The 69,435-nt window shown below is 36.0% G+C and overlaps 4 protein-coding genes and 1 non-coding gene across 5 annotated transcripts in view; 2 read left to right on the top strand and 3 right to left on the bottom strand.

Annotated features, from left to right (window-relative positions):
• LOC104889019 (T-complex protein 1 subunit beta) overlaps positions 1-1,308 on the bottom strand; it is an 8,414-nt gene extending 7,106 nt beyond the window's left edge. Inside the window, exons 1-3 of the mRNA XM_010674149.4 lie at positions 1,126-1,308; positions 894-936; positions 725-781 (exon numbers count right to left, since the gene is read on the bottom strand). Of these exons, the coding sequence (XP_010672451.1) occupies positions 725-781; positions 894-899 (63 nt within the window). The 5' untranslated portion in view covers positions 900-936; positions 1,126-1,308. The remainder of the gene's footprint in view (positions 1-724; positions 782-893; positions 937-1,125) is intronic.
• A 12,368-nt stretch (positions 1,309-13,676) lies between these two features.
• On the top strand, positions 13,677-24,855 carry LOC104889018 (calcium sensing receptor, chloroplastic). The gene is made up of 13 exons (XM_048641204.2): positions 13,677-14,104; positions 14,528-15,421; positions 16,158-16,258; positions 16,353-16,467; positions 16,709-16,786; positions 16,936-17,028; positions 18,027-18,110; positions 19,032-19,130; positions 21,164-21,226; positions 21,377-21,407; positions 21,622-21,668; positions 22,698-22,756; positions 24,368-24,855. Exons 1-13 carry the CDS (start codon positions 14,060-14,062, stop codon positions 24,579-24,581), a joined length of 1,923 nt encoding a protein of 640 aa, XP_048497161.1. The 5' UTR covers positions 13,677-14,059; the 3' UTR covers positions 24,582-24,855.
• Positions 24,856-25,176: 321 nt separating this feature from the next.
• On the bottom strand, positions 25,177-25,248 carry TRNAQ-CUG (transfer RNA glutamine (anticodon CUG)). The gene has a single exon. It is a non-coding gene; the product is annotated as a tRNA-Gln (tRNA).
• A 5,720-nt stretch (positions 25,249-30,968) lies between these two features.
• LOC104889017 (hypothetical protein) lies at positions 30,969-31,793 on the bottom strand. The gene has a single exon (XM_010674147.3). The coding sequence runs from the start codon at positions 31,669-31,671 to the stop codon at positions 31,147-31,149; it is 525 nt and encodes a 174-aa protein (XP_010672449.1). The 5' UTR covers positions 31,672-31,793; the 3' UTR covers positions 30,969-31,146.
• Positions 31,794-65,174: 33,381 nt separating this feature from the next.
• Positions 65,175-69,435, top strand: part of LOC104889016 (cysteine synthase, chloroplastic/chromoplastic) — a 15,869-nt gene continuing 11,608 nt past the window's right edge. Inside the window, exons 1-3 of the mRNA XM_010674145.3 lie at positions 65,175-65,473; positions 68,159-68,268; positions 68,773-68,830. Coding sequence (XP_010672447.1) covers positions 65,249-65,473; positions 68,159-68,268; positions 68,773-68,830 — 393 coding nt within the window. The 5' untranslated portion in view covers positions 65,175-65,248. The remainder of the gene's footprint in view (positions 65,474-68,158; positions 68,269-68,772; positions 68,831-69,435) is intronic.

Genomic DNA, 69,435 nt, shown 5'->3' with positions numbered 1-69,435 from the left:
TTAGCTTATTGGCCGAGACAAGCGTACGATTCATGGGCTTCAAAACCAATGTTTATTGCCGCTTGGCATTTTGGCTACCAGAATGTGTCAACATGAGACACAGGCATAGACCAATCCCCAAAATGACCATGAAGAGGATGAAAGGATGTGAAGAAAAACTTACAAGAGTGTGATCTACTATTCTACTTGCATGAATCAAATCTACTAATCAGAAAACAATTGACGGAACCTCTCTCTCTCTCTCTTTGTAATTTCAGCAATTTAGATTGAAAGGACCAAAGACATGTTCAGAGTGATTCTTATAAGTTCAGATCTGAATAACAGCAAATTTTCATGATCGCTTCCAATATGTCCAAGTCTCAAATTTTAAGCCACAGTGCGTCATACATTTCGATTCCTTCCCCTACCGAATAACCATCCCAAGTCTAGGTAGCATAATTTAAAAGTTAAAACCTAGGATAAATTCAAAAATCCATCCAAGATTATGACCCTCCAACACAGATAATTACATAAAAATGCAAGCTCACCTCCGTTAGAAATGAACTACAGACAGCCAACAAGAAAGTAACACATTTAAATAGCAGGAAACCATTCATAAGTTACTCCATAAATCGATAATCAGCAAAAAAAAAATATGAAAAAAAACCCGATTTTCATGCACAATACAGAATCCACTTAACAAAAAATTCTCAATCTAGTGAGCAAAGGAAGAAAAAAAACTCACCATTCTGGCACGCTCTCCCTTCTCTTCAGAAGCTTCATCTTTCAGAATTCTATCAACCTATTAAAAAAACCTCAAATCAAACACAAACGAACCTAAACCTAAACCTAAAAGTAGCAACAAATAACACACAGTAGCAACATTTCAGCAAAGTGAAGAACACCAAACATACCGCCATTGAAGTTTAAATACAAGACCTCAAACGAAATAATCACCTACAAAGAAAACCCATAAAAATGCATCAAATCAAACGTTTCTAAGAAAAATTCAAATTTAATTCAAAAAATAAACAGAAAAACAGACAACGTGAGATATAAATCGACACCAAAAAAAATGTAGCCAAGTATGACATTAAAGCTAGATCGCAGGAGAAGAAGAGAGAGAGAGAAAGAGAAATCGCGCACCAGGAGAGAGAAAGAGGGACGGCGGAGGAGAGAGAGTGGAAGTTGGAAGTGAGAGAAAAGGGTGTTTTTCTCTGTTTCGAGTGAAATGAAGGAGGGTTTTGCAGTTTTGCTGCTTCAAAGATTGAGAGGTTGATTTTGTGTGTTAGGGTCTAGTTTTGTTATAGTGAACTTCAGGTAGGTGGGTCGTCAGATTACGATGTGTATGATTTTTGATGAAATGAACGACTAGGTTTGAGTTTGGTACAGGTTAATAGGTAGAGCACTAGAGCCTAGAGGTGGTACTGGTAGTATCAAGTATGTGATGTTTTTGAGTGCAAATCGGTGAAAGTTTGAAAATGTTTTAGGGCAGTGCTCGAGCAAAGTCCCGATGGTTCTTATACTTCACTACTCCAGTGGCAGCAAAATGCCAAAATCACAAAGTTTAGATCCAAATCACAAAGTTTAGGCTATATTCAGTTCACTTTATTTCTGTTTATTTCAGATCTAATCAGATCAGAAAAAATAAGTTCAGATCATATCATATTAGAAAAAATCAGTAAAACTAATATGAACCCGGTGCACATTAATTAGTGTGCACCCGATCCATATCAAGTGAGTTTATGATAGTGTATATTGATATGATATAGTGTATGTTAAAATGATATAGTGTATGTTAAAATGATATAGTGTATATTAAAATGATATAGTGTATGTTACAGTGATATAGTGTATGTTAAAGTGATATAGTGTATGTTATAATGATATAGTGTATGTTAAAATGATATAGTGTATGTTAAAGTGATATAGTGTGTGTTAAAATAATATAGTGTATGTTACAATGATATAGTGTATGTTAAAGTGATATAGTGTATGCTAAAGTGATATAATGTATGTTAAAGTGATTTAGTGTGTGTTAAAATGATATAGTGTATGTAACAGTGATATAGTGTATGTTAAAGTGATATAGTGTATGTTATAATGATATAGTGTATGTTAAAGTGATATAGTGTATGTTAAAGTGATATAGTGTATGTTAGTACTGTTTAACGGGTCACGTGCCTGGGCCTGGTCCACACTATTTTTAGTGTGAACCAGGCCCACGCAAGTCGGATTGTCAAATCCGATCATGCTTATATTTAAAACTCATTATTACTATTAATAGTATTATTTACTAGTACATTTGTTCAAAAAGATCATTATTGTTGATGTTGTTGTACTTATTAATTATTAATATTGATAATTATTATTAATCTCGTTATTATCATTATAAATATCATTGTTATCATTATTTTAAGTTATTTGTTGTTATTAAATAATAGAAAACTGAAAGCCACGTGTTAAGAACATAAAATTGGCGTAAAAATAAGATATATATATATATATAATATGATAGCTCAAATTCATGACAACGAAATTACTAAGTTCGGATTACATTTCAAAATAAGCTAAGTGCGAGATACAAATTATAAATTAGATCTAGTATACCTCTTCCTACTGAATCCCAAATCTCACTAACTATTTGAAGTTGCACGCTATCCTTTTCTTTCTTGCGCAAGTCATAGTTGTTTGTATATCTTATTTTATTTTATATAGAAAAAAAAGAGTTGAGTATGTCGACTTCTCAAGTGTAAAACATTTTTTTAAGAAAAAGTGTGAAACATTTTATAAGTGCTCTTATAAATTAATGACTTGGGTTATATAATTATTTTTAGTAATATTATTATTATGATTATAATTATTGTTGTTGTTATATATAATGATAATAATAATATTATTATTATTATTATTAATAAAAGTTGTGTAAAAGTTGTTATAGAAATAAAATGATAATAATAGTAATACTATAAATATTTTTTAAAGGGAAAGTGTGAAACATTTTATAAGTGCTCCTATAAATTAATGACTTAGGTTATATAATTATTTTTAGTAAAAATTATTATTATTATGATTATAATTATTGTTGTTATTATAATAATGATAATAATAATTATTATTATTATTGATAAAAGTTGTGTAAAAGTTGTTATAGAAATAAAATGATAATAATAGTAATATTATAAATAAGATCTTATAATGTAATGTATAATAATGAATTACAAAGTAATAATATAATAGTAATAATATATTTTATAAAAGATAAGATATTGTAAATCAGATCAGAAAAAATAAGTTCAGATCAGATAGTTTCAGATCAAAAAATTTCAGGTAAACTAAACATAGCCTTAGATCCAATTAGGGAATACTTGGTCATTTGGAATTACTTTTACGATAGATTTTTTAAGTCGTCGGTTCGAATTTTGTCAAGTATGGTATTTAGGAGGTTGGGTTCTTCTTTGCTGATGATTTTTTTATTGATAATAACAAAACTATAATTTGAAGTCGACCAAAGTCAAATATGCTAAGAACCACATCTTTTGCCAACTCACTCACCCCCTTTCTTTTCTTTTCTTTTCATTTCTTAAAAATAGATATTTCATATTTCTAAAATTAATTCTTTTCATTAAAAAAAAATACCCAACTTTTTTCTTTCTTCTCTATTTCAACCTGAACCCTAACTTCAACATTCTTCCTTCTCTTGCATTCTCTCTCTGACCATCTCATCTCCTTCCTCCATCGTTTTTATCAATCAATTGCTCTTTTGCTACTCTAATCTTCACACATAAGCAAAAGCTAATCTTCTTTACACAAGCAACAAGGGAAAAAATAGTGCTTTCGACATCAAAGAACAAAACTAAAAACAAGTGAACAATGGAAATAAATCTGAATTTTTCACCTCCCACAAAATTTGAATTATGTTTATAAAAGAATAATCAATTTGTTACTAACTTGTTCGCTACATTTAAAGATCTAGGGTTTTGGTTTTAGGGAAAGTTCAATTTCAATTCATTTGTTTGATTTAGGTCTTTAGAACAAATTACTTGATACAAATACAGTTTTGTTGTTCCTTTTTCCATTTCGCATGAACAAATTATTTGGTTCACTAATTTTGATGTTCTATGTTCTTCATCTCGAATTAAGGTTTATTGGATTTAGGGAGTTTTCTTATTTTACGGTTCATTAAATTGAACAGGAATATGGCTTGCGTTGTAGTTCTTTGTTTTCTATATATTTCGCATGAATTTTTACTGTTTGACTACATCTTCAACTTGAATTCGTTTTTTTTTTTTCAATTTTGGGTGTTTTGGTGTTTAATAATATAAATTAAACTAGAATATGGGACTTTGGGTAATGACCCTACTATTATATTTCAATAAGACATAAAACTTCACCAACAATTATATTTTATGGCTTGTTGTCCATAACAAATTGGGTACTACTAATAGATTAAGTTGTTCCAGACCTTCATCCTTTCCTAACACCTCATGTAAAGGATATGCTCAATCGTGGCCTTGCTACGAAATGAAAGTTAAACATGGATGATGATGATGATGATGATGATGATGATGGTCACTCTAAACCTGTAACACCCCGACAATTCTCTCTTTTATAAAATACCTTTTCACATGAAACTTAGCGAATTATCAAAGTATTATCGCCCGTGTGATAACACATCGGCTTATTCAGAATTTTGCAGCAGAAAATAATAATTAACTTTGAAAACATATACTTCCTCCGTTTCTAAATAAGTGCAACACTTCTTGTTTTCACGTTTGCCAATGCATTATTTTAACCATTAATATCTTCAATTATCAATAAATAAAAATTATAAAAAGTTGATATTAAAAAAATGCACATTCAGACGAATCTAACAAGATCCCACATGACTATGTTTTTCCTAAAATGTAAATCACCAAAGCTAATTAAAGTTTAAACTGTGAATAGTAAACACTATGCAAATGTTGCACTTATTTAGAAACGGAGGATGTATAACTTAGTCAACCATAAAGTCATCTAGAAAACCAAACCAAAAGTCAAACAAACTTAAAAGTCAACCACAACATATTAAACCAAAAAACTTAAAAGTATGAAAAGTTTAAGCACAAGCGCTCCTCTGTTCCCATACACCCAATGCATCATCTTCGAACCTGAATTAGTTGATGCTTTATTGATCCTATACGACTGCTCACCAAATGGGTCATTACATGATCAATACGGCCCAATCATGGCCGACACACAGGAAAGCACATAACCAGCAAAGCTGATTACTACATAATAATTAAAATATAAAACCAAACATGATACTAATCAACGTTAATTCAAAGATAAATAATAATCTAATAGAATAACAGATAGACTACACTAAACTAGACTCCACAACCAATAGGTTAATTATAAGTAAATTGAATAGGCAATGGATAGAGTTGTCCTAACAAACCATGTCTTCAATTTAGAAGACTAAGTACACGCGCGACTCTATAGTACTCCCGCGACCAACGATATCGATGTACTAATTAAATAACATAGGATACAATGATCAATTTGGTTCTAAAAGAAGCCATGGGCTACCATCACGTACTCTAACTCATACAAATCCAACATTTCAGACGTGCACAAGTCTAAAACTTATTGCTATTCACTTTCCACTTTAACTTATTAATAAATTATTTACTTGTTGTGACTCGCAAAATAAGACAATCATCATAAACATCATGGATACACCAAATTTTCATTTTTATCTTTGGATTAAATAAGGTGATCAATAACTCAAATAATCCAAGAATAAATCTCGTTAATTAGTTTGATAATCAAGCAATATTTATTTGTTGACTTAGATCAACAATCAACCAACCTGTCAATAGGTGAATATCCAACTTTACCAAATAAGGCCCACAATCCTTATAAAGTAAATATAATAATCCAATGGACAACATGATACAATTCATGATCCAATAAACAATATAATTATTAATCCCTTATGTGAATTAATAAAATAAAAAATTTTCAATCTCACATGCTTGCATCAATCATCCATACAATCATATAAAAATTGATCATAGGCAACATGTTTCACACAACGGCATACAACATGCAAATCCACTTGAATATAAGCCACATATGAATTATAAAAGGTTCCATATACATGATACTACATCAATCCTAATCTTAGGACATGTTACTAGTCTAATAACACATAGGTATTTATGTACCTTGTATAGACAAAACGAGTGTTAATTTCACAACCTTAGAAATCGCGCAAAGTATATATTCTCCGCCTATCAAATGTCAAAGCATCCAAATATTAGTACTCTAATAAAATTACAGCAACTTTAAAATATTTTAAACCATCTTAAAAAGTGTTTAAAAAACCCTCTTAAACATTTAATTTTCAATTTTTTTTGCCCCCTAATACAGAACTACCATACTAGTCATCAAAACCCTCAAAAATCCATACTTTGATATTTAAAAACCCAACATAAGTGTACTAATAAAAATTCCAATAACTTATGGTATTTTTTAAACCCTTTTAAAGTTACTCTAACATAGTTATAAATATTAAAAGTATTTAATTTTCATAAACTATAACGTAGTCCTACAAATTCCAACTTTTAAAACATTAAAAATTCATGCTTTCGTGCTTGAAACCCTAATTTAAAAATATATATTAAATCTGAAATTTAATTCCTTTACTAAGCTAATTATATAATCTGGAATTTATATTTGAATAATCAAAGATATAAATTTTTATTATTAAAACATTAAAACGTACAATACTTAAAACATAAAACTAATCCATAAAAAATATAGAGGAGGAAGAGGAAAACCAAGAGGAGAAAGGAGAAATCACGGCGCCAGCAGTGGTGGTGCTACGGCAGCCAAGGAGGACGAAGGAAGAGAGAAAGGAAGAAAATCGGGTGAAAAGGGGGAGAGGAGGGAGAACCGGGTGTGAGGCGAGAGAGAAGAAAATCTAGGGCTTTGTTTAATGAGACAGATTTATGAGATGGGGAAATATTTATAGGTTCTTATTAGGGTCCAAAAGAAAATTAAGTTTGATGGATTAGTTTAATGAAAGGTGCTCATATGAAAAACTATAAAATTTAGACTCCTCAAACCCTATATTAAAATTTTTTCAACTCAACTAATTAAATTACATAATATTTTTTAAAGTATAACTCAATAAAATATTTGGTTATTTAAAAACATTAAATTATCCTTCGACTTTAAAGATAGTCAACACTTTAAGAAATTAATTATTTAAATACTGAAATATATTTAAATATACTTTAAACTATATTTATAAAATTCATAAAATTGTGGAGATTACAAAACTTACTCCAAGTGAGCCAGGTACATCATCTTTTAGCATCAAATATCTTAGATTCATTTGTCCTCAACATCTTTCGGGATATGAAACCCTTGCCAAATTCCCTTTGAAGACTTTGGCCACAAAGAAGGGCATAATCAATTAAAGAAAAAGGTCATCATACAAGTGTGCAAGGGAAACCGGCCATACAGGATCCTAAACTCAAGATTGATCATGTTGTAAGCAACTTAAGTTTGACGCTTGATATTTGATAAATATTTTACTAAAGCTTGATCGAGGTTGTACCTAGGGGTGGGAATGAGCCGAGCCGAGCCGAGCCCAAATAGTGGTAGGCTCAACTCGAGCTCGAGTTTCGAAAACGAGGCTCCACTCGAGCCTCAAAAATGGAACTTGGCTCGAGCTCGTGTTTTGGAATGTTAGGCTCGGCTCGAGCCTAAAAATGGAGCTCGTCGGCCATGGCTATTCCAGACAGCTTTCAAGCAAGCCCAATCATCCAATTAATATTAGCCCAAGGGATGTTTGTCGTAATGCTTTAAACTAGAATAGTGTCCGCTAGTACAAATGCATATACCCGCTTCCAGTCTTTTGTATTTATATAGTGAGTTTCGTTTTATCAACCTTCTCCAATTCGATGTGAGATAGTGGGACTTCAGCAAGGCAGCAGGTGAAGAGCTTCATTTATTGAGTTCAAAAGTTGCATACATTCATTCAATGAGCATTTTAGGAAAAGGTGGACCAAGGCTTTTTTATTCTCACCCAAATTAATACTTCTTTATATTTTATTTTAAATGGCTTGTTTAATGTGGTAATTTGGTAAATATTGTATAATACCAATAAAATTACATATATAAAAATGAAAGCCATTGAAATTTGTAAATATATTTTTATATGTAAGATATAAGAATAATTCGAGCTACTCGCGAGCTTAGCCTGACTCATGTATCATCTCGCTAAAATGAGAACCGAAAGAGGCAAAGCATTTTTAGGTGATGACCTAAAGCATTTTGGACATTTCCTAAACGAGACAAGTACTTTAAAAATGTGTTATATGACATTTGCAAAACAAATTTAATTCATTTAGTTAGGAGAAAGGCTTGCAAAGAATGAAATAGATGTTTTTGAGCCTAATTAAAATGTGGTAAGTTATAAGAGGTGGAATTGTACGAAAAGTGGGGGCCAATTTTGGACGATAATATTCAATTGTGCCAATTTTTTATTTTAATATTTATGATGTCCTTGTTTATTCAATAGGCAATAAAGGGTCATAAGGCATCTAAAATATCAATAACTCACCGTGGAAAAAATGAGATGGATGTGTATACACATAATTGTATCCCCATATTTAAGGATCCAATTATAAATTATATTGCAATCTTAATTGGTCCGACCCAAGAGGAGTATTCCGAAAAGCCATCTTAAGCCTTTTTTAAAGTGTTAAAGTTTACTTAAATCCTATTTTAAAGCCCAATTAATTATTCATGATAATTAATTGCATTATGATCCCAATCCTTTCAAAAAAAACCAATAATTATTTGTTTTATTTTAATAAATAAATATTTTCAAAGATATTTTTATAATTAAAATCGAATTTTTGGAGTTAAAAGATAAATCGTTAAAACGTGTTATATGAAAAAAAAAACTGTCAAAACGTGGCAAAAGGAAGGCGGTGGCCTAAGTCCTAGCGCACCAATGCACACCAAGAGCACAGGTTAAGCTGTGTCAGGCACCAATATGTGTCTAACACATGGCCCACTATGTCACATAGAGCCATGCGTCTGGCGAACCCCTCTGTGCGACACGCACACTGTCACTTCTATCTTTTTAAAGTGTGTGCCACATGTGCGCAACTGATTAACATGTTACATCAGACACAACAATGTTCGCCTCACATGTGTAATTGTGCATCACACAGAGACGTGCGCCTGACACACTCTTTGCGTGACACACATATTTTGTTTCCCTATAAATAATCTTTGATTTCTCGAATCAAAGAGACTGTTTTCCCATACGTTTTTCCATACACTACGACTTTCACACTTTTCGAACTTTATGAATACACATACAAAACCTCTCTATAAAAATAAATGATTTATAACTTTTCAACACAAAAACACATACAATCACTTTTAGACACCATACATTCATATTAATCTTTAGGGTTCACAATTGCTCGTCTCGAAGGTTGTTATCTCACGATTGCGGGCGAGGGCAGGGGCTATGGGGAAGGGGAGGGAGAGGGGGTTGTGGTGGTTTGGTGGTTAGGGTTAGGGTTTAGGGTGGGGGTTAGGTGTTAGGGGGTTAAAGGCTGGGGTTAGAGTTTAGAGGTTAGGGTTAGAACGGTTAATTATGGTTAATAACTAACGAAAACTTGATGTCGTTAGTTATTAAGGAGATTTCATGCATTTTGTTGAAATAGTAAGGGTACCTGGTGCATTTTTCAAAGTATAAGGGTACCCTATGAATTTTAAAATTACACAGGGATACCTGGTGAAAAAACCATACATTTTACGTATATCTAGATGAATGGTTTATTGATCAAGCAAGGATTGGTTGAATACAATGCATACTTTTTTAACTCTTGCACACAGGTTTTTTTTACATAGAATAAGTACTTATATATAACTTCGCAATATATAGTTTGTTGATTTCTGCATGTACGATTTTGCTCAAAAAGCGATAGATGAAAATAATATGACCCTGATACTTTCCACTGCATTCTAATCACTTCACTATCACCAGTCCGCCATCTAAACCTACATAACACCACCCTTTTCACCCCCATGTACCATACCAAGTTCACACCGAGCTTCGAGCTTATGAACTCACTCACTCACTAAGATTTTACCATACCAGGGTACCCTCATCATTGATAAGCCTCTCATTGCTTTAGGACTACATAATCTCCTCGAAGCCACCAAAGGATTTTAGATTACCTTTTTTACCCGCTAAAATCGTAAAACAAGAGAATGCAATTATGGAAGGAGGAAGAAAATTTAAACATACTCATCGTGTAAGTTGGAATAGATTGGACCACCTTCATGTGTGAGCCTCTTCGCTTGGCATCTACTCCTTTTGTTAAAAGAGATCAGTGTTCTTCCCAAATTAACTAGTCGACTTGAAGCCCACTTATATACCTCCAAACTCCTTTAATGGTCGCCATATTATGTGAACTCACCCTCGGGATCAAATTATACTTCCATTAGCCAAAAAAAAAAGCCCCCTTGTTGGAGTCATCTAGCTAGAGTAAAATTCTGAAAAAGGCTGCACATTAATAAGCATAACAAAAGAATTTGAAGTCATGAAGTGCATAACTACCTAGCTCCATCCAATTTCAATCAAACTTCAATGTGAAAAACTTCCACAGTTCTTGGATTTTTCATAATATAAAACATCTTTAAAGCCACCACAATGTTATCAGAAACAAGTCCCCTTAGGATGAAAGCACTATCGTTAATTGATACAATACAATAACTATAAAACTGTTGAACCAATTCGCCAATAACTCATGTCCAATTTTATAAACAATATGGCAAAGAGTAATATATAGGCTGTATATTAGACATCTTGTCCGACTCTTTCTTCTTCACAATCTTGAAAATGTCTTATACACAATGAAGCACATCAAGAACCATATTTGTAATGGAAGCGAGTGTCAGGGCTAAAATTAAGTCACGACTATAGGACTCTGTGCAATTTCTCAAAATGGGACCCTCAAGGTAATACATTTTCACAATCAAAAAGTAATTTATTCGTTGATATCAAACGTAAGACCACTGATATATTACAACAACATCTTAACCACTATTGCGGGTTTGTTTTTGCGTACATTCCGGAGATTAATTACACTATGTCTGAATTTTTAATTTATGGGGCATTTCCATTGCTCAACCCGCACGCCCACAAAAGATCCCCTGATGGAAGCGGCTCTACATTGAAAGAATAAAACACACACATAATAAGACACCAAAACTTAAGACGGTGCATCTGACACAAAGCTGTATAAAGTTCCTTTAGGGCACCACCTTAAACAAAAACTTCCTTTTAGGTTGGAGGTGTCAATGGATCGGAGGTGGGTCGGGTGAGGTCCCATCCGCTTACATCTTCTAACCATCCATCCACTACCTAGACCATCCGTCACCTAATATACCCTTCATCCATATCAGATCTACCCATTGTCCATGGATGAATAAGGTGGTCGGGTGATGAATCGAGTGAAATAAAAGTATACAAAATGTATTGTCGCACTTTATAACTAAAATCAAGATTAGGATAGATTATATTAAAACTTTGTTACATCCTTCTAATACTCTCTAACAAAAATCACAATTTAACCCAAACTTTGCAAATAGACATCAAACTATTAATATTTTTAAATATACATATGTGTGTAAAATTTTAGTTTTTATATTTATTCAACGGGTGGATGGATGGGCCGAGTGATGGATTGGGTGATGGGCTGAATGGATCTCAACCCAAATCCGAATGACCGTTACACGACCCACCCATGACCCGTTTATCATCCGCTTAAATTCGGGGTTTTCTCCATATGTATGGATTGGATGGATGGTTATCCATTGCGTTTTGATGAAATTGCCAGCCCTACTTAAGGTACATCCTAGTTTATATATCAACTATTATGAAAAGGTCGCCGAAAGTTAAGATTATTCTTAAGTTAAATATATGAACGTAGCCAAAAGAAATGAAATAAGGGGAAACAGTTGGTCTATTAACAGACCGCCTATTTTCAATTTAAAATTAGGAAGCTTAATATTAAGAAAAAAAAGACCACATGTCTGGATTGGATGGATGGTTATCTATTGGGTTTTGATGAAATTGCCAGCCCTACTTAAGGTACATCCTAGTTTATATATCAACTATTATGAAAAGGTCCCCGAAAGTTGAGATTATTCTTAAGTTAAATATATGAACGTACCCAAAAGAAATGAAATAAGGGGAAACAATTGGTCGATTAACAGACCACCTATTTTCAATTTAAAATTAGGAAGCTTAATATTAAGAAAAAAAGACCACATTTCTCGATATAGTTACTAGTTTAATCTATTTGGTTGGCTAGTTTAATCTATTTAGTGACTAGTTTAATTCATTCAATTCTCACATCTATCTCTATTATATGAGGGAAGGGGAGAGTTATGGTGTCCTCAAATGAAGAGACTATTTCACCCTGCTTTTTAAAAATTACAAATTCAATTACAAATGAAAGGGGCTTCAAAAAAAAATACTGGAAATAAAACTATAACAATCACTCACAGGTCAACTAAAATCATAGAATTGCAATTTACATTATACAAATTACTCAAATGAGGAAACTTTACAAAACTAAATAATTCACTCAAAAACTACAACTAATACACTACAACGTCAATACATACTCACAAAAATATTCAAAAAAATTTGACTTGAAATCAAAGTGTTCACTTTCTTCACAATCTATGAAGTAGTGTACTTAATTCAAAAATCCACTTAAAAAATTATAATATTCAAAATAAAAAATGTATTCAATAAAATTTCTATTTTTTGATAGAATTTGACTTTGAAAAGTAAAAAAGAAAAAATTGGTGAGAGACTTAAGTGGTAAAGACTGAACCAATCAAATTTTACAACTAAAAACAATTATACTTTGTATGTCTAATGTTCAAATTTAAACTCTTACTTATATCGAAGAAAACTGAATTTCTGTCTCGAAAAAAATTGAAGCACGCATGGTGTGCAAAAAATGCCGCTAGTACAAATATATTAAAAGGCGTGCATGACAATGTATACACGCCACGTGACACCTCTGTTACTCCACTAGAATTGTCCAATGCATACATAAGTCATGTTAATTAACAAAAGTAAAATTAGTTTGCAACAACATTTGAACTTGTGACCTTTTACTATTATACATGACACACTTACCATCTCAACCAACTTTTACTCATGCTTTAAGTGTCCACATTATTATATTTCTACCTTTTAAATATTGAGTTTTTCTTAATATATTTCAATGGGAATAGAAAAAAATGCATATCAAGTTCGAGAACACAATACCAACCCGGGGCAGCGTCCGGGCCCAAATACTAGTTCTTTAATTTATTTAGTGAATACTTTAATCCAATTCGATAAGATTGTCGTACTCGTGTTATTGTAAATCGTCGGTAGGAAAACAAAGGAATGAGAAGAGAAGGAACCCCTAAATTGGTGCAAGATATCTCGAAATAGTGTTAGATTAGAGTGAGATAAAATAAGCTTATTAGAAGAATATAGACTTGAATATGTCTAATTTTATGTCAAAATTAGAGGATCTATTCTAAAGTTTGTGAGTTGGAAAAAAAACACATAAAACAAATAAAGGGGGAAAGATGCCAAATGAGACAATGACCAGCCATAATCCACAACTTACCATCACAAACGAGAGGCAACAAAGAGGGTCTCAAAATCTCAATAGATGAACCTACTGCTCGATACGCCACACGATTTCATACACAACAATTTCCCATTGGTCAGAAATTTAGTCATCATTTCTGGCTGAAAACTCTGCTTATTTTGCCATGTTTCAGAGAAGAAAGAAACTACTGATGCCATTAATTTATGGGTTTTGAGTAACCCATTTGCCATTTGGATTTGGGAGCAAGCAACTTCAGATTCTTAAATCTTTTTATGGGTCTTGTTATTATAGCATAATTTCTGAAATTCAGGGCATTTAAGAGTTGTGTTAATTTTTTTCCAGGAATTTTATAAGTCAAAGGGTGAATAATGTTGCCTGTTTGCTCAGCTTCCCGCTGTTCTTCTCACTCACAGGTAACAATTTCTACTTCAATTCATATTGTAAGTTATTTATTTGTAGCTTTTAGAATTTGGAGTAAGATGATCATATATTAGGTATTTAGGTTCTTTTTCTGTATATGCTGTTTATATTCATGGCTCACTTTTAAAAAATGCTGTTTGTAAAATGTACTTGATTAAAGTCTTAAACTTTTTATGCCTTTAAGTGAAATGCGTAGTGTACATAATAATCTGGTTTATAGGGTGTTTCATGGTATTTAATTTTCTTAATAGTGAATTCTGTATACATTTTCTGTTGATGCATCATAAGTTAAGAGTACCTCTAAAATTCAATGATAAGAAGCTTTTGCTTGCTTGGACTAGTTTTAGATAAAGAGTGAAATGCTGACAACAAAATCTGAAACTATGTCTTGTTTTTCAACCATATTGGTTGTGCAGATTTTGTTGAATGACGGATTGCGATACCTTACTCCTCGATCACAAAAGACGTTTGGTGTTCGATGCGTTTCAGGAGAAATAACACTTTCTAACTTGTCATCAGGTGGAGTTTGTCGAGGGGCATGCCTTGAGAAAGAAGCTGCAAATTCACTCAGTTATGATTTTCTTGGAGGGCATAAGACATTATTAAATAAATGGCACTACACTACTGGAGAGCTGAGTAATTCATTACTCAAAGGCCGACAACATTTAACTTATGTAGAGGATTCTGCTGCTATTGTGTCACAAGAAGATCAGCTAGGAGACAACTTGGTTAATAATGCTGATAGCTTGCTGGATACTCCTAGTAGAGGGTCAGTCTCTATTTTGGATCGTGTTGCAGACAGTGCTAGTGATGTGACCGACACTCTTGGCACCAGTGCTGCGCCTGCACCAGTGCCATCTTCTGGCAGTAGTTTTGAGGATCTTGTCTCCCAAACAAATGAATCACTTAGAGCTTCATTTGGTGATGGCGGAAATGCCTTTAATAGCTCCGTGGATAAGATTACTTCGACGACAACGGACATTATAAAAGATGCTAATGAAGCAATTGAAAATCTAACCACTAAAGTGTTCTCATCTTTTGATCAAGCTGGTGAACTTACTCGTTCCAAATTGAGTGACCTTCCAGGTGCCGTAACGCAGTCCAGCGGTAAAGCTGGTATTGTAGCTCTTGATTTACTAAGAAAGACTGTTCTTGTGGTGGAAGATATTTTACTTAAGGGGAGTAAATTTATCTATTACTCATATGAGACTTCTAAAGAGTATCTGCCACCAGAGATCCAGAATGCACTCAAATTATTTGAGGAGAAAGCTGGTGAAATTTTGAGGCCAGTGGGGATGGTTTTCTTACAGGTAATGTTGAGTCCTAAATTTTGCCATAATATTACCACTTTTTTCGGGAAGATCTGATTGTGAGACTTGATTTTGCCAATTTTTTGTGTAGATTACTTTAATTGACCAGTTGTTTTATTGTGAAGGATTCCAACACTGAAATATGCATGTTATAAAACTATTGATGTTGGACAAATAATATCCCCGTAACTGGGCAGAAAATGGAAGTTTGCAAAAATAATCATTATATAGGCCATGTATTTAAACTGTAGCTCTAATGTGCAATCCACTGTCATAATAGTAAATTAGTAATTTTGCGCTGACTATGATGGGGAGAAAAAATGGGATGTGGAAAAATCATGCACCACAACATGCCCAGCAGCCCATGTCACAAATACAAACCAACCACTCCGAGGTGATGCGCGCTCTCATCTTTACTTTGATGTGAGCACTACAAATACCACTTAGAAAAACCTACACCTATTAACCATGTAAAAGCTGCTTACTCTTCCAATTATAGACTAGTGAAATTTCACATTGCCAAAAACAAGAGGGAGAAAAGACAAGTAAAACCAAGCTTCAATCATCCATTTGCTTACCAACCGCTCTAACATTGACCGGGCATCTCAATGTGGCTCCATGGTTCTTTTTTGCTAAATATGTTGGACTAACTTGCATTAATGTTCTTGATTTTCATTATTAGTCAGCAAATCGCTAATAGTTTCTTCTCATTTTAAACTTTGGGTCTTTTGAGCAGGTTTACTCTGCCATTGAAGGAGTGGAGAGAAGTTTAGGCTTAGACCCCTTAGATCCTATTGTTCCATTCGTTCTTTTATTCGGCACTTCTTCTACGTTGTGGTATTGATGTTGTACTCCCAACTTTTATATTTGCTTGTGGTGTGGAATTCAATGCTTTTACAGAAAATTTATGCTGTTTATCAGATATGTGCAGGGCTGTATATTGGCTGGTCAACTACAGCGGCTATGCTGGAGACTTGTCTCCTGAATTGGCTTTTGAGCTCTTATCAGGGAAAGAAAGTGCTGTGCTTGTAGACACCAGGCCTGAGGCAGGATAATGAATTTCTCTAGCCTTTTTTTCTTTCTTTGTTTTTTAACAAAAGTGATCAATGCCATAAATGATGGTGCTGTTCACAAAAGCAATCTATAGTTGCTGTATTTGCTGATGTAACTAAGCTTTTCTACTTTTATTCACTTTGAAAACTTGGCCTGCAGGGGGGAATATTTCTTTAAATTGAGGTTTATGTTATAATGAGTGTATCTTTATTTATGTTGTTTATACCCTTGAAGGATCTGAGGCAACGAGATGGGATCCCCGATCTTAGACGAGCTGCTCGATTTCGATATGCAGATGTATCCTTGCCCAAGGTTCAACTACAATATCCTGTTGAGAATCTTTTATTTGAAATATATTTATTCATGCAATCAAAAGAGAGACATTGTGCACTGCGCTGTAGAATGAAAAGTTTCACTGGGGAGATGAGTTCTTCATTAATTCATTGAAATTGTGCTGTCAGGTTGATGGTTCTTTAAGGAAATTGATGAAGAACAGCAGGGACCTTGATGACTCTTTAATTGCCGCAGTGATTAGAGATTTAAAGAATGTACAAGTATGTTTGTAGCCTTGTATATTCTATTTATTATCATAGGATAATTATACAATGATACCATTATCATTTCTCTTCCACACATGAATATGTTCCTATGTTCAGTTTCAACCTTTTGAAGTCTGCATGATATCATTATTTGAACATCACATTTTTTTCTGTACTTAATTTTTCCAATATCTGAGAAGTCGTTTACAAACTCTGTTATGTTTCTAAGAATGAAAAACTTGTCTGACATAATGGTGTGAGGCTGTGAGCAATTAACTGTTGCTTATTTGGATCTTGTGTGATTTTCCAGGGAATGTGTTGGTGCCGTTGTGAATAATTCAATAGCTAATGATATCTTTTAACATATCTTAGTACAATAAGAGCATAAGAGTAATAAAAGGTTTAAATGGAATCACAAGATAAATGCATCGGTATTTTTCTTTTTCCTTTTTTTGAGAGGGGTGGTGAGAGGGGACACTTATTTCAATAGCTAATGATATCTTTTAACATATCTTAGTACAATAAGAGCATAAGAGTAATAAAAGGTTTAAATGGAATCACAGGATAAATGCATCGGTATTTTTCTTTTTCCTTTTTTTGAGAGGGGTGGTGAGAGGAGACACTTATTTACAATTATTAGTCTTTTTGGCCAAATGTCATTCTTTTCCTGTTTGTAAACAGTGTTTGTTTATCCTTGGCTCTAAAAAGACAACCTTTCCTTTTGTTCCTCTGAGTTGTCAAAATTGTTCACTTCTTTACATGATTATATTGGAGTGTGGACCAAAAACCTTGAAAAATGTTTCCTTTGGCTGTTTTAGTTGTTAATCTGTTATCTTAATGAAACAATAACTGAACCAGCTGGATACATTTTTTGTTAACACAGGAGATTATTAATTTTTCTTTTACAAAAAATATGATGGCTCCTCCATTATATATTCATTCATATAACACTCTTAGTGGCATCTCTTCATGACTATAGTGGTGTCTCATGTCAAATCTTGTGCCACCTATAGGACAGATCCAAGATCATAGTTATGGATGCTGATGGAAGTCATGCAAAAGGCATTGCAAGATCGTTGAGGAAGCTTGGGGTTAAGGTAAGGTATCTGTTTCTTCAGTTGAGGCTGTGGTGATTGTTCTGCAATTAAAGCTCAACTTATAAAAACTTCAAATCATATGACATTTGAGTAAATTGCAATGATAGACTTGGTTTAAGTAGTAGACTTGTAATGGTCAAAACATCACTTATTCCATGCCGACTAGGAATTTTCTAGTGCGTTAAGAGCTGAACTTAGATGTACTCAAGTCATTCCTGTTATTTAGTTCTGTTTAAAGCTGTCAATAGGGCTTGACATTTTGCACCATCAGACTAGTTTTCTCCTTTTTGCCTTGGATTTTTGGATAGTCTGACTTTTCTGACTTGATATATCCTTGAGTATTACGAAATTTAGAGCTTGAGTACCATCCCCTCCCCCCCCCCCTGCGTATCTTTTGGCTATTATGTATGAGATTTATGGTTAATGACCTCATACCTAATACAGTCACCACTTCAGCAATCAGTCAAAATAAATTGATAATTCCAACACCCCAATAGGAGTCTTGCTCCTCAATCTCAAGAACTTATTTTCAATCTTTAACCATATCCAGAGACCATACTTAACATTGCATCAAATCGTTCTATATGAACAGCAGACCATATAAGTTGATCCTTTAAATCCTTAAGTCTCTGCCCTTAAGCTGCTGAATTGTTTTGTATCTGTATTCAAAAGGAAGTTCCCTGAAAGGTACCCTCATACTCAAAAGTAATTGCTTTTAAATGCATCGCATTGACATGGATGAAAGTTTCTCTCTCTTTCTGGTTTCTTTTTTTTTTTGCACCTGCTTGTTTCCAGTTTTTTTTTTTTTTTTCTTGCACCTGCTTGTTTCCAGTATTTTTTTTGTGTAGAGTATCTCCTTAACTTGTGAAGTCAATTTTCATTTCACTTAATTTTTTTTTTTAATCTTGGTCTATGTGACAGAGACCATATGTCCTCCAGGGTGGTTTCAAGTCCTGGGTCAAACATGGCCTTCGTGCAAAGGAGCTGAAACCAGAGACAGCAATTTCTATACTCAATGAGGTAGCCATTGTGGACCCATTTTGTAAAAAAGTGACAGACTTTCATCTTTTTTTTTGGAAAGTGCTTTTTATCTCTTCAATTTTTGACAAGTTACAAAATTGTGTCTGTTCGTATAGTTCTCTGAATTACTAGAAGTTTAGAACCTGACTAGACTACCTTTTCACCTTATTACAAATTTGCGAAGGGTAATTATTAGCTTTCTTCAGGAAGCCTCTATACCAACATTTTTGTAGTGTCTTAACTTCATTCAAAATTAGAATTTCTACATTCCCGAGGGCCAAGCGTTGAGGGCGAAGGGGGGAGACTCGGCGGAGGGCCGATTGTATTAATTGGTTTGACTAGTTAATTGTATTAGCTGTTTATATAAAAGGTGTTTGGTAAGGACGTGACGGCTGATTGTATTAGTTGGGTTGACTAGCTGTATGTATTAGTTGGTTTGACTAGCTGATTGTATTAGTTGGTTCGACTAGCTGATTGTATTAGCTGTTTGTATATAGGTGTTTGGTAATTAACTTGATAGCTGATTGCTACTTAATTGTGTAAGATGACCAATAAAGACATGGGCATAATCTGCTATTGTACTTTATTATCTATAAATGTAATTTTCAAGAACTTTAGACTTAAATGTAATTCACCCCACTCATTCCCAAACTTCTAATATCAATAAGCTGCTTTCCCGAGCTTTTTCAAACAGACCCTTTTGGGCACAATCAACTATATGTCTATATCAAACACTCAAATTAGAGAATTGCCTAGTAGAATCCTCTAATATGAGTTCAAACCTCTAATTTTACCCCAAACCTCTCTTTACCAAACCGGGCCTTTATTTTTTTGTGGCTCTTAATCAAGCACTGAGAAAGATGGCAGTTTCTCTGGTGAAGTAAAGCTGTTTCACCTAAGTGTCTGTCTTACGTGTGAGGATGCATAGGATAGGTTGAAAGAGGAAATGGAGGTTTCTCTAGAATCTTAATTTGGGCTTTTTAAGGTGGACAATTCTGGTCTGGAACTGGTAAAGTACATAAGATCTTGAGAGTAAAGCATTTGTTGCTATTGTGTGCGTGCGTGTGCGTGCGTGTGTGTGTGTGTGCGCGTGTGCGCGCGCGCGCGCAAGGCGGTATGATTGCTCATCATTTGATCGTCCTATCGAGAAAAGTAATTTAATGCCTCTATACAATCAATGGTGATTTATGTCTAGGAGAGAGCAGGATTGGTCCGTGCTCTAGATATTATCACAATATAAGATTCCATGTCCATCATGAAACCTTACAGTGAAATCATAGCCCTCTTTATATTATCTCTCTCTCTCCCAGTTTCTTTGGGTTTACGAGCCCAAAAGATATAGCAGTATAATATGGGACAGTCAACATTCTCCTTAACATGGAATACTTACATTATTTTGAGGACTTCTGGTCCCCATATTGGTATAATGTGTGTGATATTCTTATTACTAAATGTTTTACTTAATAATAATAAAATAGAGCTGTATCTTTCTTAGTTGCAATCGCAGTAATATGCAGAATTCTGGCACTAATTGACCCATCAAATGTGAGGACTAAATTTGATCTGTAAGTCCAGCTGAGTAGATTGATTTTAGTGGCACATGAGTAGTTGTCAGGAAAAAGTACCTGAAGACCAAATTCGGTCAAGTGATGTATAAATGCATGTTAATTTGTGAGGCTCTACATCTGAGCTGCACAGAGTCTCAATTGCAGTTCTTGAGACAATGATTAGTCATCTCCCAGTTTGTGTTTACTCTAGGTTATGGTGGACAGATGCTTTAATAACATTTTTGGTTTTTATGGTTTTGTTTCTTAGTAAGCTTTGTGGTTTTAAAATCTTTTTTGGGGGTGTTGGGGGGGGGGGGGGGTGTGTGTGTGGGGTTGTGGGTTTTGGTGATGTAAGACTCTTGCTAATTTTTTTTTTCCATACTAGAAGTTATAATGGGAAAACGTGGGAACCTTTGTGTTTATGCGGCCTCTTAATACACTAATGTTTTATGATATATGGCAATATAAATTAAAAATTATTTTCAGGAAGCTGAGGCGATCCTTGAAGAGTTGAGTCCCACTCCTGTGCAAGTCTTGGGCGTTGCTGTGGTAAGATAATCAGCAGTTGTTCTTAAAGATGAGTATACAACTATACATCTTTTGTAGTTGATTGAAGAAATTATATTGATCTTGTTTTGGAGTAGTTTTTGCTCATTGTAAATGTATGCCCATGAAATTGATAATTTTCGTTTAATGCAGGGTTCTGTTGCTGCAGTATACGCGTTATTAGGTTCGTCTCTTTATCTTCCTTTAGGTTAACATATGGAACGTGTCAACTTAACTTACATTTTCCTATTGCTTCTTTTAAGTTCAAAATTTTATTAGCTTCATTTTATTTTTGTGTTTCCTAATATCGTGGCCAATTGCTGTTTCCTTCTGCATATGCAAATGTTGCAATTTGTTGTTAGTTTGTTGTTAATGTACTAAGCATCATGTGGTTTCAGACTGGGAGAGAACTCTACAATTCATTGGGATTATTGGCCTTGGTCAGGTACATTCTCTCGTCTTAAATAAAAGTTGTTATAATTTTGTTATTTTCTAAAACAATGAAAATGATAGAAGTATTTGATAAATATTCCCATGTATCCACATTGAAGCTAAATTAGCATCATGGAGCTTGAGATTTATATATGCTTCTTTTTGCTGATAAAGCACTAGTTAAGGGAATAATATCTTTATACATTTTGAGAAGTCCATGTGAAGTGGATGTCCAGCCCCTAGTTAAGAAATTGCGAAGCAAGACCTATGAGGCTACGAGTACGTATGAGCTAGTTTCACCAAGATAAATGATGACTTGTACTGTTTGGTTACTTGGTATTAGTTGAATCTTGACAATACTGAGTGTTAATAGCAATTTTTTTCTCCCTTAACATAGTTCTTAAATCTTGCCCGCAAGTGATACATCAGATTAACTAAAATCCACCAACTAGCTTATTTTCATTTTTCTTCTCTTTTCCTGTTGATAGTACTCAAATTCCCCCCTTCACCTAGCTAGATGACCAGCTACTAGCTTTGATTTATGGATCAGAGGTCAGCTGCTGCAGGTTCCATCTGATATCTGCTGTCCTCATTGCTGATTCAACTATGTTGGATGACTATTTTAAAATGGCTATCTCCTCCAAATAAGTGGTCTTTCTTTAAGTGATATGACATTCACATGGAATAATTTGGTGCTAAACTATCCAAGATCTCTTAAGAGAATGTTTTAGCTACTGTAGTAGTTTTTCAAGATTGAAACTGGACAAGCAAGCAAAATGAAGAATATTATCACTCAAGATTATACTCCCCTCCATCAGGACCATCAATATACTTAAAGCAGGAACCTAGTTTATGGTTTAATGTAATGGTTCATTTTTGCTACTTCTGCTTTTCCCCGGATAAATTACAACAATACTGTTATTATTATTGTTGTTAGCGATGATGTGATGAATTTTCACTAATGACTGTTTAAATGTTACCTCTTGTTCACTTGGTTTATGTAACTATTGTAATTCTCCTTTTTATTTTGTCAACATACCAGACCATATATCGGCGAGTGGCTTCTTATGAGGATTCTCGAGATTTCAATAACGATGTCAGGTAATGTCTTCTACACTTTGCATTAGTCAAGGTGAATCTTTGATTTATTGGTCAATAGAGTGATTCTATTCTTTTTCCTGGTATACTTTGTTTGTTGTTTTCTTGGGGTAATTAATTCAAATCTCTTAGTAGTCTACTTTAATATTTGGTGTGCTCTGAGCACTGGTGATTAGTAATGGTTTGTTGCTTACTGCTGTAGGAGTTCTCTTTGGAGCCAAAATAGAAAAGATGATATCCAACGCTGTTGGTAAACTTTGGTTTTTGGTACTTGTTAGACTAGGAGCGGTCCAACTTAGAATCCCATATGTATCTTGATTCCAGGTCTTGCCAGCCAAAACTATGATCTATTTTTGAAATAGACATCTTCTTCATAGAATTATCTCAGCTCACCTTCATTAGGCAAGGCCTTATAGAAAGGCCAAAATATGAGAAAATGAGATGAATTATTTTACAATCTACATTTCTTATTTAGACTGAAGTAGCACATGGTCCTTGCATAGTAGATTGAAGTTGCAAGGTCAAGGTTGCGTATGTGTGACTTATTGACCTCCTTTACCTTCCTTTTGATGCATCAGGGTTATGTCCATGTTGATGCTGTTTGTCAAGGGATACGATTGAGCATTCACCTACACAATATAAAAATGGTGTGTAATGAATTGACATAACTTGGACTGATTAAGGACAAGGTTTAACAAAGAAAATCAGATTTAGATTGATAATTTTCCAGAAAGTAGATAATAAAAAGATAAATACAAGAACTCTTAAAGATTGCTAGACTTCCTAATGCCTGCCCTTTCTGGTTCCTGTTACTGTTAATATAGTTCCTACTCAGATATATCCACACTTCATAGTTCCCTCCATCTCTCCCCTCTCAGGAGTTTCGTGTAGTTTTCACCTTAGAAATCATTTTTGTGAAAAAATCCAAGGCGGGAACTGTCGTACCGCTCAGACTAACTTTGCTGAACAGAACAGGAAACCATTTATTTTGTTATGATGTACTCTTGCCTTCATTTTTCAAAAATTACATCGAAGACCATATAAAGCCACTCAATTGCGCTGATAAAATGATACTTTCTCTGATTGCAATTGATATGGAGGGTAAAATGGCCATATAAAGCAAAGTTCTTCCATTTGTCGTAGTTTTACATGCACGCAATGCGTGCGATAACGTGTGATAACAAATGAAGTATAAAATAAAATTAATTGGGTAGAAAAACTATTTTTACATTTTATTTTCTCAAAGAACTGATATTTTAAATGTGCTATTTTCCTCCCTTTTTTTCATTCAAATGAAACAGTGAGTTATCTTCTATTTTTTTTCTTCTTTTTTTTCTTTTTCTATTTTTGGTGTCCCCCATGTGTTGCCTTATATGATAGAGATAGGACGAGTTGTAGGCTGCAAATTCAGAGGCAAATAGAAAATTTCGCCTGATGTTGCATCATGTGAATTGGGGAATGTAGAATGTGGGATCATTTATTGTCTATGGTGCAACGAAATAAATGTATTTGAACTGCCACAGTTAAGGCCTGGTTTTTTTATAGATGATTGCTAGGAGCTCATTTTTGTTTGTGTTTTCGTCGTTGTTTTCTAACAATGATGCTTCTGTGAAGTTTGTTGCTTTCTCCGGTAAAACTTGGAGCACAGGCTGTCTCATGGGCTGCGGGAAAAGTAGAAACCAACGGCAATGGACTTCCTATCTCACCATCATCATCAGATGTCCAAAGCCGAGTGTTGCAAGCTGCAGCAAAGCACGAATCCCAGCCATTCGATGCTGAAGAATCACAGACTCCAATCGATGAGAACGTGGGTCGATCAGAGGCGTAAATGGCAACTTCCGTTGCACGATCGTATCCTGTACAAACAAGGCTTGGATTATTATGCGTGATCTTTGGCGTTTTTGTTGATGGTACTCGAGTTTCTGACTGGAGCTCTTCCATATTATTTTGTGTGGATGATATATTTGCGAGTTTATTCACTTGGCCCGCTAGTCTAGTCACTCACTCCTGTAGATATTCCTTGGTGATGAGAATCAAGATGGCTTCTTTTGCTTTGTTTGATGGTATGACTTTGAGACATATAAGCTTACTACAGTTTGCAAGTCTTCATCTTCATGCACTTAAAATTATTGCTACCAGCCATAAGTAAACGTCATCACATCAGATTTTTTCACTATCATAAAAAGAAAAGTACTTTTTTTTTGATTTTATCCTATAGTCTTATGCTGCTCTTATCTGTAAAATTTGAAACTGGAAAAAAGGAAATGAGTTGTTGAAAGAAATAATCGCAGATAATGACATGAGAATATGAGATGGAGAAAAAGATTCTAAAGGCGACAAGTTATTGTAGGTATATGAAGTAATACATTTGTCTTGGTCAGGTTTTAACTTTGAAGGGGTGACGGGGGAAAATGGGAAAAAAAAGGTCCCACCGAGACTTGAACTCGGGTTACTGGATTCAGAGTCCAATGTCCTAACCACTAGACCATGGGACCATTTGTTAATTTATAATTAATCCGTCTTACTAAAACATAAATTATTTTACCGCCCCATCCGCTATATTACCCTTTGAAGTCTAAATCCCTCATCTGGTTCCTTAGAACAAGGCCAATGGTGATGGATTTGATCACCAAATTTCCTACTTACTCATGTTTTGTTCATTTTATGAACAAATGTATCACCTCCACTCCACTCATGAACAAAAAAAACCATCAAACTCCACTTTATTTCTACCACTTACCACTACCCTACTTCAACTTTCTCTCTCCTATTTCTCTTTCCTACTTCAATTAATGATATAATTTACATATTAAAAATAAAAATGAATAATCTTATGATTACTTAAAATTATAATAATTAATTACAAAAAATTATTATTATCGAGTAAGGGTAAAATTATCAATTTAATTACTTTATAATAAAAAAGTTATGAATATTGAACTGTATTTTTTTTAGAGAGAGAAAGATTGAAAAAGTGTTTTTTTTTGTTATGAAATATATCAATATGGGTATCATTTTATAGAGGGGAAAAAATATGAATTTTGTTTTTTTTTTTGAAATAGGGATTTTCTAGGAAATTCCGTGGAAATTTCCACGAAATTTCCCAAAAATACACAGCAGCAGCCACGTGGCAGCGTGCCACTGGCTGGCTGTGTGTCATTCTTCCCCCTTTTCTTCAATGGATGGTGATGAATTTGTTCACATGATGAACAATGACATATTTTGTCATTTGGTAAACACTTTTATATCACCATTGGGATCCAAATTTTTTTTGTTCAATCCAAAATTTCATGTTTTGGTGATCAAATCCATCACCATTGGCATTGCTCTTATAGCTGCTACCTATTAGTATCAAAGCGAAAGGCAAACATTGGGGGTAGAAATATGTGGAATCTTTTTATTACCGTACATAATTTATTTTTTCCGAATTTGCTTTTTTTTTTAAAAGCTGCATATATGACATATACTATTTTTTATGCATAATTTAAGACAATTTTTAAAAGTTTTGATGAAAAGAAGGGTATTTTTTTTTTCACAAAAACCATAAGAAATGAAATTTGTGAAAGACCACCTTATATATATATATTTTTCGAAAATAAACCTTGTAAAATTTTATTTTTCGCGAGAACATACCTTGTGCCATATTCCGATGAGTGGCCCAAGGTTCGGCACTGATAATGTCATGGACTTTGTTGGGTTTAAAAAGTCATGTGCCTTGTACATGACACGGTGAATGGCAAAACCTTGGGTCAATGATTAGAATTTGCCGAAAGCTTGGGTCAATGATCGAAATTCGTCATAAAGTTTATTTTCACAAAAAAAAATTGTTTAAGGTTTGTTTTTGCAAAAAAATTTATATAAAAGTGATTTATCACAAATTTTAGTTTATAAAGTGGTTTCTCAAAAACAAAAAACCATAAAATAACGATATGAAAATAAGGTTGAGAAATAATGATTACCACACGCCTATCTTATTCCTAGCAGAAATAATAAATCAGAAATTAGTCTCCTTATCCAACTAGGATTCCAAAACAAACTCATATTGAGAAGTAACACTGAAGACTTCTAAAATATTTCCTAGAATGAGAGTGATGGATAGCTTCCCTCCGATTTCAGGATATCCTGAGATCGATTCTTATCACTTGTCCTTCTGACTTTGTAAATACAAAAAAAAATACTTCCTCAAATGCTTAAAACAAGAAATACATATTGTTTTAGAGTAAAAGCTTGTAAGCAAGCCCGACCCTTAGCATGTTCAAAATGGAACTCAGTTAAGGGCCTCACTTTTAAAGAGCCCCTAATTTTTAAAAAAAGAAAATATATATACTTTAGAACAATTAGGTCACGTTATACAGTAATACTTTAGTATTTTCTCTCTCTTACTCCTTACTTTTTCTGATTTTCTCCCTAAAACATCTCAACTTCCTATCTTTCTCTTTCCGTCCTTTACCTTTTATATCTCTGACTCTCTCAACTTTCTCTTTTTTCACTCCATCCTTATGTTCTACTTCCTCCGTTTCTAAATAAGTGCAACAGAGAGAAGTGACACACAAACCAATTGACCTATAGAGAGAAAGTCGGGGATCACAATTAGACAACTTAATTATATAAAAACCTAAACTAATTACTCAACATCTTTATATCTCACGACCACCGACACCACCACCAACCATCGACACCACCACTTGGAGACCTCTTTTCCCTTACCCTGTTCACCGGAAAAAACCCCTCCCCAACCCTGCCCACCTGAAACCACCCTATTTCCTCTCCTCCACCCCCGTCACTAACACCCTCCCTCTTTAGCCCAACTACCAAAGTTAACAAAATCCTGAAGAGCCCATAAAAATCACTCTACTTTTATCTTCTCGTTCCTCTCCTCCATCTCAAATTCTTAATTATACTACTCCTGAAAAACCCATACAAAACCCACAAAGTCAACAAGATTCTCATAAAAACCCATATTTTTTTCTTTCCAAAATTGAATGGTAATTCACCGTTATCGCCTCCCATCATTGAATGGTAATCAATTTTCTTTCTTTTACCTCTAAGGGGGCATTTGGTTGGAGGGTTTCAAGAAAGGGAAAGGGAATTGAGTTCCCTGTTTTCCTTTGTGAGTGTTTAGTTAGTGTTTTTTTCAAACACTTTGCCCTTTTTTCTTATTAGGATTACCCTCCTTTCCCTTAAATTGATTATCCACCACCTCCAAGGTTTGTGATTACCCTATATCCCTATACCATACAACTATTATTATTATTATTTTTATTTTTATTTTTTATTATTTATTTATTATTATTAATAATATTATTATTATTATTATTATTTATACTATTATTATCATTATTATTTATTATTATACATTATTAATATTTATATCTATTATTGTTATTAATTATTATTATCCTTATTATCATTTATTATTATATTATTATTATTATAATAATATTATTATTTATGATTATTATAATATTATTATAATTTATGATTATTATCTATTATTTATTATTATTGCTATTATTACTATTATATAATAATAATAATTTTCCATTCTATTTGATGTGCCTAACCAAAAAATACTTTTAATTACAGGAAAACTACCCTTTCCATTCTCCTTGTAACCCTTTCTCATACTCTTTCCTTTTCTCTTAACGAACCAAACGCCCCTTAATTTTCCTTAGCAACGCCGTTTATTGGGTTTGGAGGCAGAGTCGGGTTGTAAAGAAGAGAAACAAATGTTTTTTTGCTATCATTTGAATGAGGAGAAGAGAAGGAGAGGAAGAGATAGTAGGAAAATTTTGGAGAAGAAGAAGATGGTGGTAGTAAGAAAAATCTAGAGAAGAAATTGAACATGTTGCTAACTGGAGATGACAGATCTGGAGATGTCAGCCGGTATGGGTGACGTTTCGTGTCGGGCTGGTGGTGTCGGATTGGTGGTGTCGGGTTGGTTGTGCTGGTGGTGGTGTCGGGTCGGTGTTGGTGGTGTGGGGTTGGTGGGTTGAGTTTAAAAGAGAGGGGGTTGGGTGGAATGAATTGAGTAGAGAGACTAAGAAGGGTGGGTTGAGTTGAGGAGAGAGGTGACTAAGATGAGAGAGGGGGGTTGGGTTGGTTGATTAATTAATGTTGTTTAGGTCGTTAAATGATAATTTAATTAAGTTTTTGGGGAATCAAGTAATGACAATCCTGTAAATAAAAAGAAAATTTTTTTCATTTGAGTTATGTTACACTTGTTATGACATTTCCTAAAATGAAAATTGTTTACACTTATTTTGAAACGGAGGAAGCACTATTTGTAATGTCTCAAGTATTTCAATTTTTTAAATATTTGAAACAAAAATGCATTAGGAATTAAAGCTCAAAGGATTTCAGTTTCTGGGAAGATTTTTGGTCTCGTCCAAAGTTGAAAGTTTAGTTCATCCGACGATCAAAAAAAATCCATGTTGGTGATTTGAGTATAACTCCAAGAAGATACATTCCAGCTAGTTATTTTTAAGTTAATCGAAAAATTTGAATCAATTTTGCAAGATTATTTTTGCCTTTTATTTTCATATTAATAGATACGAAATCGACTAGTTTGAAAGAGGAGCCTATTTTTTAACATCACGGTCATCACCACAGGACCTTTACATCGTTGGAGCAGAGGCTGCTTATAAGCAGTGGCGGAGCCACTAAGTCACAAGGGGTAGCAAATGCCACCCCTGTTTTCTTAAAAAAAATTGAGTTTTGTTTAAAAACACAGATAGAGCAAGAGAAAAGAAAAATAAATTTTGTTGTTTCTTCAATTTTCCAAAGTAATAAAATTTTCTTCTTTCCTTCTTCTAGAATTCATTTCATTGTTTTCTTCGCCAAAATTATAATTGTGAATTTAAGGATTTGTGAATGGTAATAATTAGTGAGATCTAAACTTTGGGTTTTTTTTATATTTTTGTGGACTAATAGACAAATTGTAATGTTGTGAATTGTGAAAGTAAATGTGTAAGATTGATTCTTTTGACAAATTGCTATAGCATATCTGGTCACCATAGTTGAAGTAATGAAAGTGGAGAAGATGGTGTACAGTCAACGCTACAATAAAAGGCGGTGAGAGGTGGGAGTTAACGCCAAAGGAAGGAACTAAAAAGAAAGACTTGTGTGGAGTAATTAAACTAAATGATAAGACTTTTGGGAAGAAAATTAAATTAAGCTGCTGAAAGTGGGGTGGTTATTAATCGAAGGAAATTTTGTGGAACTAAAAAAAACTAAGTTTAGATATCATTTTATATAATGTAAACTCCTCAATCTTAGAGTGTTGTATATTGACAATATATATAGGTTACATAAGTGTCGGTCCTATGTTAGGAAATATGATAATATAAGAATAATATAAACCTAATTGTATACAAAAATATATCACTAAATATGTGGATATACTCTCTCTATTAGTTAGTTTTCTAATGTTGGATTATAATGACAGTAACAAAATTCTAGTTGAAATTTACTAAAGAATTATTTATATATATGTTATGTGTATAATCAGTATATTTTAGATTTATGATGAGATTACAAGAGAACTATTTTAGAATTAACACAAAATGAAGGTGAATATAATTTTCATCAAAATTTTCTTCAACCTCAATTGAACCAACAAACTTTTTTCTCCGTCATGTAATATTCTCCCTCAAAATCAAGGAGGTGAATTAAAATTTGGAAAACATGAACCCCTACTTTAAAGTAGTGTTTGAATTTTATAACTTTCCAAATGCAATATATAATTTATGAAGATTTTTTTTCTTATGTTTGATACATAGTTATCGATATTACGGTACCCCTCACTTCAAATCCTGGATCCGCCCCTGCTTATAAGCGAGTTTCATCAAGAGTACGAGGGAACTTAGAATTTCACTCCGAGTTGGACTTTACTAAAAAGACTCAATACTACTAAAAGAAGGGTCAATTGTTCTGATTAAATTAGGACTCTACTTAAAAAAACCTAACAAGATGACATATTGATCATCACTTAAGTATTTGCTCATGTTTCTACATAGCAAAATGACATCAGACGCTAAACGTGAAATATATTAAACATAAGAATTTACGTTTTTGTTGTGAACTTGCAATTAGGAGGAAAATCTTTTAAATCTATCAAATCCCACCCAATTCCATCTGATTTATGATCATCTATTTCTTTGGGAGTTGGGACATGAATGATTCAACTTTTGTAGTGAACAGAGAAGTTGCTCAATTGTTTAACAGAATAAGCGAATTTCATTACATTAATAATCCAAATCAGGATTAACAAAAGAATAATAAATAATTTCATACATACTACAATATATAATATGAGAAATTAACAACCAAACAAAAAATTAAACACAAATCAATACCATAAATCCCAAATGATCAAACTTTAGAACCCAAATTTAGACCTGGAAAGGCCATGGCCAGTTCTTCAAATCTTCCTCTTTCCCACTCCCATTAACACCATTAGTTCCATTACCAAAAGCATTATATCTCAACACAAATGCCAAACTCATAACAACCCATTCCAAACAAAACATCAAAATACAAAGTCCACCAGCCAATTTCAATATAACAGCACCATCCTCTTCTCTTACATATGATTTCATTGCCTCTAAGAAATTGCTTGTTGTAGTGTAGATCAACACCGCCACCGATCCTTGGAAGATTGCTGTTAGAACTGTTGCCACCATGTGGAAGGCGTACCACTTGTGTGACCCATTGGACGAGGAGGCGGCACATCCGGAGACGGCGCCGCCAATTGTGATAATGTGGAGGAGGATGAAGAGGAGGCCGACGATTGAGGGGAAGAGGCGGAGTGAAAGTGTTAGGAAAATGCAGCTAGAGGCTGCTCCTAAGAGGATGTAGTTGCATATGAGGAATATTTTGTGAGTGTGGTTTTGGGATTCAGTGATTTGGAGACCCATTTTGATTAATTTTTCTGGGTTGTCAACAATTTTTACTGATTTTGATTGACAATTGAGAATTTTTGCAGTGAATTTGAAAGAGAATGAGAGAGATTAGAGGAAGAAGATGATGATTTGGGTTTTAAGTTTGTGATGGAGAGATATATAGGTAGGGAGTGGCAACGGTCTTATTTTAAGATTGATTGTGGAGGGAATATGACCGTTGTTAAGGGACACATTTGAAGTTAACGGCTACTCCCACTATTTGTGCGAGTCTATGGTTGCTTTGAGGAATTGTGGGAGTGTTTTTTTTTTCTTTTAATAATTTTCCTAGCAAATGCTGGGAATAAGAGTATATTATATCGAGATCGAGTCCACTAACGAGCGTCCCGGGACGTTAGATGAGAATTATCTTTTTGCATTTAGCTACCTAATAAATTATTTCTAACGCGTGTCATGTGGCGTTAGATAAAAACTATAATTTTGTATATAGGTACCAAATTAAATAGTAATATAATATCTACCTCCTTACAAAATAAAAAATCCACACTTTGTTATGTTTTGGGCTATGAGATCATAAAAATTAAGTTGTATGAGTGATTGTTCCTTTAATCAATGTACTATCTTATATGCTCACAACAATTTCTGCGAAACTGTATTCAATTTTATAAGAATCATGATATTGACCTCACAGAAATGCTGAATTGTTGATACAAGCAAAGCGAATTTCAAAGTTCCAACTATATTATTTGCTCCGTTTTTCATGAATATGAAAACTTTCAAATTACATTTTCAAAGCTTAAATTTTAGTGTCAACCAATGTATTTGAAAAAAGAGATAAAGAGTGTAACACCATATTATAATATCATCTCATTTGGTAAATGTCATTATTTTAAGAGTATACTGGTGCAACAACGCTTGTAGTTGTACTCTAGGCTCTAGTACAAATGTAAATAAGGGATGGTCAAAACTTTGTTGTTAGAAGGCGAGACTAGCTCATTATGTATAGTACAACTTAATTAGGTCCCCCTCCCCCTCGCTTAACTCTAACAAGATAAGACTCAACAACTACAAAATAGCGTTGACAATAATACAATATGCAACCATCAAGAACATCAACGAAATAAATTAAACTAGCAGCCCATCATCTTACAAGAGGGTATTGCAAATTCTACCAATGTTATAAACTCAATAATGGCATTGAGAAAAAGAAGGAAATACTTTGATACTTACCAAGTAGGCAAGTAGATATGTGAAGAATATGAATCACAATTTATGCAATCAAATACCTTTTTTTATATTATGAAACTTATTTTTTTATATTCTCCAGTTAAAGGTATTTTATCTTAATAAGGTAATTTATTTTGGGTTTAGCAATTAGGATTAATAAAAGTAAGGTATATTAGTGTTATCTAACGTTCGGAAAGCTCGTTAGCATAATTTCCCTTCCTCTAGTTGATGATTAAAATCTTGTTTTTCTCTCTTTATTTGTTCACCAATATTTACTACTAAAAATATGACATGATCTAGCTTTATAATTTATATTTTTTTTTTTGAATTTTTTCCTTGAATAATGCAAAAGTGGGTTTTAATTCCAGAAATATGCCAAAAAAACATAAAAATTCCTGCGTACCGTCCACGTAGGACGACACGCGAGAATATTTTTTTCTACTTAAGTAAAACCGCTACTAAGAATAGCGGTTTACCCTTATAAGCCGCTACTCAAAGTAGCGATTATTGTAAAATAAACCACTATTTGAAGTAGCGGTTAATTAATTGACCGCGACTTTGTAACACCCCGATAATTCTCTTTTCTAGAAAATACTTTTATAATAACCTTAGAGAATTACCCAGGCATTATCGCTCGTGTGATAACGTTTCGGCTTACTCAGAATGTTGCAGCGGAAAACTTATTAAAATCAACTTTATTAAAACTCATGAAATCAATAACAATGTCAGAAACTAAACACACCAACTTAAAACTATTGTCTGAAAACATAGCTCCTATGAAAACAACTTAAATGAATCTAATAATACAAGAGTCTCTCCATTCCAGATTCCCCAATGAGATGCATCTTCGAACCTGTAATGTCAATGCCGTCTCAACTCTGCTCCCCGAAGGATCACCACAGGATCAATAGGCAAAGCCATGATCACAAACACAACAAGCACGTAATCAGCAAAGCTGAGTACTACATATCAGACATACATAATCCTAAACATGATACTACAAAAATATAACTTGCAGGAATAAACAATAATAAAACATATAATAATCTGCAGACATCTCTTACTGAACTAGACTCTAACTTTATTTATTTCTTTAAATGGAATAGTTATTGGACGAGTTGTCTATACTATAAAATAGGAAATATGGGAGCTACCACATATTCTAAAATGACCTGCGATATAGAGGAACCTTTAAACTAATGAGGATCCACGGTTCTTATAAGATAATAATAATACTCAAGAATCCATGTACAACATGATTCAATCTTACTTACATTAATTCACTCACGAATTAATACATAAGCTTGACTTGTCTGCTTGCATCAAACTTCCATACAAACAGTAATACTCATAAATACTTCTAGTTTACATGTAGCACACAGGCAAACAACATGTAAAACAATTCCAGTAAATCATATATATGAACAAATAGAGTCCTATACATGATACTAATAAATAAAACATTCTTAGAGCATGTTTCTAAATCATATAGCACGTAGACAATGTACGTACCTTGTATAAACAAATCTGTAGGCCACTTTTACGCTCTAAAAGTCTCCTACTACGAAATCTCCGCCTAGAAAATAAAATAATGAAATAAATATCTTGTACTAAAAATTTACAGCAACTTTAAAACGATCAAAACCCCCTTAAACGTGTTTTAAAATCGTTTTTACGTATCAAACTTTCGTTATTTTTAATCCCTAGTATAGTACAACTATTCTAGTGATTAAAAATCATTTAAAACCCTTAAAATACGTATTTTCTAAATTACAGCATTCATAAAATTTTATAAATCTTCTGAAAATATATTTAATACGTATAAAATTATATGCTAACCAAATTTCATGATTTATACTTTATAAATATAGTTTCTAGTGATTTAAAACCCTAAAAACTATAAATTTCATATAAAAACTGAAATAAACTTAACATATAAAATCGGAATTTATTATACTAATATATATGATAGCCGAAATATTTTTAGGCATATAAAACAATAATTTAAATCATAAACATGCTAATTAATAATAAAATAATATAAAAACTATTACTTTAATGGAATCTTGAAGAGAAAGAAAGAAAAACAACCACAACAATGGAGAAGGAAGGCCGGCGGCAATAGCAGCAACACAGGACCGGCAACGGCGGTTTCTTGGCTCAATCAAAGTTTTGTGACGTTTCTTGTTCAACAAGAAACGTTACTTGAAGAAGAAGAAACAATTTTTGAGAGAGATCAAAGATGGCGCACAAAGGAGAAGAGAGAGGAAGAAGGCGCCGGGTGAGAGAGAGAGAAAAGAAAAGTCACGTGGAAGAGGAGAGAGAAATAAAGTGTGTAGGGTAAAATTTGGGTTTTTAGGATATTTAAATAGAGGCTTTTCCTTTTGGGCTTAGGAAAAGAGATTTTAATAAATAAAACTTTGATGACTAATAAGATGGGCTCATTAGGACTTTAGTCATCAAATAACCCTTTCCCTTTTTATCACTTTTGGCTTTCGATTCCATTAAGCTTCCTTTTTAAATACGCTTTTAATAATTAAAACTCTTATTAAACATGCTTAATTAAAACATTACAAATTTTATTAAGCTATGAAAAATATTTTTAGTTGACTTTTAAAATAGTCAACCCTTTTTAAAAGTCAAATCATTTTCCAAACTCATTTGGATTTAAATATAACTACATAAATACTTTAATATATTTATGAAAATCCTTTAAAATTGTGGGGGATTACAGACTTTAAGTGGCGGTTTACTGGTCCCTGAACCCCCCAATCCATAGCTTGGCGCTGAGTGATATAAACCGCTACTTCAAGTAGCGGTTCATTAATGAAAATCGCTACTCCAAGTAGCGGTTTACTGAAATCCCCAACTCCCCCCTAGGTTTCCCAATTTCTCAGATTCGACGATTTCATTCTCTCAAATTTGTTTCTCCCTCTCTGTCTCTTACGACTGACCGTCGCCCACCATCCCACACAACACCACCGTCGATAGTGGGCCACCGGAGCTCAACCAACAAGGACGTCGCCGCGCAACTGACACCAGGCGAGTGACAACGTCGCACAGCCGTACCACCAACAGCACGCCACCGTCTATTAGCCCAGGTGAGTTTTTTTTTGTTTTTTTTTAATTTAATTTGCTTAGCATGTCATATTTGTTATGTATTTTAGCTTTGTAACTGTTGTTAGATGGAAATTGTTTAGTTTGATTAGTATAATCTAGTATTTTGCATAATTTAGCATTTTGTGATGGTTGATTTTGCATGAATTGAAAGGTGATATATTGCTGATATTGGTTGGTTAAAAATGGTGTTGAGCATTTTGTGATGGTTGATTTTGCATGAATTGTTGTGTTTAGGTTGCAAATGCTACTAGTATCGGTGAAGAATGGTGTTCATATTGTTTGAATGTGTAGAATAAGAATAACTTAAACATTATGTTTTTTATATGTAGAATATGGAACAACCTAAATATCCTTTATACCTTTATTGGAATGGTGAACTATCTCAAAATGACGTTGATATTATGTATAGAGGTGGAAGGAAAAAAAATGTGCTCATCAATTCTGGTATGATGTTTCAAGAGATTCTGGATAGGGTATATGACGTTGTTGGATGTGATCGTATGTATGTGGAACTGAAATTGTTTATGAGATATCCGATGCCGGGGAAATTGCAAGATTGAATAACAATAATTACTTAAAAAATCACATATATCATGCAACAATCAATATTTGTAGAACTATATATTAAGATAGAATATCACTCTTGAAATATTGGCGCGAACATGATACTAGCACCTAGATCGACGGATCCCGTCATAGCATGCACAATGTACTTCGTTACCTCCTCCTATGCACGCACATCCGCAACAGTACTATCCGGACACATCCAGCAAACACGTCCAATAGCATCCCCAAATCCATCCAAGTCAGACTGCGTAACCCTAAAAATTGGCAAAAGTAAATTATATGTGAAAAATACAACTACCATGTAATTAAATGTAAAAAAAATCATAACTTTGATTATTGTTACCCTACACTTGGATAATAGAAATATTAATCATCTCTCTTTTTAGAAACTGGCCAATATCCTCCCTGGTCAGATAAGCGGTGCCATCATCTTTTGAATAATGGAACAAGGATCTCGGCAAGGTAACACCAACAGCATCATCGTCTGCGACGGCAAGGGCAAGCGTATCTGCTAACTCCCTACAGTCTTCAGTGAGGGAGTCCAAGAACGATCGATCATCGATAACTAGACTCAAACGAGAAGTTGAACCGACTGAAAGCAGCTGGCTAGAAGATCTAACAACCTCCCCCAAAATCCCTTTTTGTTTTTTAGGTGTCGGTGTAACCTAATAATTATTTTTTAGAACGCGCATAAGATTATAGTACCCAAAACGGAGGCCTATATGAACAACTACCTCATCACTTAACATTTGCACTAAATTGTTTGGCCATTGCACCCAAGTACCCAAAACAGTAGTTGTAGTGTTGATCTCATATGGAGGGACGGGAACAGGTAGTGGCAAATGACTATATTTCTCTATAATTCGATGAATTTTCACTTTCAGGTGATCATTCATCATTCTAGACCCATGAACTGTAGTGGTCTCATCAAAAGCATAAGAATATGCATCTGCCACTAGACAAGTCTCTCCACTAGTTGGATCTATCAAATACAATCGACATGGAACCTCGTCCTAACAAAACGTAAAGTTCTAATTAATTATGTAAGATATTATTTGAATAGAACACATGTATATATGATAATTATTTGTATAAAGCACATGTATATAAGATAATTTTTTGTATAAAGCACATGTATATATAATAATTATATGTACCTTCAGCTAAGGAGAATGAGTGTCGGAAAATCCAGATAGTGGAGTACGTAGCTGAGTGGGCTGTGAAGCAGCTAGCCCAGAAGATTGCCCAGCAAATGGTGAAGGAGATGGTGGAACAAATGATGGAATAGGTGGCTGAGTGGGCTGTGTAGGAGATGGCACAGCAAATGGTGAAGGGAAAAATGATATAGCCCAACAGGTGGCTGAGTAGGTGGTTATACATGTAAAGGAGATGAAACATCATATGGTGAAGGAGAAAAAGGATATGGCCCAGTAGGTGGTTGAGTAGGTGGATGTACATGTGAATGATATGGAACAACATATGGTGAAAGAAAAGAAGAAGATGGCCCGGTAGGTGGCTGTGTAGGTGGCTGAGTGGGCTGTGAAATCATCACATTCTGCATATATGTGGCGATGTCCTCCCTCCACCTTTCACTCATTTTCGGCATGAGTGCTTCCTCTTGTTCCTGACTCGATCTCCAATAGTTCCTACGAGGTACATACCCAAAAGCCTTCGTATAGCCGACATTCACGCCTCCAAAACCATAACAACGACCCGAATGATCTGGCTTCTCTCCAAGAGCCATAAAAAGGGCGTCTCTATTACGTACCGGAATGAACTCACCCTTGGCATGAGTGCTTTCACTCATTTTCACTCATTTTCGGCATGAGTGCTTCCTCTTGTTCCTGACTCGATCTCCAATAGTTCCTACGAGGTACATACCCAAAAGCCTTCGTATAGCCGACATTCACGCCTCCAAAACCATAACAACGACCCGAATGATCTGGCTTCTCTCCAAGAGCCATAAAAAGGGCGTCTCTATTACGTACCGGAATGAACTCACCCTTGGCTTGCTTCTCCTTGTACTCCAACTGCCCAAAAAGCAAGTTACAAGTAATAATGTAGTTAATAAATGAAAAAAATATTCATGTCAAACTAAAAGTTAATTATAGTGATATACATACGTATTTGTCAGCTGCAATCTTTGTTTCCTCAACTGGAGTAAATAGCTGTTTAGTAACAGGATCTTTCTTATGCATCGCGCACCACCAGTCATCACCCCGGTTAAAAGTGGAGGACACCGAGGAGGATGGTGTACTAGATGACGATCCAGAATCGAAACTAGGAGGACCAAAATTCTCCTGCTTCCACAACTCTCTAGCATCCCCATAACTCCTCTAACCTAAGTGGCGATGATGTGTGTTCTTTTTTGCACTCTCGAGTGCCTTTTCTCGCTTTTTCTGCAAAAAAAAAAAAAATTAAGTTAGAAGAATATAATTTAAATTAATAAAACCAAGTTAATAATTAGATTATTACTATAGCCACATCTGACGTCATCTTTTCTTTGAAGGTGGCCCAATCCTCCTTCTTGATGTGCTTGTATACATCTGGAGGACTATCACCTAACTTCTCTTTCTTTGATCTAACTCTCGTCATAGTGATCCAACCAGATACCAATTTGCTCTTAAAAAATCCTTCCATCTAGTGTTCACAGCAGACAAGTATTGCTTCTTATATGGAACCTCGTCGGGAATGAAACATATTCAGTTTTTCAAAATAGGCTAAAATGATGGGACCCATTTGCAGTTTCAAGTAACATGCATTCAATCTCCAAAACACCCTTGAAATAGATATTTGTGTGAGGATCTTATAAGATGAGAATTCATTGGTGATATTATAAAAAAAAACCTTTGATAAATCATGAATCACACACTTTTTGCCACTTATCATCATTAAGAAGATACATCTTTATTTCACTATCTTTTTCAACCACATGATCAATAGCGACTCAAAAGTAAAAGGGACGATCAAACATCAAATAAGTTTGAATTCCACTTTACACAACGATCACCACAAATTCTCTTCTTAGCATCTACGGTAAGTTTGTTGAGCAATTTCGTAAAGCTTTTTTTTTTTTGAAATTGAGTACCAGTGTTTACCAATTGCTCTACTCTTTTCCACAACACAGTTAATAAGCTTAAGATCGGTTTGGAAAATCTCCTTTCCATTCCTCACAAGTTGTCTTTTAATTTGACTAGTCATTATGTTATTATAGGTTGCATTATCCAATGTAAATGAACCTACCTTACCATCAATTTTTCATTTAGCCAAAAAAATAGAAAATATCCTTAGCAATATTAATTTCATCAAATGAAGGAGCTAATGCATCGAATCTAATGATCCTTTTTTGCAATTTCCAATTAGTATCAATCCAATGAGCAATTACACAAATATATTCATCTTGTGTATTACTATCATTTTTCCAATTATCATAAGTAAAACATATCCTATTTGATGCATTTTGTAAGTCACATTCAATAACTTTTTTTCTCCTCATCATACTACTTAAGTGCATCCCTCCTAACCGTATGTCTATTCAAGACTTCCTAGCTAGGACAAGCAATAAAAAGCATGTTCTTAAAACCAGGTTCTCCAACAAATGAAAAAGAATGAGCTCTAACAACAACAAACATACAAATGGCTCTCCTAAGCTGGTCATGATCAATTTTAGGATTTTTTTAAGGTCATAGTTTGTGCTCCAAAAGTGCATTTTGAACCAATCAAAACGCTTTTAATTGAAGCATTATATTTAGATATGCACTTTTTAAGATGACGTCTAAAATGCGCTTACAATGCTTGCATTCCGCTTTTATCAAGCTCTTGTCATCTAATGTGATTATGATCATATCCTTCCATATACTTGAAGTGTGTCTTACTCTCTTCTTCGTGTTCTTCATCTTCATTAATGATAGTGTATCCTCCTTGTCATTTAAAAGTGGTCTTTTTTACTAGAGGATGGTTTCATCATTACTCTATGCAATTAGAACAAAACACAACTTGTAAGATATGACCACACTTGAACAAACCAAGTTACATAATAAAAAACAACCTTTACTGACAAAAAAAAGCACTAGGAGAATAAATGCTATTTGCTGCGGTTAAAAAGTGTCCTATTGCTGCGGTTTTAGGCGCGCAGCAATTAAGGGGGCAGCAATATGCATTAATTATATTGTTGCGGTTTTAAACCGCAGCAATATCGACAAATATTGCTGCGGTTTTTAGGCCAAACCGCAGCAATATATTTATTTTATATCAGATTTAGAAAGCATATTGCTGCGGTTTGTGAAGAAAACCGCAGCAATATGCTATATTAAATAATAAAAAATAGACATATTGTTGCGGTTTTTTTTGGAAAACCGCAGCAATAGGGTCCGTACAGGTAAAAAATTTTTTTTTTTTTTGCATTTTACCATCAAATTTGAAAGACAAAACAGTTAAAAGAAAATAAAACACTATTGATTGATACTAATGACAAAAAATTATTATACAAAATTCAAAAACATAAAAAATATAATATAAAAAACAAATATAAAATTACACTAATTTCATTCTAAAACTGTAACATACTTGGTAGCGATAGTTGCTACCAGCAGTTGGTAAAGACAACAAAATAAACATATTAATTCACCATATATATAGCAAAAAAGAAAATGCCATTTGCTAAAGATAGGCTTACAACCCTTGGGAAGATCCTAACAGATTAGATAAAACTTGAGCAAATGTCATTTTCACCCAAATTTCTTCCCTCTAATTCAACATTATACAACTCAAATACACAATCAAATCTCCTTAAACCTCTCAAATTTCACCAACAATGGCCGAAAAAAAAGTGGTTTACAAAAACCCAGATCCGTCAAATTGCAATACGAACTTCAAATTGATGCGATTCTTTGATTCGAATCGATTCACTCCCTGAATTCGCAATAGATCTGAATAGAAAGAACGATAAGAGAAGAAAGAACTCGAGCGGCCGACGAACTAGAGAAGCGAAGGAGAACTCGAGCGGTCAACGAACTGAAGAAGCGAAGGAAAACTCGAGCGGTCGACGAACTGAACGGTCTTCGTTGCTTCTCAGCGAGCCATCAACGACCGTCCTCAACCGAAGAAATCATGCAAACCAAGACACGCATCTCGAAGAATCGAACACCTTACTCGCCGGAGATTCGTCGAAGGCGGCGAATTGGGGTCGCACATGGTCGCGTCGGCTTCGTTGGGTCGCATAGGGTCGCACAAGGTTGACAGAAGGCGAAGGTAGACATGAGGCGAATTGGCGTGTTTAGAGAGGTTGAGAGAGATGAGAGAGAGAAGAGAGGGTTGAGAGGTTGAGAGGATGAGAGAAAGAAGAGAGGGTGAGGCGCTGAGAGAGACTGAGGGTGAGGCGCTGGGTGAGAGATAGAAAATGAAGGAAAAAACCCTAACTGCGAAAGAAACCCCGTCTTTTTTTTGTAAGTGACAGCTAATATTGCTGCGGTTTTCACGTAGGACCGTAGCAATATATTAAAAATATATTTTTTTAATATATTGCTGCGGTCCTACGTGGAAACCGCAACAATATTAGCTGTACAGGGCCCCACATGTTTTTAAAAATGGTAACCGTTGAACAATATTGCTGCGGTTTTTGGGCGAGAATCGCAGCAATGTTGTCAATTTCTATTTTTTTATTTCTTTTTGCGTGTTATATTGCTGCGTATAGGTAAAACCGCAGCAATATCACCGCAACAAATAGCATTTATTCTACTAGTGAAGAAAAAAAATAATACTTTTAGTTTTACATTAACTAAAAAAATTCAGGATTATTCAAACACTGGTTAATAATAATATAATATTACAATAAGAAAAGAAACAACAAGAAATTGAAAACAACAACATTATTAATGAAAAATACCAACAATATTATTTCTACAAAAATAAAACCAGCATTATTAATATTGATAATACAAAAGGCAAGAAAGTAACACAATATAGTAAAAAAATGATAGGATGCACAAATAAACAAATTGAATGAGCAATATTCACAATACAAAAAACTGAACAAACAGTAAAAAATATTGAGAGCATGCAACAACAAAAAAAGGAAGAACAATTTAACGAGCAACTTAAAAAACGAGCAATCGCAATTTAGCAAATTAGATCCTGCACCGAGGTGTAGGATGAGCATCCCGCACCTTGGCCAAAACTACGTCGTTTTGATGGTTTCAAGAGAGCCAAAATTTGGCAGGCTTTTGGCAGTATTTTTGAAAGTGGGCCAGCTCTTTCTCTCTCATCACTCACTCATTCCCTCTCTTTCTCTCTCATTTATTTTTCAAGAACCATTTCAATTCTCTCTCTCATTTATTTTGTTCTTCATTTATTTCTCCCTTATTTTCATTCATTTCTATTATAAATTTTCAAATGTTGATATTTGATTTTATATTCTGTTTTGCATTTTTAAAACTTTTTTTAATGTACAAATGCATATGGTTTGATGTACAATAATATACGAGTGTATATTTAGGGATTTTCAGTGATCAAAGTAATGACCATCAGTGTACATTGTGGTTTATCCTTATTTACGTTGGTTGCGGTTCAATTCTCTCTCTCATTTATTTTGTTCTTCATTTATTTCTCCCTTATTTTTATTCATTTCTATTATAAATTTCCAAATGTTGATATTTGATTTTATATTCTGTTTTGCATTTTTAAAACTTTTTTTAATGTACAAATGCAAATGGTTTGATGTACAATAATATGCGAGTGTACATTTAGGGATTTTCAGTGATCAAAGTAATGACCATCAGTGTACATTGTGGTTTATCCTTATTTACGTTGGTTGCGGTACCTTTTTTTATATTATTAGCTCCACCTACAATTGCATGTACATGCACGTACCTTGCATGTACACTTTGTTGACATTCATGTACATTAACTGGGTTACAATCATGTTGTTATGTGTTGACCTTTTGTTCTAGTACCCATATTGAGTTTTTTTGTTTTGTTTTATTTGTGTCTATAGAATATGTTATGCATGCATGTTAGTGAAACTAATGTATATTTAGTCATACACAGTGATCATTAACGCAACTTTAATGTACACAGAACAAAGTCAGCTCTATAAAATAACTTGAACATCCAGTCATAACAACATTGTACATTGAGGCTTAGTAGTTGAATAATCTTGCTAGAATATTTGTACATTGAGTCATATCCAGTGAACATTCAATCAAACAATAATGTATCTTTATTTTCAGTAATCAAAGTAATGACCATCAGTGTATATTGTAATTTATCCTTATTTACGTTGGTTGCGGTACCTTTTTTTATTATTAGCTCCACATACAGTTGCATGTACATGCACGTACCTTGCATGTACACTTTGTTGACATTCATGTACATTAACTGGGTTACAATCATGTTGTTATATGTTGACCTTTTGTTTTAATACCCATATTGATTTTTTTTGTGGCACCTGGAGCACTATGAGGTATAGGACTGTAATTGTACATATTGAATTTCATTAGTGAACAAACATCAACACACCAGTGCACAAAGATTGCAAATTACTCACTTGACATCAGCTTTAGGAATTGGGTTACTTTTATTCTATTATGTTTCCTTGTACATTCTTGGCTTCGTGGTTGTTCATTAACAAAATCAAAATGTACAATGACATCCCCCCATAAAATCGTCAATAACACAAAATGAACAATAATAGACATCCAAAGTACAATCCTTGTGATATAGTGAACAATGTGATAACACACAATGAACAATAACAGACATTCAAAGTAGAGGTTCAGATATTTCTTCAGATTTTTTCCCTTTGTTCTCAAAAGGGTGCCCAATGGTATTTCTTCACTTTGTTCTTGCAACCTCAAAAAATATTAGTAACTAGAGGATGAAATTTAAAAAACGAAATCATTAAACATGGAAGGAGGTTGAGTGTGGAAAAGAGAGAAGTGATGAACAGTATATGGGGGAAATGATGGCAGTTGACATCAAATCAGTTATTAAATGGTGAACAGTAAATGTCAAATCATTTACTTTTTGAATTTTCGATTTTGTACATTGGATGTAAGGGGAATGTACATTGGCTGTCAAATCAATTACTTTTTGCATGTTGAATGGTGCGTTTTATTCTTCTTGCCTTGCGTTTTGGAGCTGGTGTAGGATGCTCATCCTACACCTCTGTCCACCATCTACGCATTGAATTTAACAAGCAATTCTCTGTCTTCGCAAATTAACAAATTGAACAAGCACAATTGAACATGAAATTAAACAACAATTATACCCGAATTAAGAACTAAGAGACTAGATAGGAAGACAATGGGATGAAGAAGAAGTGAAGAAAATAAGAAATGAAATTAAAATAACGGTTGCTTGATGGATGCTAGAGTTTTACACTTTCATTTTTGAATTCTTGTTTCTCTCTCCACTAAGTGTGCACGGTTATTATCATTAACCTTTTTCCTATTTCAATTTTTCATTTTTTAATCCATTTAACAAATGGGCATGTTTTGGCATTTTATTTCATTAAAAACAGACCCAGTAGCACACACTATTACACGCAAGCCCAAAACCCCCTCATTAACTTTCATTCCTCAGGCCAAGCCGGACCACATATCAGGCGTTCATGTCTACCCAGAATCCAGTCCGAAATAAGTTGGGCCAAAAAGCCCAAGCCCAAATCCCAGCTTTGAGCCACATTTTGGTGTCCCAACCCACTGATTTTTCGGGCCAGGTTAGGCCTGCGAGCCGGGCTCTGTCTGATCAGCTCTAGCCCATCTCCTCCCGTCTCACTCGCTTCCTCAACTCCCTTAGGTACACCTTTTCCTATAGCACATTATGTTAATTGTGACAAGTATTCTGTTAAACATTGCTATTTTCTAGTTGCTATTACTGCAAGAGTTAAACCACAATCTTTTAAAGAGGCCATAAGGCATCCCAAATGGCAAATCCTCATGTGGAAAGAAATCCCGGCCCTAAAAAATAATGGCACTTGGACTATGGAATCTTTTCCTGCCGGTAAAAAGACTCTTGGCAGTAAATTAGTATACAAGATCAAATATAATTCTGATGGAAGCATTGAACGTTTGAAAGTCTTCCTTGTTGTTCTCGGTAGTCATCGGACTGAAGGTATTGATTACAATGAGACTTTTTGCTCCAGTAGCTAGCTAAGATGGTTAGGATATGAGCTTTTCTAGCTATTGCTACTTCCAAAACTTGGGAACTTCATAAGATGGATGTGCACAACACATTTCTCCATGGTGCTTTGGATGATGAGGTTTGTCGTCTACGTAAATCTCGTCATGGCTTGAAACAAGCCCCTAGATATTGGTTTGCTAAACTAGTCTCAGCCTTGAAACAATATTGGTTTTGCTTTATATACACTAAAAACAAGGTGGAAATTAATGTTTTGGTTTATGTGGATGATCTCATTATTTTTGGTAACGATTTCGATGCTTTGAAGGCTTTTAAGGCCTAACTATTTAGGTACTTCTTTTGATATGAAAGATCTTGTAGTATTGGAGTATTTCTTGGGTATTGAAGTTTCTTGGAGCGCACATGGGTTGTTTTAGTGCCAACGTAAGTATGCTTTGGACATCATTTTCGAGGCCGGTCTACTTGGTGCGAAACCTGCAATTGTGACAATTGAACAAAATTATCAACTTACTAAAGCCATGTGGCCTTCTCTTGATAACCTAAAGCTCTATCATCGTCTCCTTGGTCGTGTGATTTATCTTGCATTCACTCATTCTGAGTTAACTTATGTTGTACATGTCTTGTCACAATTTATGCACGACCCCAAGCAAGAGCATTGGGAGGGTGCACTTCATCTTGTTCGATATTTGAAGGGTTATCTTGGTCATGGGATCCTTCTGAATTCCAATAATGACTTATCTTTACAAGAGTGGTGTGATTCTAACTGGGTTGCTTGCCCTCTTACTCGACGCTCCTTAACTGGGTGGCTTGTTTTTCTTAGCTTGGTCATTCACATATCTCTTGGAAGACTAAGAAACAATATACTGTTTCTCATTCCTCTGCCGAAACTGAGTATCGTTCTATGGCTTCTGTTACTTGTGAGTTGAAATGGCTCAAGACTCTGTTGTGGAGTCTAGGTGTCCATCATACTAAGGCTATTCCCTTGTTTTGTGATAGCCAATCTGCTCTTCATATTGACCAAAGTCCAATTTTTCATGAGCACACCAAGCACACAGAGGTGGATTGAGATCATTCGTGATGCTATCAAATATGGTCTCATTTCTCCATCTTGTGTTCCGGATACCACTTAACTTGCTGATATGTTTACAAAGGCTCTTTAAAAAAAATAGCTTGTTTTTTTATTGGGAAAAAGTTGGGCATTTGTTATCCCCATGCTCCAACTTAAAGGGATATAAGGAATACTAGGAAATCCTATCTTTGAGATGAGGATATTTAAGAAATAGTTTATTTTCCTAATTAGAGTCATTGTTGGACCCTATGGCATTGTGTAAATACTATCCTTCCACAATGAATGAGATTGGAGCCTTAACCTAATTATTAGCACATACAATGAAATTATAAAACGCGGATATTCAATTTTAGGATTTCAAATGCTAATTTTGAAATCCAGACTCTAAACGAAATGTGTTTCCAAATACTACCTTAAAGAGTTTCCATTAACCCCTAATTACGTGAACTCCTTTATTATATGTTCCATGTGTAGGCTAATTTCACAGATTAGAGGCACTTCATGGACATAGATTCTCTAAGAGGAACCAACAATGTCGAGGTTTAGGCGGTGCGCGGAAGAATATTGTATATATTTTTATTGTTATGATGATATAGAAGTAGAAAATTTGATTTGAATTAGTGGTAAGTAAAAAGGGCCCAAAATATTAGAGGTTGTTTCTGCTAAGAAATTGAGGGTGATCACAAATGTTGATGTGTGTTGAGAGACTTGATGCGGGCCCCAAGAAGGTACGCCTGAGCTCCGTTATCCGTATATCGGAATCCTGCAAAACAAGGTTAGCCTACCCCGGGGGTGGTCCCGGGATCGCCCCTCTGACGCTCAAGTCAGTAAATGATTGAGGTAGAGAGAGAAAGGGATCAATGTAGAGAGAGATGCTCTGGGTTTGGCAGCTTAGAATCGCTTACCTTTGTATGATGAGACAAACCTAATTTATAGAGGATAGGAGCCCCAATAAATGAGGGTATTTTGGTCAACTCCAGCTGGTGGAGGGATTGCTTCCCTAGATGTAGGGGTATTTTAATAACTTTGCCATAGGTGGGCTGGTCCAAGAAATGGGCCCAAACAATTAGCCCCACGCCAAGTAATCGGAGTGAAAAAACCATTTTAGCTCGGTTGATTGGCGGAATAAGCTGATTGCATTTTTGCCGATATTGAGCGGGTCCCAAGAATTTTCATGCCGGATCATAGCGGAGGAAATCTTCTGGCGCTAGGATTAACCAAGCACGGGGGTCTCGCTGATCGGGCCGAGCTGCTATGCTGGCCGACCGGGTTCCTGTCCGAGTAGGTATCTTCGGGTCGAGCTGCTATGTTGGCCGAGTGGCCGAGCGGCTCTTCGGGCCGAGCTGCTATGCTGGCCAAGCTGCTCTTCGGGCCGAGCTGCTATGCTGACCGAAATGCTATGTTGGCCGAGTGGCTATGCTGGCCGAGCTTGCTCTGCTGGCCGAGCAGCTATGCTGGCCGAGTGGCTATGCTAGCCGAGCTGCTATGCTGGTCGAGCTTGCTATGCTGGCCGAACGACTTTCACGAGCCGAGCAGCTATGCTGGCTGACCAACTTCATGGGCCGAGTAGCTATGCTGGCTGAGCGGCTTCACGGGCCGATCCGCTCCCCCGGCCGACCAGCTTCAGTAGCCGAGCAGGTAACATGGTCGAGCAGCTCCGAGATGGCCAAGTGGCCGACCAAGTGCCGAGGCCGAGGCCTAGCTGACCGAACTGATGGGGTGCCCTTGCTTGGCCGACCCGGTTCACCCGAGGTTTGGCCGACCCGACGCACTCGAGGCTTGGCTTCATGGTGCCCTTAAGACTTGGCCGACCCGGTGCCCTCGAGGCTTAGCTTCATGGTGCCCTCAAGGTTTGGCCGAGCCCCATGTTATCCGAGTGGGTTCAAATGAAGTACTTAGCCTTAATTTGGCTAAATATGAGAGCGACTCGTCAAAGGAGAGGGGTCTCCTAGTGGCCGAACGGGTCAGACGCCACTCGGATGAGGAGCTAATGAGCCCCATGCTGTCCGAGTAGGTGCCGATGAAGTACTTAGCTTGAATTTCGCTAAATATGAGAGCGACTCGTCAAAGGAGAGATGGTCTCCTAGTGGCCGAGCGGGTCTTCAATGAGCCGAGCGGGTCGGACGCCACTCGGATGAGGAGCTAAGGAGCCCCATGTTGTCCGAGTGGGTGCCATGAAGTACTTAGCTTTAATTTCGCTAAGTATGAAAGCGACTCGTCAAAGGAGAGATGGTCTCCTAGTGGCCGAGCGGGTCGGACGCTACTCGGATGAGGAGCTAATGAGCCCCATGCTGTCCGAGTGGGTGCCTCTTTGGGCCGATTAAGTTGGACGCCGCTCGGATGAGGGGCTAAGTAGCCCCAAGCTTGTCCGAGCAGGTGCCTCCTCTTGCTAAGCCTCTTTAGGCTAGGAGAGTGACTCTCGCCAAGGAGGGGAAGGCCTCCTTGTGCCAAGTTAGGTGGACGCGGCTCGGATGAGGGGCTAATGAGCCCCATGCTTGTCCGAGCCGGTGCCGTCTCTCGCCAAGTCAAACTGGAACTTGGGAGAGTGACCCGACCAAGGAAGGAGGCTTCCTTGAGCCGAGTTAGGTGGACGCGGCTCGGATGAGGGGCTAATGAGCCCCATGCTTGTCCGAGCCGGTGCCGTCTCTCGCCAAGTCAAACTGGGACTTGGGAGAGTGACCCGACCAAGGAAGGAGGTTTCCTTGGGTCGAGTTAGGTGGACGCGGCTCGGATGAGCCCCATGCTTGTCCGAGCCGGTGCCGTCTCTCACCAAGTCAAACTGGGACTTGGGAGAGTGACCCGACCAAGGAAGGAGGTTTCCTTGGGTCAAGTTAGGTGGACGCGGCTCGGATGAGGGGGTAATGAGCCCCATGCTTGTCCGAGCCGGTGCCGTCTCTCGCCAAGTCAATCTGGGACTTAGGAGATTGACGACCAAGGAGGGGGACCTCTTTGGGCCGAGTTGGGTGGACGCGGCTCGGATGAGGGGTGAATGAGCCCCATGCTTGTCCGAGCTGGTGCCTATGAAATACTTAGCTTTGAATTTGGCTAAGTACGAGGCCGATTCGTCAAAGGAGAGGGGGTCTCCTAGTGGCCGAGCGACTCGATTTGTTTGCACTTAGCTATTTTCGCTAAGTGGTAGGGTACTCCTGGCATAGCCGAGGAGGTTGACCCGACCAAGGAGGGGGACCTCTTTGGGCCGAGTTGGGTGGACGCGGCTCGGATGAGGGGCGAATGAGCCCCATGCTTGTCCGAGCCGGTACCTATGAAATACTTATCTTTGAATTTGTCTAAGTACGAGGCCGACTCGTCAAAGGAGAGGGGGTCTCCTAGTGGCCGAGCGACTCGATTTGTTTGCACTTAGCTATTTTCGCTAAGTGGTAGGGTACTCCTGGCATAGCCGAGGAGGTACCGCGAGATATACGCTCGACTCGGGGGGACTAATGAGCCCCATGTTTCCCGAGGAGGTTGATTTGTTCGCACTTAGCTATTTTCGCTAAGTGGTAGGGTACACCTGGCCTAGCCGAGGAGGTACCACGAGATATACGCTCGACTCGGGGGGACTAATGAGCCCCATGTTTCCCGAGGAGGTTGATTTGTTCGCACTTAGCTATTTTCGCTAAGTGGTAGGGTACTCCTGGCCTAGCCGAGGAGGTACCACGAGATATACGCTCGACTCGGGGGGCTAATATGAGCCCCATGTTTCGCCGAGGAGGTTTTGCGACGCTACTCGACTTGCGAGTAGGTCCAGTCGTTGATACTTAGCCATTTTTCGGCTAAGTTGGTTAGGACGCTCCTCTCATGACTGAGGAGGTGCTAATTAACGAGCTTCCCGACCCGGGAGGGCATTGTTAGCTCCATGCTTCCCGATGAGGTCTTCTGACGCTACTCAGATCTCGAATAGGGTCAATTGTTGATACTTAGCCGTTTTTCGACTAAGTTAGTGGGACGCTCCTTTTCTGACTAAGGAGGTGCGCATGATGGAGATTCTCGACTCGGGGAAGCTAGGGAGATTCATGCTTTCCGAGGAGGTCTTCTGACGCTACTCAGATCTCGAGTAGGGTCAATTGTTGATACTTAGCCGTTTTTCGACTAAGTTAGTCGGGGGAGGCTTCTCCATATTTGAGTGTCGTTGGAGAAGTTTTTTATTCAGGAGATGACGAACATCATCACACCTCCATCAAGTGTATCCATTTGACCAGCTGAGGCGTTCAAGCAATTAGCCCCACGCTGGATGATTGGATAGGGTAGCATCATTCCTTCCCAAGGCGATCGTCCAGCGGAAACCGAGAGAGATCTATGTTCCCGGGGGACCTTGCTGGGCCCGAGAGGGGGGTGAAACACCCTGGTGGGGGTTAGGAAGCAACACCCTTGAACTTTTGCAAAGTATAGTCTGCTCGAGCAACTATTGGCCGAGATTGTGCCTCGCTTCAAGTTACGTGCAAGACTGAGTGGCCGACCGGGTCCCTGTCGAAGCAGGTATCAGTGAATTACTTAGCCTAAATTTGGTTTAAGTATAAGGGCGGCTCGACGAAGGAGAGAGGGTCTCCCATCAGCTGAGCGCCTCGAAAAAGGAGAGAGAGTCTTCTATCAGCCACATGTCGTCCGAGTGGGCGCCCATTAAGTACTTAGCTTGAATTTGGCTAAGTATGAGTGACTCGGCAAAGGAGAAGGGGTCTCCTACTGACCGAGCGGGTCCGGATATGGAGGATATGGGTCGATTTGAGCCTCACCATTTTGACATCATGAAGGTTCTGGTATGCTGTATTTAGCCATTTTCGGCTATGTTAGTGAGATTTCCCCCTCCTGACTGAGGAGGTGTCATGGCGAAATTCTCGCCTTTTGAGTCTCCTTTTGCTCGCTTTTATTGACTTGATAGTCTTAGTTTTGCTGGCTGATCTGGTGATGCAAGGCTTTTGATAGTGTGCCTTTGAATCTGAGATAAATTCTCATAAGTTGAGTAGGCATCTGAGGCCGAGTAGATGCTTCGGCTGAGCAAGCACCCAAAGATGAGTGGGTACATCGAAGGAGTAGGTAACGTTGATGAGTTGGTGCCTTTGATGATGAATAGGCACATCTAGCTAAGTATTCTTTTCGTCGAGTGGCTGAACTATATCATAAACTCGAGATTGCCACTTATCCTGGAAAGGTTTTACGGTTTCGAGTCACCACACCCCTTGCTCAGGTCGGCCTTCATGGGTTGTGTTCTTCAATACAACTTCTTCCGAGTGATAACATGTTTTTCCCTTTGAGGGTTGACACGGTCCTTCCCTCTGTTTAGGCCCTAGCCGGTTAGGCTGACCATTTCAGGAAGGACTAAGGATCTCCTCACGACGAGTGGAGACCATACCCGTTCGACTTTGCTGGAGGGTTGTTGAAGATGAGATGCAATCAAGGTGACGTTTATTGAAGTCATGGGCATTGGGTCAGCTACTCATATCTGACCTGATGTTGCGGGATAACCGACTCCGTAGTGGATTCTCCATTGGGGTGGAATCCTCATCATTCGAATAGAGGGATAGCACCATAGGTGCATATGGATGCTTGAGCTCTCCAGGAACGGTTGGCTTGGGAGTATGTCTTCATGGTTGGGGCCATTGCTGAGCAGCAATGAGTGAGTTTTGCTGAGTACAACAAGGTGAATCTTGCTGAGTGGTGGCGAATAACTTCTTGTACTTTCCCCACAAACGACGCCAAACTGTTTCTGCTAAGAAATTGAGGGTGATCACAAATGTTGATGTGTGTTGAGAGACTTGATGCGGGCCCCAAGAAGGTACGCCTGAGCTCCGTTATCCGTACATCGGAATCCTGCAAAACAAGGTTAGCCTACCTCGGGGGTGGTCCCGGATCGCCCTCCGACGCTCAGTCAGTAAATGATTGAGGTAGAGAGAGAAAGGATCAATGTAGAGAGAGATGCTCGGGTTTGGAGCTTAGAATCGCTTACCTTGTCTGATGAACAACCCTAATTTATAGAGGATAGGAGCCCTAATAGATGAGGGTATTTTGTCACCTCCAGCTGGTGGAGGGATTGCTTCCCTAGATGTAGGGGTATTTTAGTAACTTTGCCATAGATGGGCTGGTCCAAGAAATGGGCTCAAACAGAGGTTAGGGATTGAATTCCGATTATGTGTTTTTGGGAAGTGTTTAGTTCATATTTCTTTAAACAAGCCAGTGGCTACATTTCCTATTAATAATTCTTTGACAAGCCGATGGCTACATTTCTTGCTTTCCTTTTCTCCGTCCCGCACCTTTCATCTCCCCGCATCAATTCTCAATTTCTCACCGTAGCCATCAATATCAATATATTAATTAAAATAACCTAAAAAGACAGAACTTGCTTTCATATAAAATTTTTCAAAATCCAATATCTTAATTAATTAATTAGTTTGTTGATCGATTTTTAATTTTCCAACAACTACACCTTTTTTTTTGGCAAAAAATAAATTCTTTTAAGATTGAGTAACCCCCTTCCGAGAGATATTAAAGAGATAGTTATTATTACTTTCCAATCTAACGGTTTAAAGGTTCCTTTTCAAGAATAACTAGTATTTTTGGCCCGGGCAATGTCCCGGGTCAATAACAATGAGCACATACCTATTTTATTTTTATATAATGTTTGTGATGGAATAAAATTTTGATAAATATTTTCATATTATCATTTGTTACATTTTATTTTCGAATTTTAAAATGAATTAAGACATGGATTGATGATAATTACCTTTTATTTTCAAAATTTAACATAAATTCTTACATGAAGCAGTGCTAGTGTTTTTAGTGGGTATATTTGTCGTAAAAGCAAAAAAAAATAATCTTAAATTCTAAACATATTGGGCCACAAAAATATGTCAATGCAGTCTCTTGTTATTGCTCTAATAACGGTGTTAAGGATAAAATTACTTGTCGAAAACTATAAGATTTTAAAATATTTTGTTTGATACATTAGATAATAAAGTTTTTAACACTAAATTGAAAGTTAAACTTTCACTTTTCATAATGAGGTCAAGCATTTAATACCTACAAAGTATTTTTTAAAACATGTACATTACATCGATTCTTAAAAAGATACTTGATGATTTTAGCGATATGTCACTATCTTTTATATTCCATTATATTCTATATTCAATCTTTTATCCCTAATTTTAAAAAGTATTCATAATAATTTTATTAATAATATCATCGAACATAAAGCATATTTGACTAAATATTGAAACAAATAATGGAAATAGCTCAAGTGGTTAAAGTACTAACTAATGACATATGAGGTCACGTGTTCAAATCTTAACATGTGCAATTTTTGATAGAATAACATTGCAAGCTTACATGGAAGTGGTGTGCTTACATGGCATCATATATACTTTGGAGTGCGAGTGCCACGTGGCGTCCTTTCGTTGAAACGCGCGCCTTTTAATATATTGTATAGATACAAGGCCTCAAACATACTAACCATGCCCTTGGAAACCAAGCACGTTGCTCCTCTTTTGCACATTCATAATGCACATGAGCATGATGTAGATTTCGTTCTAAAAAGTAAACTACACATATTTTTTAAAAAGAGAAATTTCATTAATTGAAGGCCAAACGACATCTACAATAGCTACAAAAATCCAGTATTGTGTTTGTATCATCAAATTTATCTGAATCGTTTCAAGGTAATTCAATATTACTTGTTGGAGTTAAGGCTTGGAAAAGCCTTGGCTCATTTTCTTGCTTGTCCCACATTGCTTGTGGGAGGGAATTTCTTCATGTTTATATACTTCCTCCCTCCTTCCATCTATTGAGTTGTGACTAGAGATGCTTTTGTGGTTGGATGATATGGGAGGGAATTTCTTCATGGGCCTTGGGCCTTGGGCTTTGGGCTTTGGGCTTTGGGGAATAAACTTAACTTAACTAAAGTTTTGGACCCGGGAGCTATGCGTGTGTGGCTGTTGGAATTCTGTAACGTTTTGACCGTTACATTATTCATGGCAATCCCTAATTATCCGCCCAATTAATTCTGTCTTGATTGTTGCCCGTTTTTGGCCTGATTTTTCCCTATAAAATCAGTGCCTTCTGTTTAGTCAGAGACACACAAAAAAACAAACACTCTTCTCTCTTCTCTTCTCTTCTCTATTCCTGGGTTTTCGTGCTATTCTCTAAAGCTCAGTTTGCTAGTGGTGGCATTCTTAGCTGCTGTGTAAACCTTGGGGAGCATTCCGGCCAAGATCGATAACCACCATTGTCGGGCCGTAATTGCTTTCAAGTCAGTGATCTCCTATCACGGCACAGCCTTGAAAGTCATCTTTTTCTGCCTTTGCGAAACTCTTATTCGAACAATTTGAAAGCAATTACTAATATTTGCAATGGCAGAAAGTTCAACCAAATCAATGGCTCACCTGTCCAAACTTGAGTCCCTTGATGGAAATAACTACAAACGCTGGGCTCAAAAACTTCTTATGTTTTTCGAGCAACTGGATATTGACTATGTCTTGTTCATGACTGTCCCACTGCCATTACGGCTTCTGCTGATTCATCTTCTCCTTCTGCTGCTGTCATTAAGCAGAATGAGGATAAAATTCTGAAATATGAAAAAGATAATAAAACAGTTCGTTTCCATCTCCTTAATCTGATGACTAATAATTTGTTTGATTTGTTCATGGTTCATAAGTCATCTAAACTGATTTGGGAGGCCCTTGAAAAAAAATATGGGGCTGATGATGCTGGGAAACAGAAATACGTTGTAGGAAAGTGGCTGGTTTCCAAATGGTTGATGACAAACCTGTCATGGACCAAGTTCATGTCTATGAGAATCTGTGTGCTGATGTTTAAATGAGGACATGAAAATTTGTGAGGTTTTCCAGGCCAATGTTCTGCTGGAAAAGTTTCCTCCTTCCTGGAGGGAGTTCCGTAACAATCTGAAACATAGGAAAGAGTTCCTTTCTCTTCAGGATCTAATCAGTCATATGAGGATCGAAGAGGCCAACCGAATCAAGATAATCAGGACTCGGTTCTTGTCAATGTTACCAAAGCCAATCTGGTGGAATCTGCTGCTGCGCCAAGGTTCTGACAAGTTCAAGGGTAAGGGAAGAAGTGTTCAACAAGGGTAAGAAGCAAGGAAAAGTGAACAAACCAAGTGGTAAGATTCAAAAGAAGACTTTTGTATGCTATGTGTGTGGAAAGCCTGATCATAAGGCTTACCAATGCCTCAACGCCAAGGTTCTGTCCAAAAAGAAACTCCTCAAGCTAACCTTGCTGTTTCGGATGAAGTTATTGCTGCTGTGGTTGTTGAAGCAAATCTGGTCGAAAATCGTTCTGACTGGATTCTGGACACCGGGGCTTCAAGGCATTTCTGTTCGAACAAGGAGCTGCTCCATGACTTCCAGGATGCAACAGAAGGTGAGTGCGTCTACATGGGGAATGCAGCAACTGCTGGAGTGCTTGGACATGGAAAGGTCACTCTAAAACTTACCTCTGGAAAAACCTCTCCCTTTCAAATGTCTTGTATGTTCCTACTATGCGTCGTAACCTAGTGTCTGGTGCCTTGTTAAACAAAGCTGGTTTGAAAATTGTTTTTGAGGCTGACAAGGTTGTAATGACTCGTGGTGGGGAATTTGTGGGGAAAGGGTATCTGAGTGGGGGTTTGTTTATTTTAAATGTTGCTTTTTCTGTATCTGCTATTAATAAAACTGTTTGTGGTTCTGCTTATATTGCTGAGTCTTTAAATTTATGGCATGGTAGATTAGGACATGTGAATGTTGCTTCTATTAAGAGACTAAGGACCTTAGAATTGATTCCTAATCTGTCCTCAACCGAGTTCTCTAAGTGTCCTGTTTGTGTTGAAGCAAAATTTACCAAGAAACCTTGCAAAACTATGACTCAAAGGACCACCCAACTTCTAGAATTGGTTCATACAGACTTAGCTGACTTTCAGAACACTAGAAGTAGAGGAGGAAAATTCTGGTATATTTCCTTTGTTGATGATTACTCGAGGTTCACTAAGTTATACCTTCTTAAGACCAAAAGTGAGGCAGGGGAAGCTTTTTTGAAGTATAAGGCCGAGGTAGAAAACCAACTTGATAGGAAAATCAAGAGGGTTAGGTCTGATAGGGGTAGAGAATATGAGAACTTCTCTTGGAATGACCATTGTGAGAAATTGGGAATCATTCATGAACTTAGTGCTCCTTATGTACCCCAACAAAATGGTATAGCTGAAAGGAAAAATAGGTCCTTGAAAAATATGATGAATGCTATGCTTGTAAGTTCTGGGTTGCCTGATGAAATGTGGGGGAAGCTGTTCTTTCAGCTTGTCATGTTCTTAACCGAGTTCCTCACAAAAGATTAGATAAGACCCCTTATGAGCTATGGAAGGGTTATCCTCCAAACTTGAGTTTTCTGAGAGTGTGGGGGTGTCTAGCCAAAGTTGGGCTTCCTGACTATAAAAGTCAAACATAGGACCTAAGACTTTTGATGCTGTATTCATTGGTTATGCTCATGCTGCATATAGATTCATGTCTTTGAGTGATAGGTCTACTGTGAGTACAGAGATGCTGAGTTTTTTGAACATGTTTTTCCTTTGAAAAAAGGTGATGTTGCATCTGTGCCTTCTTGTTCTTCTCCTGCTGTTGATTTATCTACTTGTTCTACGCATGATGTTCTACCTACTTGTGATACTCCTGCTGATTTGACTTTGAGTAGTAGTTCAGTTGACATGCATGCTAGTAGTTCTTCTGTCGTAGATGAGCCTAGGAGAAGTAAGAGACCTAGAGTAGCAAAAGACTTCGGTTCTGATTTTGTTACTGCTTTTCTATCTGAAAGTTCTTGTGTTGACTTGTTGAGTGATGAACTAGTTTATGCTTTCATGATAGAAGAGGACCCAAAGACCTTTGATGAGGCAATGAGATCTGTGGATGCCAGTTTTTGGAAAGAGGCCATTAAAGCGAGTTAGATTCCATAGTGTCTAACTCTACTTGGGAGTTACTGACTTACCTAAGGGATCAAGACCATAGATAGTAAATGGATCTTTAAAAAGAAGTTGAGACCTGATGGAACTATTGAGAGGTTTAAAGCTAGGCTTGTCATCAGGGGCTTACTCAGAGGAAAGGACTAGATTACTTTGACACTTATTCTCCTGTGACTAAGATAGCCACTATTAGGACCCTGCTTGCTCTTGCTGCTATTCATGACTTAGTTATACATCAGATGGATGTTAAGACTGCTTTCCTGAATGGTGACTTAGAGGAGGAGATTTACATGTCTCAACCTGAGGGTTTCGTGGTGTTAGGTCAAGAAGATAAAGTGTGCAAATTGAGGAAGTCCTTATATGGTCTCAAACAAGCACCAAAACAATGGTATGAAAAATTTGATAGTACTGTGGTGTCAAATGGTTTCATTGTAAACAACTCTGATTCTTGTGTTTATTCAAAATTGATAGGATCAGATTGTGTGATTATATGTCTTTATGTGGATGACATGCTGATTTTTGGTAACAACTTAAAGGTGGTTAATGATACTAAACTTTTCTGTCTTCAAAATTTGAGATGAAAGATTTGGGGAAGCTGATGTGATTTTAGGAGTCAGACTTAAGAGAGTCTCCGGTCGCATTTCCCTTAGCCAGTCTCATTATGTGGAAAAGGTGCTTAAAAAGTTTAATTCCTTTGATGTTGTTCCAGTGAGTTCTCCCTATGATTCTAGTATTCATTTGACCAAGAACTTAGGTGAAAGTGTCTCTCAAAGTGAATATGCGAAAATCATAGGTAGTTTGATGTACCTCATGAACTGTACTCGACCTGACATAGCTTATGCAGTGAGTAGACTTAGTAGATATACACATAACCCTAGTAATGAACACTGGAGTGCTCTTCATCGTCTTCTCAGATACCTAAAAGGAACTGTTGATTTTTGTTTGCACTATTCTAAATTTCCTGCTGAAGGATTTTGTGATGCAAACTGGGTATCTGGTAATGATGAGATTAGTTCAACTAGTGGCTATGTGTTTACCCTTGGTGGTGGTGCTATATCGTGGAAGTCTTCGAAACAGACTTGTATAGCACGTTCCACCATGGAGTCTGAGTTCATTGCCCTCGAGTTGGCAGGGCAAGAAGCTGAATGGTTGAGAAACTTGTTGTCTGATGTTCCTTTAGGGGGAGGACAGGGTCACCTGTCTCTCTTCATGTGATTCTCAAGCAGCCATTGGTGTTGCTAAGAACAGTGTCTACAATGGTAAGAAGAGACACATACGGATCAGACATGGAGTCGTCAAACAACTCCTGAAAAATGGGGTGATTTCTTTGGACTATGTGAGGTCCGAAAGAAATCTTGCAGACCCCTTTACTAAGGGGTTATCTAGGAGAGTTGTCCTAGAGTCGTCGAGGGGGATGGGGCTAAAGCCCATTAGTTGAGATCTTATGGTGGATACCCGTTTGTGGTCAAACGAAGCCATGAAATCTTAACTTGCACTACATTTCCCATCCCTATGACACATGGTAGTGCTTTTATCCATAGCCTATTGGTGGTGCTTCTGAGACGCACTTGATGGATATACATTGAGAGGTTGAGCATTTTGCTCTTAATAGTTCCATATCCCTCCGGGGTGGTGTTATTGAGAAACACTTGATGGACTACCTACGTAAGTGTGGAGGTTAAGCCGCCTTCTATGAAAGACTGGGCTGTCTTTCTAGAGCACTTATTAGACCCAAGGAATGCGCATGGCTATAAAGCGCTTGTGATGTATCGCGGAGATTGCACGATCTTAAGGTAGGTATGTGTTGTGGGGGTCTCAACGGAACTCTGGTGAGTTCAAGAGTAATTCACTCACTAGATAGTAAGTTGTTGCCTCATTTCACTATGCATCAATTCAAATCGAAAGATATTGGTGCTTAAGTACTTTCCTTTCCTTACCCAGGAATTTCTTTTGCTTTTCTGAGCCTTTGTGGGGATTGTTGGAGTTAAGGCTTGGAAAAGCCTTGGCTCATTTTCTTGTTTGTCCCACATTGCTTGTGGGAGGGAATTTCTTCATGTTTATATACTTCTCCTCCTTCCATCTATTGAGTTGTGACTAGAGATGCTTTTGTGGTTGGATGATATGTTTGGTTTGGGCTTGCTATCACACACGCGCGCGCGCCGCCCGCCCGGACCGGGCCAGGGCCATGGGCCTTGGGCCTTGGGCCTTGGGCTTTGGGGAATAAACTTAACTTAACTAAAGTTTTGGACCCGGGAGCTATGCGTGTGTGGCTGTTGGAATTCTGTAACGTTTTGACCGTTACATATTCATGGCAATCCCTAATTATCCGCCCATTATTCTGTCTTGATTGTTGCCGTTTTTGGCCTGATTTTTCCCTATAAAATCAGTGCCTTCTGTTCAGTCAGAGACACACAAAAAAACAAACACTCTTCTCTCTTCTCTTCTCTTCTCTATTCCTGGGTTTTCGTGCTATTCTCTAAAGCTCAGTTTGCTAGTGGTGGCATTCTTAGCTGCTGTGTAAACCTTGGGGAGCATTCCGGCCAAGATCGATAACCACCATTGTCGGGCCGTAATTGCTTTCAAGTCAGTGATCTCCTATCACGGCACAGCCTTGAAAGTCATCTTTTTCTGCCTTTGCGAAACTCTTATTCGAACATTACTAATCATACAACATGTCTTATACGCACAAAGATAATCAAATAATACTTTCCGTAAAAAAATAATAATCAAATAATACTTGTCTAGCATAGAATAAGATAAAACATACATTTCAAGACATAATATGTGTCCTCCATAAGGGATAGGGAGGAAGATGATATCCCCCCTCTGAAAATAGTAAATTAGCGTTAATTATCTAATAGAATGAAAAAAAAAAAATTTAAGACCTCTTTCTCATTTCAACTTGTCTTTTAAAACAAGTTAAAAATGATATATATATATATATATATATATATATATATATATATATATATATATATATATATATATATATATATATATTTAATAAAAAATATTAAATGGACAATATATCTAGACTTTTTTTTATAAAAGAAGATGGTATATGTGATGTCTACTTGAAAAGTCTGAAATACTCACTACCCTTGACACTCTTTAATTCAATCAAATCAACTCATTATGTCTATTCTTTTTGTTCAAAATCAATTTACAAAAAAAATAATAAACCTTTGTTAGTTTTTTACATTAGCGAAATAATATATATAAATTCATCCAATTATTAATCTTTCACATTTTGATGAAGTATACGATATAATAACAAGTTTTGAAATTAATGCACGCATCGTGTGCATATGACACTAATATGCCTATACGAAATAAAGAGGTTAGAAACCTCAAGTATTCTTCTTGCAACCGATATCAATTATGAACACAATGAATATACAACGGGATATCAACACATATCATGTAAGATACATGATTATCAATTAGTACTTGGTGTAGTGGCTTGGTTTGTATCTTACAATCCTGAGATTGTGGGATCAAACCCCACTAGAGGCGCTTTGGGATTGAGAATTTCCCCTTACCATTCTCCCTACTCTCAAAGAGCCTTGCCTGCAAAGCCAGGTCGGATTGACAAGTGCGAGATTGCTCTCCGATTAGAGCGTCTTCTCCTTACCTTAAAAAAAAATGTAACATACATGATTTTTGTATTAAAAGAATATCAAATTATCAACACATTCAATATAATAACTCAAAATATAGGAAGAAAATCCACTCCATGTCATGCAAGGCACCTGCACATAAAATAATCATTTGAACGATTAAATCTAGTCATGAAGAAAAAAAGTCAATTGATGTATTATGTATATAAGAATTTTTTAATTCAAAATGATTGGTTATAAGAACATGCGGCTCCATGGATCATGGATATAAGATGTTCACGACTTCGATACATTCAGAGTTCAGACATATAATGGACCCCGTCAATAACTCAAAATTGCCCTCATTGTTTTTGACCTTTCAGTGACTTGGATGACTAAATCTAAATATATGCTCGAAATATTGCTACGATGTCGAAAATTCATCGCTTTTCAATCACTAAAAATCATTTAGAAAAAATTTGTCTTACTTCCTCCACAGCCTCCACCACAAAAACCATCACATGGGTACCTATAAATGTTCTTTTACATACCAATGCAGTACAAAACATGCAAACATGGATGAATTTTGAAAATTTATTGATTTTGATAGTACTTCTTGTTTGATTATAATTTTATATTTCAAAAATTTACTTTGATCATACATATCTGATAAATAAAATTATAAAAATTGTGTCATTAAATTCGTCTTGAAAAATTATAACCATTAAACAACTTAATATACGCTCGATATGAAATAATGGAGGTAGTTTTTGTTTGTATGCCTAAGTGTCTAACTATTATTTGTGGGCCCTCATTTATAAAAACACATGCTCCTTGGCATTTTGGAATTTTGAGCATTGACAAAACTTACCAGTTGTTCGTCTATAGTCTATACATTATACTAAAGTCTAAACAAGTAGCTTTCCAGTATCCGCATTTAAGTAGTTGTTCCCCTTTAAAGAAGGCAAATGCATTTGTTGGACAACGATGCTAGATTTTTTTTTTTAACAATGATTGGACAATATAAAAAGGATGTAGGTTTTACTGTTTCTTTTAATGTAAAATAATTAATCTGATTTGCATGCACTTAGTTCACATAAATATTAATGTGCACTACGCCAATAGGACCGTCTCAAACAATATAGAGGTTCTGTACAAATCTTTAAATTGGACCCCATACACAACAAAGAAAAAGAATTACTACAACAATATAAATAGTATAACGTGAAAACTACATTTAGTACTCCATCTATTTCCAAAAAAAACTTTCACTTCAGCTATAGCAACATATACTAAGGTAAGGAAAAGGGAGAGTGTAAAAGTCAGTCCTTTTGTTCATTTAGTTAGGAAAGACAATGTGATAGTGAAATAATGTAGTATTATGAAGGTTCTGATAAGTGGATAAGGTAGTACAGAAAAGGATAAAGTAACGTTCTGAGATTTTTTTTTCTAGATGGACTTAAAAATAGGGGGATCTTTAAAAAACGAACGGAGTATTAAAAAATTAAAAAGGGATAAACTAGTAATCGATCATGTAAGAATATTTGCATTTGAGTCCAAAGCAGTTTAATGCTACTCCCTCCATCACGTAATATTGTACTTGTTTGCTTTTTGCATTAATAAGAATATAAAAAGTTGATATTATGAAAATACACGTTGAGCCAAACATAACAAGATCCGTACATATTAACGAGAATATTTGGTCAAGATTTTAAAGTCTGACCTTAAAGAAAAAAAAACAATCACTATATTATGAACGGAGGAAGTAGTAAATTACAATGTTTTTATTAAGTAATTACAAAGTGGTTGAGAAAACCATTATACAGATGACTCAAACATGAGAAGGAAACATGGAAAAATTATATGGAATGAAAAAAACGATAAACAAAAGAAAAGAAAAGTGGAAATTTTTGAAATTTGCAAACTTGGATAAATTGATCAACAAAAGTCAAAAACATTTAAGCAAGTTTGTCTTTATTATAGTACGAAGAGGTATAAACGATAAACTTAATTGAGAGGGACTCTAGAATTTGGGAGCCTCTTAAACTTGGAAACCCTGTTCTCCAGCACCGCTTGAACTGGTTAAAAGATGGGCATGTACGTCAAGAGCACGTATTATTCATAAACAATTCACTTTATTATTCATAAATAGCTACATCATACATAAATCCACTATACCACACGAAAAATCACTATATCATTTAGAAACATACTATATCATGCAGAAAGCAAGAAACTACATCATTATTAAACAATTCATTATAGAACTCAGAAACTAATTATATCATTCAAAAACATACACTATATCATGCATAATCCACCTCATTTTAACGATCCATTATATCATCCAGACACTCACTAGTTATATCATACATAAACTCACTATATCATTTAGACATGCCCTATATCATTCAGACATGCATTATATCATGCAAAAACTTAATCTTTCTATATGTGAAAACACGTGTCACGATACTGTGATACATACCACACAACCTACATATCCGTGCATGTCAAAACATAAAACTAGATCCTCCAGTATATCGTATATGATTTCACTATATGTTTTCCGTTAATAAAATCCACTATATTATGTATAAGTTACTATATCTATCACTATATGAAATTAATATCAATTACCAACCCAATGCGTACTAAGTTAGTGTGTATCGTGTCCATTTAAGTTTTTTTTTTAAAATACTTTATTAATGAAAGATCATACTACATTTTATAAGAGCATGCCCCTCATGATTTTTTTGGGCATAAAATTGAGTCATGAACCTTGCTAAAAAAACATGAGGTTGCATCCATGGTTTTTTTATGTTTGTATTTGGGTCATGCTATGACTTAATCAATGGTGGTCATCCTATGACTTAAACCATGGTTGGTCATCCTATGATCCAAGCCAACCATTTGTGGACATGTAGCAGTGCGTCAGAAAGGTTATTTTTTTTGTTATTCAAATTTTGTAATTTGAATAACTTTTAAAATAAAATTTAAAGAAAAAAAAATCACCAATGATCCTATCTTTTTGAGATCTATAAATAGATATCCATTTTACTACAATTTTGACAGACTTCTGAAATTAATTATTTTCTCTCTACTTTATACATACATGAAAAATTATTTTTGGAAGCTTTTATTCTTGAAGAATTTTTTAATCAAAATTAACACTAGCAAATAGTAGTAGCACATAATAATTTTGATCAAATAATAATTTCGATTAACAAAAGTATACCTCTTTTATGTCGCTATTTAATACAACTTTACACGAGGGGGTCTTTAATCTAGGTAGCAATATCATTACATTCACTATCTTGCATAGCCAGCAAAAAGTTTTTGAGCCGTGTTCGTGTTGAGACACAATTAATTGTCCACATTTGAGTTCTATCACATTAGGGAAATAAGAGAGAATGTACCATTTTACAAGTTAGAGGAGTTACTTTTATTATTGCCAATTGATTTTATTATGAAACCTCCTTAGATCTTGTAAATGGAGTGAACCCTCCTACTTGTCCAACAGTTTAAAGGTGTCATATTCGTAGTGGATATCTACACCAATCTAACCTACTTATTAAGAAAAATGTCATATTAACCCATTTTTTGGGAGCCCCTCTCGACAATCCTGTGGTAAGATGAATTTCTTTTGTCCCATCCTCGCACAATATCACCCATCTAAAAATCCAACAAGCCCTAAACTCCCTTATTAACCCATTTAATTGAATGCATATAAAATCATAAATACCAACTCATTTATTCCACAACTTTATTGTCATATTGCATCAATTTTTGCGAGCTCTACATGTTGCGACACTCGTGGATGGACCAAGAGCGAGGTATATATTCATAATAGCCTCATAGTTCATAGGACAAGCATCTCAAATACTGTAGAATATAAAATACAGATTAGACAAAGTGAGAGAGAGAGAGAGAGGATAGAGAATGAGAGCAATGGCATCTTTGGTCAATAACTCCTATGCCGCGCTCAGCAGTTCCAAAGTGGAGCTCCGAGAAGTGAGGAACCTTGCCAACTTCCGAGTTGGACCTCCATCATCGTTCAGCTGCAGAAACCACAAAAGGGTGTCTTCCTCTTTCGTCTGCAAGGCTGTCTCTGCTGCGCCTCAGTCTGCCATTGAAGGCCTTAACATCGCTGAAGATGTTTCTCAGGTGATTCTTTCATTCTCATTTTATTTCAAATTCGATTCCTTTTCATGTTTTTGATTCTAAACTTTGTGGTTTTGGAGGTGGGTTTTGTCTTTCTTTGCGATTCTGTGGTGGGTTTTTCTTGGTGGAATGGTGGGGGTTTTTTGATTGTAAAAATTGTGTTTTTTTTTTCTTTTTCTGAATTCTGATAGTAGTTTTGAGGTGGGTTTTGTGTTTCTTTGCGATTCTGTGGTGGGTTTTTTCTGGGTTTTGTTCCTTTGACCAGTATAATTGGTTTACTTGCTGTGCAATGATGAAAAGTTTTTGGGATCTGTATACTGGTCTCATGATGTTTGAACTTTTTATTAAATGAAACTGAAATTATTTGGTCAATATCTTCTCTGGTGGAAATAGTATCATAATATGTGAAATGAGTGAAGTTTATATGTTCAATCTGGTTATTGTTCCAGCAGCACCAGATTTATCGGGTTTAATTTGAACTGAATAACTGGTGCATGAGACATAGAAGTAGCATTTCAAGGGTAGAATGTTTGGTTGACCTTGAGGTCGCCCCATCTTCATGAGAGATGTATAGAGGAAACGGTCATAAGCAATGTATTTGATCTAAAGTGAGTAGTGACCGTTGACCAATCACATTTACCAATCGGAAGGCTTACTAAATCATTGGTGGTGTTCTATAAATCAATGGGATTTTATTACCCTCATAGATACTTAGATTTTGAAGATAATTTTTTAAATGCTATAAATGCTGGAATTTCCTATGATTACTTAGATTAGAAGCGGCAGTTAATTAGATTTAACTGTGTAAAAACAGGAGATGTTTCAGTATGCTCAACAATAATGGTTTTGTTCCCTGCATGTGTTTCATTTTTGCATAATAAATTGTATACTTATGGTATAAAGACATTCAATGTTTTAATAATAATGAAGATTTGACTTGTGTTTTGGATTTTAAGAGTTTCGGGAAATGACCTACTTTTTTCGATTTGAATGAGGCACGGAAAGTACAAAAGAATACTCCCACCCTAGAGTATATGATTTGAAAACTCTTTGGAACCTCAAATGTCAAGAAAACTAGACGAAGGTCTACTTTTCTCTTGGTGGGAGGATACCACTGATCCAAACATGATTATATAGGAGCCCTCTCTACTATCTCTCGATACTCAATCTTCTGGTGGCTGTTGCAAAGTAGATTGACAGGCTGATGAGGGAGTGTTTGTGGTCTGGTTTGGTGATTTTAGGAAGGATCATCTTTTGAGTTGGGATTGAGTATGTCGCCTGAAGGCATGATGAGGTTTGGGTTTGGGAGAGTGATTTCTAAATTATTTCTCTTTAAGGAAATTGGTTGTGGCGTTTTCCATGTTATTGAGAGCAAATATGTTAAGTGACAAAATACGTGCAATGCTCATAATTGTCCCTTGAGAGTTGAGATTACTCCACTATTTCATTCACTTGGCCCTGGAGATTGCTTCACCTTTTTCTTCTCTTGGCCCTTGGGTGAAGTTTAAGATAGGAGATCATTGACGCATTCGTAGTTTGGAAGGAATTCACTGGATTAGGTAAATCCTCCCATTTGGAGAGGAGAGTTACACCCTTCCCATGATCTTTCCTCTCGACTTCTCAACTTAATGCTCCTGTTTGTCCTTATATTGCGAGTGCTTGGGATTACATATTTGGGTGATTTAAAAAAATTGGGTGAATTTGTAATTTTGTTTTTGGTTTGAGGGCAGCTTGTCCTTTTCCTAAATACATATCTTTTTGGTGTTTTATGTATAACCTTTCTTTATCAGGAATAAAAACATATTCACCACTCCTTTGCTCAATCTGCTTCACCTGAGCCCATTATATCAACTTATGAGAGCCTGGGAATTGGCACTCATTAAACTGTTGAATTTGCTATACACCAGAGCCCAGAGATTTATTAAATTCTATTATAATGAACAGTCAACAATGCTTTCCAACTTATATTATCCTTCTAACAGGAACATCACAACATCCGCATATGTACATTTCATGAATTGAGTTGATATACCATAATATTCCTCACTATTTAAATATTTTACATCTACACAACAAGGTAGTCTTTCTTTAAACTTATTAGTTACCATAAACGGTAATACCATTATATGGAAAAAAGGGATTTCCATTACTAACTCTAGAAAGTGGCCTTATAGAAACTGCTTAAAATGGATATATGGCCTACTATATTGAGACCGAGGGTGTATCTGGAACTTCTCTGCGGTTCACGTATAGAGAGAAATATAAATTGGTGTCAACTCTATTGGTACCTCAAATATTATGCAAATTATCTGGATACTCTCATACTCTCTCCAGGATTTCTACTGTATGTATCTTTTAGGTGCTGCCAGACGGAGTTTGCTGTCAATGAACGGATGTTTATGATGTTTGTAATAGGTAGCTTTGAAGTCTTACTACTTTGCAACATTAGGATGTCAATTGACAGTATGCGCTAACATTGCCTACAATAACCTCTAGACTCCTGATTTTAACATAATATTCTTATATTAGGTACACAAATTTTGTATGCTTTATGTTGTTACTTGGCAAACTGAAAGTCTTCTCATTATATTGCATTATTAATTAATATATATTTATCTGTTTCTGTGTTAAAATTCATTTGTTGAAATTCGAGATAATAATTTCTTTCCTTTTATTGTTATATTGTAGTTAATTGGGAAAACTCCACTTGTGTATCTCAACAATGTTGTAAATGGATCAGTTGCAAGCATTGCTGCAAAACTTGAGAGCATGGAGCCTTGCTGCAGTGTCAAGGATAGGTAAAAGATTGTCCCTATCTTCTTGCTTCCATGCTCTAGCCGCTTTCCTTGAAAATCTTCTTTGGTCAAAATGAGCACAATGTGGCTTTCTCTTTCTAATTTTGTGAGATGAAGTATAGCCTGAAGAACAACTTGTTTACTGAACAACTTTGCAAATTTTTCGTGTTTGATATGATAAGGTGTACACGCTTTGGTAAATATAGATGTATATCTGAAATACTCTCTCTTCTCTTTCTATCTCACTTCTGTTCCTCAATAAACGTGCCTCAACCCAATGTTTCTTTTAATTCAAAACGTAGCGAGTAACTCCCTTTGGACTTTCAATTATGTTTTCAGCAGGCAACATCATATCAATTCTTTGCAATTGTGGTTGAAGAGCCTATATTTTCAAAAGAAAGCTAATTTTGTGTATTTGTACTTTGCGAAAGTAACTATGATGGGACAAAAAATTTAATGATGTGATATTACAGTACTGAGATGCCCTTTTATTTTTTGTCCACACAGAATTGGCTACAGTATGGTTGATGATGCTGAGCAGAAAGGAGCTATCACACCTGGAAAGGTATTGCCTTTTGGGCTACAATTTTTGTATTTCCTATACATCTATATGCACTTGAAGCTTGTTGTATACTTCTATCTGTTAAACATTTGGTGCTTGCTTTGTTTCAGCACTTCACTTTATATTTGCAGAGACCCTTTTGTCAATGTTCTTTATCTCCTTTTGTTGCCTTCCTGTCCCATTCTTCTGCTTTGGGAAGTACATGTCAAGAGATTGATTCTGTACTGATTATTTAGGTTATGAAGTTTATGTCCTCTAAAAGAAAGGGTTTCTGAACGTCTTCATTTAAAAATACTATGCAATTACTTTTTTTTCCCTTTTTTTTTGTTTGCATATTAAAAATGTGCTCACCTTCCTCAGTTGTTTCATACTCAGTCAGTTAGTTATTCCATCCATGCCCTTGTTATCTTGCTTTATACTAGTATTTTAGGATGTCTCTAATTTATCTTCCACATACTTTTATAGCCGCCTCCATGTGAATTGGATATTTGGATCTCCTTTTCTCTTGCAATTTTCACTTCATCAAATCAGCCTTTTACTCACACTGTTGATACACTATCTCTTACTTCTTTTTCTCTCTTTATTCACTTTTAATTTTATTAGATATT

This window comes from Beta vulgaris, chromosome 3 (genome assembly GCF_026745355.1).
Source record: "Beta vulgaris subsp. vulgaris cultivar EL10 chromosome 3, EL10.2, whole genome shotgun sequence".
Taxonomy (NCBI): domain Eukaryota; kingdom Viridiplantae; phylum Streptophyta; class Magnoliopsida; order Caryophyllales; family Amaranthaceae; genus Beta; species Beta vulgaris.
This window is presented reverse-complemented; position numbering and strand designations above follow the sequence as displayed.

Coding starts and splice junctions, on each gene's coding strand:
- LOC104889017 (XM_010674147.3), bottom strand. CDS start 31,671: ATGGGTCTCCAAATCACTGAATCCCAAAACCACACTCACAAAATATTC.
- LOC104889018 (XM_048641204.2), top strand. CDS start 14,060: ATGTTGCCTGTTTGCTCAGCTTCCCGCTGTTCTTCTCACTCACAG. Junction 14,105..14,527: donor GCTGTTCTTCTCACTCACAG/GTAACAATTTCT, acceptor TTGGTTGTGCAG/ATTTTGTTGAATGACGGATT. Junction 18,111..19,031: donor TGAGGAAGCTTGGGGTTAAG/GTAAGGTATCTG, acceptor TCTATGTGACAG/AGACCATATGTCCTCCAGGG.